This window comes from Corvus hawaiiensis, chromosome 6 (assembly GCF_020740725.1).
Source record: "Corvus hawaiiensis isolate bCorHaw1 chromosome 6, bCorHaw1.pri.cur, whole genome shotgun sequence".
Classification (NCBI taxonomy): domain Eukaryota; kingdom Metazoa; phylum Chordata; class Aves; order Passeriformes; family Corvidae; genus Corvus; species Corvus hawaiiensis.
The window spans coordinates 24553743-24625831 of NC_063218.1; the positions used below are offsets into that span (position 1 = coordinate 24553743).

Below are 72089 nucleotides of genomic sequence, written 5' to 3' on the forward strand. Positions count from 1 at the left end.
TCCAGCACAGGGAAATCAAACTACAGTAACAAAACCTTCCCTTGCCATTGGTTGTATGTTCTCTCATACACATATTTAAGTTTCTTGGGGCAATAAAAGTAACATTTAGGAATAAATACTGGAAAAAATAGGAAGGTCCAGGAGTTGATAGTTGCTGCATACCTGTGTCATTTTTTTATCCCAAATGATGTGCTTTTGGCTGAGGCCAGCTCTACCACAGCCCATTGCTTTCTGGCTGCAGTCTTATAGTGAAATGTAAACATTTCAGACAGATGTCTGGCAGTAAGTTGTCTCTTCAAATATTTCCTGGGTCCTGTGTAATATCTGCATGTAGATGTCTCATACACTCCTGGGATGTCTTGAATGGCACTTACATTTAGGCAACAGCACTAAACCCCACACAGCCCAAGCAAGTAAGACTCTTGGGAGCAGGCTCATTCCCTCTTTTCTATGTGATTAAGGTCTAGGCCATTCATAATTCACCTATGAATTCAAAGGGAGAATCCATCAAGAAAAAATTTACATTTTTATATGTTTCATTAAGACTCACATCTTCTTACTGTTAAACCATCAGCTGTGTCAGAGGCTTCCCATCCACTAGGATACTATGACTGAATTAATTTCATAATTGTTCACCAGTTTAGCAGAATTATTGCCACTTACTTTTCCCTTAACCATAAATAAACACCATTCCCATATTTGCCTTCTGTTCATCACTGAGTTCTTGCCAAGCTTCCCCCCAGCTTCCCCCCTTTCTTCTCTTTACTGGCAAGTTTTCAAGGGCATTTGAAGACAATGTTGAGAAAAATCATGACTGATCTACTCATGACTTCTACAGCAAGAACTGCTGCTTTACAATTGCATGGGGAGACAAAGGCTGACAGCTTTTTTACGTTTCAGCAGCAATTTACAGCTCTTAACCTTGAAGGCAACGGCAGCTGCTGACCCTCGAAGGCTGAATCCAGTTAGTGCTGAGCCAGGGAGTGAAGGGTTGAGCAGCTCTAGAGCCAGCCAGGTCAGCAACAGCAGGAGGGCTCAGTGCCCCAAGAGCTTGTCCCCTGACTGATGATTTCTTAAAGCTGCCTGGGCTGAAATACCGATTCAAGCCAAGTAACTTGTTCTTGCAGCTTGTTTCAGGTAGAAAAGTAAGGTAGCCCATGACTGTATAGCTAATAATTCAATTTAGGAGCTAGTCTTGAAGGGCACAAAGTGACTCAATTCACCAGGGCTTCCCTGGGAGCTGATGTTATTGGCAGTCTGCAGGATGAAGCTCTAAAAACAAATATAAATAAAAGACTCCTCAGTTGACTTTTCACAAAGTGATGCAGTGAGGATTGGTCTGACAGATTAAAGTGATAAAGCTAGCTAAAAGATATGTTGTAATACTGAGTATTTATTGCCCTGCAGTGTCTTGTAGCTGACAGACAACTGGCAAAATTCTGTAGTCGGTGGGGACTCATCTATAAGGGTGGTTAATTTCACTGGTAATTTGGCTGAAGCAAGACCAGTAAAGCCAAATTAATTCCATGGTAAAGCTCTGAAGATATTCAGTTTATGGGACTAAAAGACTTAAGCTACAGTCTTCTGTCTTTAACAGCTGATTAGTCCCTTGAACTAAACCTACGGGAAAAATCTTCAGTGCTACACTTACTGAAGTCTTTATTATTTGTTCTGGATCTTTGTTATAGGTTGCCCTTGGAGCTTTCTCTACCTGATTTTAATTAAGAATGTATCTGAGCTTGGGAAAGTAATACCTGAGACAAAAAAGAGATTTGTAATGACAACAGTAGAGGAAATACTCATTTGTATTCAGAGCATGGAAGTGAGGAGTGTTATTGCTAGCTGGTACCCTTGATACCACAGCCATATCGTTCATCTTTATAAAATCCTGGTAGCTGAGTTCAAGTCCCATTGTCGTTGGTTTTGTTATTTCTAGGAAAATGCACTTCTGGGTTTTAAATCAGATTTGTTTGAAGACTTTACTATTTTCTTCTTTGCCTTCCCCCTCCTCCCCTTGCAAGTGTTGTGATTTCAGTCACTTCAAGGGGGAAAGAGTTTACTGAAGGGTTATACACTGGCTCCAGGACTCTCTGAGCTGGAATTGTCATCCTGCCAGTCCTGTGCAAAGAGGATTTTCATCAGCTGCTAACCAGCACATGACAATTAAGAAACCTCTTTTCAGTTCTTAATCCTATAGAAGTACCCTTTGCATAACACCACACCCCAAAACTGTTTTGCACATCTCTGGGCTGGGATCTGGGTGGTCTGCCCAAGAGTTCAAAGATGTGTGATGTCTTGTGTGAAGGAGGAAAAAAAGGAGGATGATTTAATTCCTCATTTTTTTTTTTTTAACATAGCTTCTCCCTAAAACCAGCAGAGAAAAGGATGTGATGAGGCTTGAATGGTGTCAAGTTCTGAACATTTCAATTCTCCCTTCTTAATTCTGATAAGACTTATATGTAGTCTAATCACAGAGTAAAAGAGCAGCTGTTTAAAACATCTAGTTTTCCTTAAATTAAATGTGTTATAATGATGATTGCTTTTCTAAATATTCCTGCAGTTATTAGTACAGCAAAGGAATTTGAAATACTTACGGCAAAACAATATTAGTAGATTGTGTTTACTGAGTAAAAAGGACATGATGTTATAAATTGTTTGTGCTATAGCATGAATGTTAAACATAATGTAAATTCTGACATTTTTAGCACAAGTGGCAGTGTTCTCATACCCTCTTGCTCAGAAAATCTGTCAAATGAGCAAGTGTAAACGGCAGTTTGAAAACAGTTCATGCCTATGCTCACATTTTATTAATCACCACAAACAGATTTGAAATCAGATAATCTGCATGAAGTATTTCAGTGCTATTTGAAGATACAAACTTGAAAACTTACATGTCCGTTTCTGATTTCACTCCATTTTTAATACAAATTATGATCATAAAGAGATTTGTTGCAGTGTGTTAAAATACCATAGAGCCTATCACTTGTATATCACTTTGCTTAAATCGCTTAAGTATTTGATCAGGAGAAAAGAATCAAAAACATGTGCTTCTGCTTGTACCACAAATGGTGCCACAAATGGTGCCTCAGGAGGCCCTGTGGGAACAACTCACTGTGTCATCCAGGGAAAAGGAATCAGCTCAGTTCCCCCTCAGGAGGGCACTCATTATTGTGTCTCTCCTAGCAGAGAATTCATAACCATCTGGCTTCCAATTAAGCAAAACATACAAAAGTGCTTTTGCTGCTTTCAGTTGAAGCTGATATACCCTCCCTGCAGAACTCAAAGAACTAAAGAGGAAGACAACATTTAAGAGCTGAACACAAGACATCATGCTGGAAGTTCAGATGTTTATTAGAGAAGGAATAGCATTGGGAACTTATTTCTAAACGTGTTTGAGTTTTACATTATACAGCCATTTGGTAAAACAAAATATTCATTTTAGGCAAGGACTGGAAAAGTAATCACCTCTTTCCCAGGAGCCTGATTTCAGGATAAGGTCAAGGCCAGTGACCTCCACCATGGAAATTAAAGCCTCCTGCCAGGGCTATGGAAGCTGCTGATGCAGCTCCAGAAAGCATTTGGATTTAGAACAGCAGCCTGTCTAATACTGCCTAGTGACTAATATGGAGCTACATGCTTATCTCTGGTCCTACAGCGTATCGGCAATCTCAGCATTTGTTGGAGTGATGATTTATTAAGAATTGAGGGCATTTCTCACCTGGAATCAGGATCAGGGCTTTAGACAGCAACACATTTTCTTGTTCACCAAGCTCATCCATAGATAAGAAACTAAAGAAACAGGGAGAATTATTCAGCTGCACCAGAAACAACAGAAGACCTGTGTGTAAACCTTGGCAAGGCATCTCTAAGCAGCACACTGAGCTTGTAACAGAGCCCAGCCATATTTCAGAAGCAAAGACAAGATAGTTGTTCTCAGATGAAACATTGCAATAATCTGAGACTGGGACTCAGAAACTGCTGAAAATGCTCACTTCTGCCTAAACCCATTGGGATCCTGCTGTACCTGGATGGAAATGGAGACTGAAATGTAAGCAAGAATTGATATCCAGCTTTCCAGAGGGAAAGGATTAATGAAACCTACAATGTGTCCTTCCTCCTGGTTTCTTAACCTTATCACATGGCATTAGGAAGGGAAAAGCAATAACAAAAGCAGCAAGAAAATTACAGGCTGTGAGGTCTAGCCAGACCCCTTTCCTTCGCATGCTCACTCAGGATTCCAGAGGGAGATAGCTAAAGATGTACTATGAACTCATAGCAACTTACTTGGTAGGCTGTGCTGGGGCAGTGGGAGGTGTGGGAGGAAGGGAAAGCTGCCTGTGAAGCCAAGCACAGGTGGCAGAGTCCACTGGGGCAGAAGCCGTGTCAGGGAGCAGAGCCTGGTGCCTACCTGGCTCCACCACCCAACCTCCAGAGCAGCTCTTGTTCTAGTGTGTTTGGACTGTTATAAAGCAATTTTGATAATGTACCTGTGGTAACATAATAATTAGCTCTTAATAACATATACTTCCTAAAGCACTGCATGCTTATCTGCTCCTAAGCACCCCTGTTGTGTAGAGGGAACTGTCAATGACTCAGAAGTGAAAATGCATGTATGCAAACTGTAACAGTTTTCCTGAGACTATAAGCTGAAAGAACAGGGTGACTGTGGGTTAGACATTCAAACTGACAATTTCTTATACAAAATAATATAACACTGAAGAGAAGCTGCTGTGTTTCCCTGATCTGACCAGACCATCGCAAACCTTTCTGTGAGTTTAAGCTCTCCTCAGAGCAGCTACTCTGAAACTTCAGCTGATCTTTCTTTAAGCTTCTCCAATTGTACTTTTCATGTTTGTTACCTCAAAGTAACTGAACTGACACTTCTGAAATTTTGCATTAGTGCTTGTTTCTAAGCTTGTCAAGCATGAGAAGAAAGACAGACTTATCACCAGTGTGAAGAAGAGCCTTATCCCCCAGCTGTACCACTAGAGCATGATGAATTGGTATTTAACAAAATTCCTTAATGCCTCAGGCAATGGCACAATTAAATCTTAGTTTTGCTTTTCCTTTTCCTTTGTACTGTACAAATATGAAACTTAGAAAGAGCTGTAACTGTTAATGATATCCCAAATCCCTAGTAGATAGAGCCTTAGTGAGGTATGAATAAATGTAAAATATTATGTATTGGATTGTTCTGGAACAGTCCAAAAATCTAAGAAGAAGTAAACTCTCCAGATTTGAAGGAAATAGTGTCGGAAGATATTATCTTTCCTTATATTCATAGAATCATAGAAACGTTTGGACTGGAAGACACCTCTGAGGGATAATTGAGTCGAACCTCACATCATGTAGTCCAACAAGGGAGGCTTTGCAGAAATCTCTGCAGTAGATTCACTAGCCTTTAATTGAAGGGTCTTTTTTGCCCCTTGGAAGCATTTGGTGTTGGCTGCTGTTGGAAATAGGATATTGAACAAGATAATATGTGTTTCTGTGTTCCCTTTTTTGAAAGCAAAAACAAAAGGAGTTTAAGGGAGTGGGTGTGACTTATATTCAAATAAGTGTGATGTACCTGTCCCAGTAATAAATTGCTTTTACTATGTACCACGTAATTAAAGTAACATAGAAAAATTGCTTGGGTTCTCCTGAATGTGTAGGTCTGTGTAGTTAAATGCAATGATTGTATCTAATGAAAGAAAACAATTCCAAGTGATTTGATTTTGAAGGATATGAGAACAGTAATGAATTAATAACTATAAAGTTAATTTTCACTATCTGCCTGCTTAAGTAATACATCTGACAAGATTGTCCTGTTGCTTATCTTTTCTAAAATTAAAACCACAGCATTAAACCACTTCATTAACTGACACAGAGCAAAATAAAATGGCTCGCTATCAAATAATAAACTTAACTATTATGTTAGCTAAAAATATGGAATAACAAACAATTTCTGCAAAATCCAAAGGCAGAACTCTTTATGGGCATCAACTACAAAACAACATCAAATCTAATATTAAACATTGTATTTTCATATTCAATCTACTAATGTGAGAAGGATTGCTGCACCTGTAAAGAGCAAACCGAGTTAAGCTTTGTAACAACTGTATGCACTGCTGTAATTAAATAAACATTAATAACTAACAGTTGAGAAAGTCACAGAGAATTACAACAGTCTGATGTTTGGATCTGTTAATGTTGTTTTTATAATGATTCCTGTTAATTAGGGACAATATTGACATAAAAATTTTAAGTGAGAATGGCACTATTTCAGGACTAAAACCTTTTCCTCAGTCACCCATATTTATGCATTCACAGCTCTATCTAACAAAATCTTTGCCTTGAGTGTTGGACATACCTTCATCTACAGATTATTTTCTCTTCTGGTGTTTCAGCTACAGGTGTAACTCCCTGTGCCTCTCCCGCTCTAGCATCTATATAGAGATTTTGTCTGGCCATGGAGGATTAAAACTAGGTTAAAATTCACTGGAGCAGGTATACTGTTTCTAATTTGAAACAAAGTTTTCACTTCTGCAAGACTATTGTCAGTTCTGTTCCGATTTTACATATTTAACGGGAAAACCACCAGGAGTACGTTAAGAAACATAACAATCATTTGTCACTCGTCATACCTTGAGGAAAAAATTGAATGTTTGGTTCAGTGTTTTGTTCATTTTAAAAAGATGTGTGCCTACTGCTCCTGTTCTTTGATTTTATTGTTATACAGCACCACATTATTACATCTAACATGAGAGTTATGGAAGTCAGCACTAAACTTTCAAGGTTTTGCCCTGAAGGTAAATCTCAGTATGTAGCTTCTAAGGGTTTGAACACAGCTGTCTTCTTGCCCTTGGGGACCACTAGTAAGAAGCTGTAGAACTCAGAACTGGAAATACTCCCCGTCTGCAGTCACCTGGCAAATACACGAAATCAGAGCACAACCATTTCATGTCAGCTGAAGTTTCCCCTGTTTATTTTAAAAGTTTTGTCAGGAAGTCCCTCAGTGTAAGAAAGTTTAAAAGTGTCTGACTAAGGTTGCCATGGCATCTGCACTACAGCTATTCTATAACAGCTGGCCACCCCAGCTCCCCTCAGTCTTCAGTTCCCTCAAGACTCTGTTTCAGCCTATAAAGCTGGTTTCAGATTTTTCTCTTTCCTTTCCATCCATTTAAATGTCTAAACTTCTAGACTGTACAAACCCATGAATGTTAGTCAATCCCTTCCAGATATGCAGCAAAGAAACTTTTGAAGATGCATAACTGTCTGATTCGAAGAAAAACCCCAAAGTTTCATATTTTAAAAATAGTATTAATCATTTAAGGACACGCAGTTTTATCGTGCTTTTAACAATGTTGATGAAACCTGTTTCTCTCACCATCCACCGTCTGTCTGTTATTCCTCACAGTCTTTGCCCAAGGTAAAGTGACAATAAAATTTTGCTTTAAAAGATAAGGAAAATAAACCTAGAAATAAATTCTAGATTCTTGAACGTTTATGAATTTGGTTTACTTTTTCATGGACAGAGTCTAATATGGAAAAATCCAAGCTAATAATACTTTGACAGAATTTTAAATTGCCTGCTTTACATGTAGCAAGAGCTGTTGACCAGATACTGAATTTATAATATATTTATACTGTCAACTTGAATCTGTAGATTTTTGTCAGGATACAAGGGAAGAGGAAATTCCTAAAGAAATCCTTTCTTATACTGGGTGCTTTAATCTCACTATCATCTTTCACTCCCATCACATTGCTGTTCCATCACCTGCTCTGATGTTAATCAGAATGACTGGGTCATCCTCTTTTATAAGCTTGCTGGATTAATTTTTTTCAAGGTCATCTGTGAATTGACTTTAGTAAGCAATTATAAATTGGATGATATTTTAATATTCTACCCTCTCCCTAGGCTTTAATCTAGAAATGATGAGAGACAAAAAGAAACCCAAAGGGCATTTTAGGAAGCAAGATGGTGAACACCATTATCCCATACCTTTATAATTTCTCCTGCCCTGGACACCCTTATCTTTCCCTCTGAGTTCAAAGGGAGTTGAGGGAAATTCAGCATCTTCCAGAAAGAGTCTTTTAGCTAATATATCTGCCTATGATCTCTGGGGAAATCTGTTGATATTAGTATTTGAGACACTTAAACTTGGCAATCAGAATTCTGTTCTATTACAATACATCTCTACTAAGGCGACAGAAGACTCTGTCTCATCTCTCTCTGATATTGCCTTTTGAATTTTAACATTAAAAAGCAGTATTTTCCTTCACTGTATTTTTAAAAGAATTTGAAACAGTTTAGGAAACTGGTTTTGGACCATTACCCAGCAACAAACTATTAGATACCTGCAGAACCTTGGATTCAAAGGGCACAGATTGTGAAGACCAGCTGAATAAGGATTGCAGATCTACTCGTTAAAGCTTTTACCAGCATTCTCTAGAGGAACATTTACCAAGGTTGTTTAGACCCAACCAGAACATGAGCTCTTAAGCAACTTTCAACACGACCATGCTAAAGCAATGATTTCCTCCTGACTGACTCTTTGGTTTGCTTTCTGAGCATAGAAAGCAAAGCATGGCTTTCTCTCTGACCCCTCACAGACGATCAGTACAGCTGCCTTAGGTCTCAACGGGTTTGTGAGTTATTCACAGTGCTTTTCAAGACTATGAAGAAAGCTAGACAGCAATTCTGCTGTTTCAACTTAAAAGACAGATAGAATGACAAATGGACAACATGGTTGCAATAGAATGTATTCCTCAAGGGTAATACTATTAAATAATAGCCCATGAGGATTCTGCTAAGGGTTTCAGACTGTGCTAGGGAAAGAGGAGATAACCAAAAATGTTTGTGGTGCTATCAGTACACCCAACCTATAAAGACAACAGAAAATCCAGAAGTAAAAATTGTCCCATTTGCATCAGTATTTTGAGGAAGGAGTGAGTTTTGTTTGAATCAGAACGGGCTTGAATCATGATTTTGATGTGGAACTATGTAAAATTCTGGGGTTTGCTGGGCTTTTGCTCTAAGCCACAAACAGGAGGTAACAGCTGCTTAGTGTTTTAATTTTGTATTCACAAGAATTGCAAACAAAGAACAAAAGAAACAGCTTATACAATGAACCTTTGTTCTTGATCTGTTTATGACTGTTAATTTCACTGTCATTTAGTCCTGCCAAGGGCTGATACACATAAAGTCAAGACAATAAACGCAACTCTTGTCTGTCTCCTCTCTTTATAGTTTCTTTTTGAAGGTATGTGCCAAGCAGATAGTGCTGCGAAAATGAGTGCGTGCTTTTTTCAGCAGAACTTATACATCACAGGTAACTGCAGTGCATTGTGCTCCATGCTCATCCAGCCATTATCATGCAGAAAACTGCACGAATGACAATTAGGCTCAATTTCCTGCCTGGACATAGGCGGGACATCCTGAGACTATCCAATTTTAGACTTATGACATTAGGGCAATGAAGCAGAAGAGTCTTAGGCTATCATCAATACTGTATAAGAGTCTCCCACCAGACTGTATAGATAGGGATTTATTAATGTTTATAATCTGCATATGCTCATAATCTAAAGATAATAAGAAAGTTGCCTGTTACTCTATAGAGCCATATCAAATCTTTTCATCTAAAGAACAGACATCACACATAGTGTTAGGCAAGCTGGAACACTGAAGCCCCAGTAATTTCAGTAACCTACATCTATGTCACTGGATAATAGCCACTTTTCATTTCTGATGCGAGTAGTAACAAAAAAATGTCAGTTTAAGAGATTTTTTTTTTCAAATGCATTCTTCTAAAATAAAAATGCTGTTTTCTCTTTTTGAAGGAAATTTTGTCTTTTCCATTTCAATGTCTTTTCCAGAAAACATTAATTTATACTTTTCAATATGCCCTAGATGGCATTCAAGCCTTTCTGAATCTAGTGGTAAAATTCCCACTGCTTTCAATGGGAGTAAGGATTTTCTTTTCTATGTATGCATATTTACACAGATGTTCTTAAGGCCACACACTTAAGTAGACCAGTTCAGTGCTCAAGTATCATTTTTCCAGAATCCCTGCTCACTCAGCCCCTTACCCTGCTTTTCAGACACAGAGGGTTGTTGTTTTAAGTGGCACAATCTACACGCAGGGAGACCCTGTGACATCAGACAGACGATCTATTGCTTAGGCACAGTAAGGATAACTGTAGAGGCCCAGAGAATTTCCTTCCCCTTAAGGGTGGGTCATCACAATATTCTAGAAACCACACCCTGGAGTACAAACTGGGGTCAAATAAGTGACCTTAGAAAAAATGGCACTGTAGCAAAAGAATGGTACATGGCTCTGAAATATTTGATTTTCTCCATGCAGGCTTCAGAATGAAGCCATTCCACCCAAGCCTGCTCACTCTTTGAATTCACCTAATGTCATCGCTGGAGCAATAAAATTTTACTCCTGGAAAGTTTAATTTTGTGCTTGCACGCCTGACTATTTGAGATGTATTACACTCTGCGGGTAGCCGCTTGACACAGCCATGGGCTTCCACCCTCTGAGCAGGCAGCTGTGCCTAACAGAGGAGCCATGAAAGCAAGCAGTCTGAGCCAGGCACAGCTGTAGCCACAAACAGGCTTACTAGTGACCACTGCAATGGCCAGGAAATCTGGATGTGACAGGGGTATGACCAGCACCCCTTGATTTGTGGCAGCCCCTGAGCTTATCGCCCCTGGGCAGTGAGCAAAAGGGAGGCTGTGCATGGAGGGTGGTAACGCCTCAGGTCAACACAAGTTCAGGATTCCTGTAAGTCCATCTGCAAAACCTTAACTTGCAAACCTAGGGACCAGGACAGGGTATGCTGAGATGTGTCGCGTCTTCCAGATGCTCTGGTGCCCTCACAGCCCCAAAACCCACTTCCATCAGCCTCCTTTGTATCTTTTGCCCAGAACTCTGGAGCACAGAGATAGATCCAGATTGGCAAACTGCTTCTCTTGGGGATTTTGCTCCTGAGCAGGTGGTGCACTACTGGTCCCAGCCATGTAAAGGACAATTCTGAATACTCTGAATGCCTCTCTTCTCTCTCTCTCTTTACCTATTACTGGAATGACAGAACCTGAAGTGAAGACTTGGCTGGGAGGGTGTGTTTTCAATCTGCTCTAGGTTTTTTCACATGAGATGTCTATCAGTGACACAGCTGTGTTTCCTTGGACACTGTGTAATTTGAGGGTCTGCACAAAATGCACTGCAAAAAATAACTTATTTTTACTTTCTAACATGATGAAGAAGCCATAAATCTGTAGAAACTTACACCATGAACTGAGTACCAGAATATCAAATGAAGAAAGAGGATTGCAAACTCATTTATTTTGCTGTTCCATTTCCAGCATCATGTGAATTAGGGCTACAAGTTTCACATTGGTATTCAGGAGGTCATTTGTCACACACAGAGAAATAAATTAGAGGGAACATTAATGGTGACAAGCATACAAGACTACTGAACAGCAGAAGCATTTCAATCCTGTTGGGAATGACAAGCAAATTTTCACAGACCTCTGGTCCAGTTGCCATAAATCCAGCATATCAGCAATGAATGCATTCAAGCACACCTCTGAACTGTCATTGCATAGATTCTTGTATTAATATGTGTGACTATACAGGTCTAAATTTAAAGTCTAAAGTTAAAGGTCTACATAAAGCCTACTTTTCAAGGAAGCATGTTTCATATAACATTTTCTTGAGTTAGAAAGAAGCCTTTTAAATTATTTTAAGATTCCCTAATCCTGTTTAATGTATTTTTCTGAGAGAAAAGGAAAATCTCGTGGCTGTTACAGACTTTTCTTGTGCTTATGGCATAGTCCCTTCACATTAAAAAACAAAAAGGAAAAAAAAAAAAGAGAAAGAAACTTGTGTATGTTGCACGAACAATTACAATAAAACTAGTAAAATCTTTACACTGTCAGAAGGACAGGATAAATTCTCTCTGTAGTGACTCATATGACCAGTGTGGCAAGAGGATTCAGAGTCTAAAGGTTTATTTCATCTTCTCTCTCCCTTGCTTCTCTCCCATCAAAGGAGTCTGGCTAAATCAAAAACACCGATGCAGCACCATTCCTGTTTCTCTGGAAATGTTATCCATCGTGAGCAGTGACTTGAAGTCACAATTACTTGGGAATCTTTATTAAAACATAGTGTTGAGATTTTAGCTAAGATTAACTACATTCAGTCCCCTAAGTTTTCTCACACTGACATGGAAACTCTTTGGGAATTACTGAAGTAAGTAATTTTTTACTTTTTTTCATTAATATTGAAATGCTGAAGAATACAAATCCCCTTTTTTGTACACTGGTATAAAGCACGGGTAAGACTGAAACTAGTACATTTAAATAAGTGGATGATTCTCACTGGTTTTATAGCAGCAAACATTGCCACCTTGGTCCTGATGCAGCAAGAGACGAACAGAGAACATTTCAGCAAAAGACCTGTTTCTCTAGATAGTTCTGTAAGAGCTCTTTCCTTTGGAATACAGATTGAACATTGCAGACAGGCCTCAATTTAGTATTGACTTCAAAGGAAAAATCTGTGACAAATGTCCCATGTTTCCAGCTTGTTTGAAGATGGCGACATACTGACACCCTTCCTGTCAAGGAAGAAGGAAAGAAAAGAGGTTTGTTTAGTCCAAATCTCCATTGGTTGCTTTCCAATACATCAGAAAACTGGTATGTAGTCAGTCTCTCTAAATAAGAAAAAGGAAAAAAGTAAGACAGCTCAGTGATTAATATGCTTACTTGAATGTCAGAGATGTATGTTCAAATCCTTCTTCTGTCAGACGGTGGAGCAGGGATGTGAAGCAAAACCCTGTGCTTGAGGAGAAGATCAGTCAATCTTAGCTGGGTTTCTGCATCCGTCTCTCCTGACAATTTTTTTTTTCAGAGGATATAAAATACAGAAATAATCACTGCAGCAGAAGTAACTCTGCTTTGTCATGAAAAATGCCTTAACCTTCAGGCTACAGGATTTCCTTTCTCTGTCCTTTTGTGATCTGACTGCATTTTGTGCAAGGCTTTATGTATTAGGCGAATGAAGCTGATTTTATTCATCTGAGATCAAAGAATAAGCATTATACAGAAGGGACAATTCTTGTCAAGTGTAAAGTCAAGCTGCACATGTGTCTAATGGGAAAAATGTAAAGTAATTTACAGGAAGGAAAACTAGTGTGTTGGGGAGATGCCTCTAGAGGGTTAAATCATGGCATAGCAGAGGCTTTGAAGACCCAGTCTTTAATTGGAAGTTGGAGCATGATGCCTAAAATCCTTTATAAATGCAGTTGGGTGCTCTCAGGGTAAAATATGAAGGCCAGTCATAAAATAAATGGGGTGGAAATTCAGTGTAGAGCAAGTCCATTGACTTCAATCCTTTCCTCCACCTCTGCACGTGAGGGCACAGGTGCAGTCCCACGAACCTGCCACCTCACCCTTATGCAGTCTCCTTGTACCTGACCTCTCCTCCCATGTCTTTGGCACGCCCAGACTGCCCTGAAGGATCAGGCATAAGCAGAACGTGCTCTGCCAAATAAGAACACTTTATTTGTAGCTGACACACAGGAACTATTGTTCTTGGGTTGTTTATGCTTTATTCCCTCTGGCATCTGCTAATATATTCTTGGTCTGATTCTTATCTCTTACTGACACACATCAGAAGCATTTCTAAACCTCTGGGCGGAGAAGGGTTTGACATTTCTAGTTCAGATCAATATCACATCAGCAGAGATGAGTCAAACACTTGCAGCTCTCATTCCTGTATTATTTATCCACATTCAATTGTCTCTCACCTCTTATTGACCTTTTCTATTCAACTAATATGAAACCAAGGACCTTTGAACCGAAGTGCCAAGTGGTGCAGCTGGATTGCAGACTATCTATTGTCCCGAGTAATGGGCAGCTAAAGCAACAACTTTTCACTGCTCATTCATGCCTTACCTGGGAAAATGCTGCTGAACGTGAACCAACCTCTCCGGTGTAGGTTACGGGGGTTCTGGGGTCCAGTCGGGACGGCCGAACGTAGACGGTGACGGATGGAGACGAGAGATCTCTATAGGCAGGTCTTGGGACACAGCCGGTTTATTGTAAAGGGCGTGGGTATTGGGGCACTGCTCAGAGCTGGTAGACTCAGCTCTGAGCAGGCCCAAGAGAGCAAGAGAGTGAACGGGTGAGAGAGAGAGAGAGAGAGAGTAGGAGCAAGAGTAGAAGTGGAAGAGAGGAATGAATAGAAGAGAGAATGAATAGAAGTGAGAATGAGAATGAGAATGAGAATGAGAATGAGAAATGAGAATGAGAATGTCTGAAGTCCTGGTTACAATACAATAAATCATCTTCTGTACTGAATATTCTAATTGTCACTAACCAATCTAATACAAGATACAAATCCTATAGCATTTACATACAGCCTATAAGAGTTCTTATATTACCATAGAGTGTTACATCTTAACTTCTAAAAACTACTCTTTGGACCCCTTCTGCTGAGCTAGTAGGGTCTGCTCTGACCCTTGGACCTGTTTGCAAGCAGAGGGTATTGTTCCATCAAGAGAGGATTACTTCAGTCGGCCATACCATTGTTTTCTAGTTGTTCAGTAACTAAGACCTGGTATTTCAAAAGTGGCTTTCATTTCGATGTTGCCTGTAGTTTTCATATTCCCAAAATCTTTTGTCAGGCAGTCATATTTCCAAGGCTTTCCTGTTTCATCTTCCCCAACATCTCCCCCTTTTCGATGGACAATTAAGATATTAGACATAGTCTTACTCGTCATTTTTTGCACACACTGAAGTATACAAGGTACTGCTACTAAAACTATAATTATTACTACTAGAATAATCAAGCCTATTTTACAGAGTTCCCTTAGCCAGGGTGCAAAGCTCCAACCATCAAACAAACTGTCTAGCCAAGACGGGTTATCTGTTGTAATTTGGTTAGCTAGGTCCCTTAGGTTTTGTAACTGTTTGTGAATGGAAACAGAATGATCGGATAAGTTCATACAGCATAATCCTTCAAAATCTTCACAGCCATGCCCATGTGCTAATAAAAGATAATCAATGGCAGCTCTATTTTGTAAAGTGGCATGTCTGACTGCCTCTTCATCGGTTAACAAATCACTGATCATAGTAGAGGTGGCATTTACCTCCTTGCTGAGCCAACATCCCAACTTGTTTAACTGTTTTAGTGCAATTGAGGAACTTAACTGAGGAAGAAAAATGCTCGCAACAATTGATTTTTCAGAGTTCCAAGGATGAAAGTCACTATCACAGTCGCTCTCATACTGATGTCCCCAGGAAGATCTAATTTTTCTGTTTTTCTTTTTGATTACTTCTTTGACACTGGGAGCAATAATTGTAAGTTGTCCCAGAGCACAAGGGCCACCATCTATTTTTGAAGGTATACCTTGCCAGGCTCTGTCTCCACAGATGAGCCAAATTCCTCTAGGGAATCGAATAGGAAGTTTGTTAAAACGATCTGCATGAGGTTCGTCATATATAAGAAGCTTAGCTTGGTTGCACCAAGAAGTTACATTGCTATAAGCTGGGTGATATGGGGTAACATTTAAATGAGGACCGTTTTCTCCTAGAAAGTGAAAGAAATAGCAGGTATCCATAGTTAACGAGCCTAGGATTTCTAGCTCTTGAAGGTCAGATTTATCAATTTTAGAGTTATCAATATAAGTTTGGTGTTTATGGCTGGTAGTTGGAGAAATGTGATCATCGTATGGCCAGTACTTATCAAGAGTAACATTATCAAAACCTTCTGGTAAAGGTATTCCAACTAAACAGGTTGAAAAAGGTTTGTCAGGGCTTGTGTCAGATAGACAGATGGTATCGGAGCCTGCAGATTTGGCTAAAGCAACCCAGACATTTGTCTTTGGTTGATTTACAGGTAAAGCTTCACTATAAAAACTAAAATATAAGAATAAAAGCAACATGCACGCGCGCAGATGAGAAAGCTCCATTATTTTCTTGAGCTGTTTTTGGCAGATCGCTTTCTTCTGGTGATTCTGCGTACTTCAGGTTTGGGTGCTTGCTTCCTGGCTTCCACTTGCAGGGTCACTGGCTGGTGTGGAGGCGTCAGCAGGTTTTGATGTGTGGTATGGCTTCACGTTTTTTGCTGGAACCCACTTGAGCTCTCCACCTGTGGAAACACATGCAAACCCCTTCCCCCACATTATAAGATCATAAGGTCTTTCTATTTTTCCTGATGCTAAATTCTTAATTAAAACTGGAGGGTGCTCTTTCAGTTTTGCTTTTTTGTTGTTTAGGAAATGTCTATAGATGGGGGGTTCAGGCTCTTCTGCAGAGCTGTTCAAGAAATTAAAAACATACAAGGCTTTATTCAACCTTCTTTGAGGTGTAGCCTGGGCTTTTCCCCTTTTCTGTTGATTTAAAATGCGTTTTAAAGTTTGATGTGTTCCTTTTAGGGTACTTTTTGGCAGTTGTTTAAGATACGGTGAGCAAATGTCACTGTATCTTACAGCACTTTTTAGTTCTTTAATTTGGAGAGTGGAGATGGGAGCCCACATTTTAGGACTGTCAGGCTGTTGGCTAGCTATCACAGGCTTAGTTAATAGACTAAGACTTTCATCTTTATAGATTTGGGGTCTTATTTCATGGCAATCTGTTAATTTAGAATAATCTGAGCACTTTGGAGGATTTTTTGATTCAGAAGGTAGCGCTGACAAACTTTCAGAACTCGTTTTCTCTTTCTGGGTTGCAAGATCCCCGCCGCTTGCCGGCGGGACTCTGGGGCTTATTGCAAACAAATCTGGCTGCTTTTCAGAGTTTACTTGTGTTAGATTTAAAGCATCAGCTCCGGCAGAGGGGCTCTCCGTCTCCCCTGCCACTGGAGCTGCATTATTGCTCTCGGTTCCCCCCCTGCTCGCGGCTTCTGAGGCAAGGCTGTGCTGCGCGGAGGGATACGGCTGTACGGTGTCGGGGGACCCCGGCGGGGGCGGCTGCGGCGCGGGGATGGGACCCGGCGGGGGTGATGATGGCATGGCAGAGTTCGGGAGTGGTGCAGCCGATTTCGGTGGCGGCGGGAGAGGAGGCGGGGTGGAGCTGCGCGGCGGAGTCGCGGGAGGATGCGCGGCTGGTCCCGGGAGCGGTGCTGAGGTTGGAGAAGTCTGAGCGGACTGATACCACTGGTCCGGGAGTTGCAGCAATGGCGCATGCGCGTGTTGCGTCATCAGGTCCGCGCGGTAGGCTGTAAGGGCAGCAGTCCGTGTGGCGGGCGGTTCGGGCAAAGCGGGAGATGGCAGGACTGCAGAACCAGGGGCTGGGGCTGCGGTCGCGGGAGGCAGGAGGGCTGGTGGCTGGATCGCGGCGTGCTGCTGCTGGAAGCTTGTAGACTGGGCTGGGGTGGGTGGTGGCGGGGCGGCGGTGCCGGGAGGCGGGGCTGGAGCAGCGGCAGGAACGGAGGAGACTGCAGACCTCCGTGCAGGCAGCGCGGCACCGGCATCAAGTGGCTCGCGGAGCTGGGGCGCTCCCAGCGCAAGCGATGGTGTGCCGGGATTGGGGAACCGCACAGAAACGGCAGGAGGAACGGGAGTAGACACAGGCGGCTGCTGTGCCGCCACGGGGCCGGGGGACCGCTCGGGGCGTGCTGTGTGCGCTTGAACGGCAGGGTGGGGGGGTAGGGTTCCTGCGGTAACGTGCACAGGGGGTGCCGGAGACAGCAGGACAGCCGTGGCCGGCGCTCTGGGCACCAGTGTTTCGGGAGCGGCAGGGGACTGTGAAGACGCAGCAGCGGCGGACGCGGATGGAACAATGGCTATCATCGGCGCCGTGTCGGGGGGGGGGGACCTGGGGGGCTGGAAGAAGGGTCGCCGCTTGGCTTTGGGGGGGGCCGGCTATAATGGCAGCCATGGCCATAACCGGCGCGGCTGGGGGAGGGGTAACACCCGTAGGTAGCAGGGGGGTAGGCGCTGGTCCCGCAGGGGTACCGCCGGGGGGCGGGGCCACCATGATGTCAGCAGCGGGGAGTGGGGTAGCAATGACGGCAGCAGCGGGGGGTGGAGCCGCGGTGACGGAACCGGGGGGGGGGGCACGGGGGGGCAGGGGCAAGGGGCGGGGCCGCGGAGACGCTGGCACTGAAGGCGGGGGCCGCGGGGGATGGGGCAGCGGGGAGGAATGGGATGGCGGGGATGGCGGGAGGGGCCGTAGGGTCCGGTGGGGTGGCTGGGGCCGGGGTAAGGGGTGCGGGGGCCGCGAGCGCGGGGGGCGGGGGTGGCGCGCGTCAGCCGGACCGCGGGTATCGGAGCCACGGGGTCCGGCGGAGGGGCGGGGGCCGTGCTCCGCTGCGGGCTCGCGACGGCAAGGGGCGGACTAGCAGCCGGAGCTGGGCTCGGCGGGGTGACTGCTGCGGGCGGCACCACCGCAGCAAACAGCTCTACCAGCGCTCTGCAAGCTGGGAGCAGCTGTGCGGCTGCGATATCCCGGTAGGAGATATTATTAAAGAGCTTAACTCCAACTGTGTCCCAAAAGTCTCTTGTAAAGACGGCTGAACGGTCAGCATTTGGGAAATTAAGTCGGGTCCATTCTAAAAGATTTTTTAGCTCGTGTTTAGGCAACTGACTTGGACCAGAGCTTATAAGTAAATGCTTAAGTTGCTTATAGAGATCTCTGTCATGGGCAGAGTGGGTTTGTCCCATTTTTTAGACCAGTATGATACTCACTTAGGTGATGTCGCAGGAGCAGCGTCCTTACTCAGATGTCTGTCGTGCGGGGCTGGCCAGGCACTCCACTCAGCACTCAGGACGCCGCTTTTCGGTCCATTCCCAGAGCTCCGGTTTCAGGCGTCGCTTGGCAACGGCTTTCCGTGCTCAGGACCTCACGGGTGGGTCCGCACTGAGCTCCAGTGCGGGCGGTGCTCAGCACTACTCGCCTGTGCTCGGGGCGTGAGGCAGGTTTCCCTCCGCAGAGCTCCGGTCAGTACTGCTTAGCAGCGTGTCCGTGCTCGAGGGGTGATACGGCAGACCTCCTCAAAGAGCTCCAGGGGGCCGCTGCACAGCAGTGGCGGCCCGTGCTCGAGGGCTGCCAGGCAATTGCCTCCAAGAGCTCCAGGTAAACCCCGTGCTCGAAGGCTGCCTCAGCAGAATTACAGAGCTCCAGCTATTACGATGCGCAGCATCGGTATGCCGTGCTCACGACAAGTTCTAGGTGGCTATAACTGGTCTTTTAGTTACCGTCCATGGAGAAAAGTCCTACAGATGGAGAAAGCTGAACCGGGCGTTCAATCACGTTGTGCGCCAGGCTGCAGGTGCTGGGTGTGGGTTCGGCAATCACAGTGGGCGCCAGACTGTAGGTGCTGGGTGTGGGCTCGGCAATCACGGTGGGCGCCAGACTGTAGGTTTCGGGGGTTCTGGGGTCCTGTCGGGATGGCCGGACGTAGACGGTGACGGATGGAGACGAGAGATCTCTATAGGCAGGTCTTGGGACACAGCCGGTTTATTGTAAAGGGCGTGGGTATTGGGGCACTGCTCAGAGCTGGTAGACTCAGCTCTGAGCAGGCCCAAGAGAGCAAGAGAGTGAACGGGTGAGAGAGAGAGAGAGAGAGAGTAGGAGCAAGAGTAGAAGTGGAAGAGAGGAATGAATAGAAGAGAGAATGAATAGAAGTGAGAATGAGAATGAGAATGAGAATGAGAATGAGAAATGAGAATGAGAATGTCTGAAGTCCTGGTTACAATACAATAAATCATCTTCTGTACTGAATATTCTAATTGTCACTAACCAATCTAATACAAGATACAAATCCTATAGCATTTACATACAGCCTATAAGAGTTCTTATATTACCATAGAGTGTTACATCTTAACTTCTAAAAACTACTCTTTGGACCCCTTCTGCTGAGCTAGTAGGGTCTGCTCTGACCCTTGGACCTGTTTGCAAGCAGAGGGTATTGTTCCATCAAGAGGGGATTACTTCAGTCGGCCATACCATTGTTTTCTAGTTGTTCAGTAACTAAGACCTGGTATTTCAAAAGTGGCTTTCATTTCGATGTTGCCTGTAGTTTTCATATTCCCAAAATCTTTTGTCAGGCAATCATATTTCCAAGGCTTTCCTGTTTCATCTTCCCCAACACCCGGTAACTTGGCCTGTTGGTAGAGCTCATCGGTACCTAAACTAGATTCCTGCAGACCCTAACCTATCCCCCTACATTACAGTGTGTCTGGTGAGCACCAAGCACAAATTACTGTCACTGTGTTTTCATACCACATAGAAGTAGACAAAGTGTATGATGGCTGAAATCTGAAACCAGCAGAACAGTGATAACAGTCCCTCCCTTCACAGACAATCCCTGAACCCTGGTGATCTTCAAGGGCAGCCTGTGGCTGGTATCACTCTAAATGACGCCAGGAAATGAGGCCACTTTTTGTTTTCACATCCTATTATTCATGGCTTGTTTTAGATATGATTATATGGATTCTAGGGTTGTTTTTTGTCTTCAGCTAAACAGTAGTTAGGGCTTTACTTTATCATATGAATAGATGCATGTCTTTCTCAAGGGTTCCCAGAATATTAGGGGAAGAATAACCACAAGTGTCCAGAATTGGGCAGAATGGGCATACACATACCCACTGGGTACACAGTTTGCAGATGAGCACTTTTCCTTTCACAAACACACACCCACCACTGAACAGATTAATGACAGGCTCAGTTGGGACTCAATCTACACAGATCTACAGGAGACACAGGATGTTCACGTGTTTTCTGCAGCCCTGAGATATTCATATGTGCAGTACAAGAATGGTATCATTGCTGCTACTGTATGATATAATTTAATAGAAATAATAAGTCAATTAAACCAGGGCCTGGCACACAACCATAATACATAATTTGTATTATGGCACACAACCATAATACAAAAATTAAAAAACTATATTAATATAACAGAACCTACTCGTGGATGAAAATGTAGATCAAGTCTACCTTGTGAATGTGTAATTGCTAATGTATGGAATATGTGACTGTGTTCTGAAATGAGCATTCTTTGATGCTTTTAGTGTTGGTAAACCTCAATCCTTGAAAAATAACATTCTCATATGTCATAACAGAGATATTTGTTTCATTTAAATTGGGAAAAACTGTCAGAGATGCAAGGATTTTAACCTTCACATGAAAGAAATGCAGGTAAGACACATCCACTACTTAGACCATGAATAATTTCTAAAAAATAAATTTATTTATTAAAATTAATAAATTTAATTTAATAAATTAAATTAATTTAATTTTCCTATTTTAATTAGACACAAAGTAACACCCCAGTCCTAAATATTCCACATCCTGGTGTGTGGGAATTCCAAAGTAAGACACTAATTTTTTTTCTTGAGCCTATCTGCATTCAAAATGCACTTCCTCCAGAGCACATAAAGAACTCCCTTGTCTTTATTTCCTGTAAAATTTCAGGCTCCTAGGTACCATCTGATGAGTATACAACCATTTAGGATAGCAAGAGTAAGTACCGCTGAACACACATTTAACACACAAGTGCAAAGGACGGCACTGTTGGCCTTTTTACTATGATAAACAGGAAAGGAAAAAAGCCATGTGCCATACAGCAAGATCCTCTTCTCCCTCTTCAACAGTATACAGATACTCTGTTTCTATGTCTTGCAAGCAAAAAATGAGGAACATTTAAAACAGACTTTCTTGAGAAGGAAATGCTTTAAGAATTGCCGTTATTTAAAAAGGGAAAGGAGGAAAATGCATCAGTTAAGTGAACTAAAGCCTTTTTAGTCTGTCTAGTCTCACAAAAAGAATGACAATAAATATTTCCATAAAAGGTATGTTTACCTCCCATAATCTCCATGACAACAATTATTTCACTGGGCTCAGAATTTTCTTCCTTCCTTTTATTTTTTTCATCTTGAATTAGCTGCTTGTGTAGACAAGCATCTGCTGCCTCTCCATCTCACAGCTGCTCCTTCTTGCTTTTATTCTTACTAGTCTGTATCCCTTACCCATTTTCAAGCAAATACTACAAGACTCTCTCTGAAATGGTCAATCTGGGCAAAAGGCCAGGAAGTGAAATCAACTCTTTACCAATGGATTTCCTTCTATTTTACTTTATTTCCCTAGGAAATTTTGTCTCATACCAAAAAGCCTTCCAGTAGTAGAAGTTTGTTGTAGAATTACAATATTATAGGAAGTTACTATAAATGTGGGTGTTTCTCACTTCAAATGGAAATTCACTGATTTCCAAAAATGCTTTTACTTAGGTCAAAATCTGATAAAATACCAGAAACCTGCAATAGGATTGGGGGTAGATATGAATTAGTCTCTCATTCTTCTCTTCTGTTTGCTTTTTTTCTAGGATGAGAGGACATCAGAACTCAACACTTTTACAGGCCTCCAAAACATATGGTTTACATTGGCTACTGATAGTACTTTTGTGGACCAGGAAGTAAATTGCATAAAGGTGGTGTTGAACTTACGACAGAAATGCTTTTTAAGGACATCCTTCGAGCCACAAAGCAGCTTCAAGGCTGCGAACATCCCTCAGGACACAGTGCATCTCCTGCAGCTGCCTGAAAGAACATGCTTGAAGACCCATGTGCTGACTTTATGTGGTAATTGCCACTTTGGCTGTGGCTGTCCTTTGCTCTGTGCTCACAGCCCTGCACCACCTGGCATCAGGCTGCTGTGGGGGCTCTCCTCTCCTCTCTCCTCTTCATATATAATCAGATATTGAAATACAGGCATAAACAAAAAACACAACTGAAAGCTCTGATTTTGCAGTATGCAGACACTTCACATGGACCTATAGGATATGCCAAACCAGTCAAAGCTCTGACCGCTTCTGGGTGTCTATTATTCAATGTATGGAGAAAAGAGAAGATGATGAAGGGTGGTTTGATACCACGATGCATTTCAGGGCTTTTGCTATTTTTGACGTTGTTTGCTGCAAAATAGAGCATATGGCCATACCTGCCTCTAGTTCTTGTGGACCCCCTCATGCCGATGTATATTCAACACAAAGGGGCTCATATGGGGCAACCAGACAGTGCTACATAATACAGGAGATGTGAAGAATTTTGAGGCTGGGATGGAACTAGTATGAATTATCCAGTCAACAAAAGGAAGGGAGTGAGCTAGAGTGAGAATAAAAATTATTTATACTCTACGGTATTTTTGGAAAAGATTTAGTGTGTTTAATTTGAGAGTTCTGGAGATCATTTCCCCTAGCTAATTACAGAATTGGAATCTTCCTTAATAACTCATTGAAGATTAGTGGAAGTGTTAACAGAATACATTATTTTCTTGCATACTTAGCAATGGAAACATGAACATATAAACTGATCAGGCTTTAAGGGGAACATATGCATATGGGGTAATGCTACAGCCGCATCAATGCAGTTCATCTACTAAATGTCCCCTTAGCAGGTCAGGATTAGTTATATTTTATGTCCATGTCATAAATGTAACAGATATACCACTGTGTTCATACCAGCAGTTAAATATCATTCCTTGTTACTAAGTCCCATAGCTACGTGATAATGTCATTGGAAATTATTATTATTATAGTAGACAGGGACTTGCATGACCCCTGCTGGGTTGTCTTTTCCAAACTCTGTAACTGAACCTTGTAATCTACAAAGACCTTTTGAGAGATGAATAATTAAATTCTTACGATCACGCAATTTGCTACAATAGGGCAGAAATTCCTATTTTCGTTTCCTATCCTGTTCCCTGGAAAAGTAGCAAAAGCATGCTGGATTCCCCCTGGCATTTTTACTCCTTGTTGCAAGTTGTGTGACTGAATACAGAGAAATTAATAAGAAATCTTGTCACACTGTTGAAATGAGACAGTTCTCATTGACTTCAAGAGAGTCTTTTAAAACTTCGGTATTTTCTTAAAGAATAATATAACTATTTAGTGAGAAAATACTTTGTCTAAACACAAGTTAGATGCGAAATGTAGGGCTGCCTTATTTGATAAACCATATATATATTTATATATTATACCACAATATACCATACATATATTTATATAATATAGATATTGTTTCATGAAGCACTTAGTGACAAAAGGAGGATTTAGCGCATAATTTTTGAGGCACACTGCCAAGTGACAGCAATTCTCAATTCAGCAATTGTTTAAAATACCTGTTTACATTGGGTTATTTAAATTATTACCTATAATTTAGCAAAATACTGAAAGATGGGGAGTAAGTTTTGACTTTACCCACAAAAAATTCAGCAGAAATATGTCTGGATCCAGTAGAGATCCTCGTTGGGACCAGAGGGAAGGGGAGAGCTCATAGGGACTGTACAGCCTGACCACAGCCAACTGGTGTAAACTCCGTGAGGCTGCACCAAGCTAAAAGGCTGCAGCTGTGCAAACAGGCAGTGCTGCCAGAATATAGATCTTCCTTCCTTGCTGCCTCTCCATAGTTTCCAACTCCAAACAAATCTGTATCATGCAACAAACCGCAATATGATATTTTACCTGTACAGGCCAGGTGATAAATGGCCTTGCACATCAGCAGCCCTCCTTTACATTAGCAGAAAAGATAGCTGCTTCTATATGTTAGATACTGTCTCCAGGTTTTGTGGCATAATGGGGTAGACAGATCTATTTCCAGACATTTTCCTGTATTCCCTTTGGGAAAGAGAAATTTACGCTCCTTATGCTCTACACATTTTAGTTTGACATGATCATTTTACTTGTCCCCTTTGAAGCAAGGCAGATCTTTTTCACTGCATCATCCATCTACCTCCGAGAAGTAAAATATGGCTCTTAGCAAGATCAGGATACTGTATCCCTCAACAAGACTACTACTAATGAAAATACACCCCCTTAGGCCCTAGCAATAGCAAAGTATGTGCTGATATAAGGATGACATATTTCCTGGTTAGTTGCAAAAAGAATAGTTGTAATTTACCTTATAAAAATACAAAAGGAATCCACCCTAAAAGAGAAAAGTAGTTTTATTAATTCAGCACTCCTCTCACAACTCCTTAGTAAAAATGTACATATTATTATAAGATAGATACAGTTACATGATGAAATTAAAAAATCCCAATGGCTCTTAATAAAAATACCATTAAAGCAAGCCACTATTTTTTCAAGTGCTAAGATCTTACAGGAAAAAGACTAAGGAATGACTACACCTAAATAAGGCTTTTACTATTGACAGCAAAAGCTACATTACAGCTTATACATTCATCAGTTATAACATCCACATTTGTGTAATAAAGACTTCTTTATATGTAGAAGTTTAGTTGCCTCACCTGTGGACTGGTACCAGCATTTGTGTGGGAGTAGCTAATCCTCTCTTTCAAAAAGGACTTCTTCAGGAAAAACCCCATGAAGACGCTTCATGAGTGATTTCTTATTTATATAAATGAAAGAACTAGAAACAACAATAAAAAAAAGAGGAAGAGCTGTTTTCTGGAGATCAAGCAGACCTGTTATTTTTAAATATTTTGCAGGACTCCTAGAAGCAGCAGTAGGACAGAAGAGCAGATATACAGGTAGGTCGAGTAGACGTACAGCAACTGCCTCTATTTACAGCTGACAAAAGCCTTCAGTTTTGGCACACAGTGTTTTCATCTTTCTGTGCGGTACAAGTTCCTCCGATGAGATTGGACTGCCCAGGGCACTGGTGGCTAACCTGTTTTTCTGAACTGGTTTGCCAGTTTGCTGGTTCAAATACAGCCTAGGAAATTAAAGTCATGGCCTGTGTGAAATGAGCCGGTAATAACCATCAATTACCTGGTAGAGAGGCAAGCCCAGATAGCTCAAATCACGCCCTTGGCTAATAGCTGAGAAGAGAAGCAAGGGAGCAAATGTTTTCATGGACTGAGCTGCATTCTCCTCCTCAGGGACAGAGTCTTAGCTTTGAAGAATAACATGAAAATTTTGGGGCTTCTAGATTATCCCTTCTATTTATAAAGTTTATCTTCTATTCAGCTATAATAAACAAACTCAATTGTGAAAGAGAAAACAAAGTGAAGCTGTAGGATTCCAGTGGAATATTAGGCAAAGCCTTGTAAGCATTCCTCAGTAAGATAGCAATAGCAAAGCTGTAGCAACCTCTCTTCTCTCTCAAACCTATCAATCAGATTTGGGGAAAATGGCTCAAGATACTAACTTGACAAGTATGTGCAGAAGCATAGCTTTTGTACATCATAAAAAAAAAACCCCAGGGGGCTAAAGGAACAATTCATTTAGTTTGGGTACATTTAAAGCTAGATCCAGTGAAGAACTAGGGGTCTGAACAGCAGGTGATAAAGCTTCCTGATGCAAAATGAATTTCATCTTTCTGGCTTAAAATGCAGGCAGGCAGTGAGAATCTCCATGTACTGACCCATACAGGCAGGTGGCTCGATGCCTCTGCCCTGATGCACCATGGAGAAGAAGGAATGCAGGAGTGACAATTCCAGTAGGCAGCAGAGCTCTGAATACACAGCTGCTACAACACTGTAGACTTTGACTTCGGTGGTGTTAGCACCTCAACACCTTGATTAACTAAAAATCTGACTTCATCTAGAATTAAAGCAACAAGTTCTTGTTTTGTTATGAAAATCTATTTTCCATAAAACCAAGCCTATTGGTACACAAATGGATTGCAATTACTGAGAAACCTTATGTTTTAAAAACCTCAGATCAATTATTTATTTTCTGCTCTTTTCCCATATTTTTTTTTCCCTCCATGGTATTCAAATACTAGAAATTTGTATTATTTTTTATTCACAAAACCAAAAATACTGACACGGGTTTTTCCAAAGTAAAATCTGGAAAACAAAATGCACATATGTGTGCTGTATCTGAATGTACATGTCAGGTAACAGCACACAGAAATAACAGGAGTATGAAAATGAGCAACATGGGGACTGCATTCGGAGGAACAGTTGCAGTGGATCAGTTAAACTCATTCAAGAACAGCGACTGAAGTCAACGCAGGCACCTGATGTATGATGCATTTAGGCCAGCCTGCTGGAAAACCGCGAACTGAATCAGTTTTTGTGAGTGTTAAATCGCCCCTTGTATCGGGAGCTAGGGGGTTGATTGCACAGCCTCACCTAACCAAGAAACCCCCATCCTTCAAGGAAGACATAACTGAAGCTGGACCAGTTTTCTCCGGAAAGCGCTAAGCAACAAGCTAACAAGACGGGCCCGGGCATCTCGAGCACACGGGCCTGACACAGGGCCCGTGACCCCGGTCCCAGAGCTGCGGCTCTGGGCTTCGCCACCCTCTGGCCCCTTCGACAGCGCAGCTGGCACCGTCCTCCCCGCGGCTGGACACCCGCCCGCCGGGCTGGGCAAGCGCTTCCTGGCGGCGCCAGGACCTGCTTGCCCCGGGCCCTCCAACAAACGGAGGATGCCGAGGTCAGCCCCGGCTCCCGACACGTTTCCTCCGGCAGGTCTGGGGGAGGGCCGTGGGAACGGGGTCGGCGCTGGAGAGGGACGGCGCGGGCGGCAGACGCCAGCCCAAGCCGGGTCCGAACGCCACCACAGCCGCCGCGCCCCTCAGCCCGCCGCCGGCATGAGGCGGGCCGGGCCCTGGTGCCTGCTCCTGGCCGCTGCCTCCGCCCTGGCCCGGACCCCGCCACCCCCGCGGGCCGCCGTGCGCTGCCCGCCCGCCGGCGCCTGCTTCAGCGCCCACCTCGCCAACGTCTCGTACGCCGAGGCCCGCGGTGCCTGCGACCAGCGGCAGGGCGGCCTCGCTTGGGTCAGCGGCGAGCCCGAGCTGCGACTGCTGCTGGGGCTGCTGGCGGAGGCAGCGGTCCCCACGCCCGCGCTGTTCTGGGTCGGGCTGAAGAGGAACGCCTCCGCCTGCACCCACGAGGAGCAGCCGCTCCGCGGCTTCTCCTGGGAGGACGTTGGGGGTGGGACGGCCCCGCAGGAGGTGCCGGCGGCGCTCGGCCGGTGGGTGCAGGAACCCCTGCGGTCCTGCCTCACCGCCCGCTGCGCCGGGCTGCATCTGGCCCGGAATGGCCCCAGATGGGGCTGGAAGGAGCGGGTCTGCCAGCTGGAAAGCCCGGGCTACCTCTGCAGGTATCAGTACGAGGGTGCCTGCCCCGACCTCAGTCCCGCGGGCGCCCTCGACCTCGACTACCGCCTCCCCTTCGAGGAGCACAGCAGCGGCCCCGGCTTCAGCCCGCCGGGCACCGTACTGACGGTGGCTTGTCCCGGCGGGGAGGTGCGGTTCACCTGCCAGCCCGAGCCGGGCGGCTTCGCCTGGAAGGCGGCAGAGAAGCCCCTCTGCCCCTGCCCCTTCGGCCGCAGGAGCCCCGACAGCGGGCGGTGCGCCGAGGCCGCCGGGTGCCGCGATGCCGCCGGCGGCGTCGCCTGTGCCTGCACACCGGACGGCCCGGGTGGCCCGGACGGGACTCCCTGCCCGGGCACGGGGCCGACCCCCACCGCTACAGGCGGCCCCGCGGAGCCGTCGGGTGCCAGGACGGAGGGGCGGCGTCCTTCCATCCCTGCACCCGGCGGTTCCGTGGAGCCTCCCGCCACCACCACGGCCGCCGCCGGCGGAGAGAAGACGGCTGCTCCGCCGCCCTCCTCCTCTTCCAACTACGTTTTCATCCTGGTGACAGTCGCGGTGGTGGTGCTGGTCATCCTGGTCATGACCGTCCTTGGGGTGTTCAAAATCTGCTTCAACAAGCAATCCGAGGGCCACGGGGACAAGGAGCCGCCGGAGGCCGGCAGCAAGGCGGAGGCAGGCTCAGCGGAGCCCAGCGGAGCAGCGGGCGGTGAATAGCCCCGGACGGCCGAGGCCGCGTCCCTCGGGGCTGCCCTGAGCGGCAGCTCCCACCTGGGCCAGAGCTTGGCTCCCCACGTCCCTGCTGCCCCCCGCCCTGCTGCCGGGGGGAGCCGAGGGAGAGGCGCCGCGGGACTTGGCTGGGCAGGGCTTGCACATTATCAGGTGCAGGAGCGCGTAGCGACGTTCTTTTGAGGTGATTGAAGCCTTTGGACAGTCAGGAATTTTTGTCGGTCTGAAAAAGTTATTTAGGTGCTGACTTCAGTAAAATATAAATAGATCAGCCTGGCTGACAGAGCGATTGCAGCTGCAACAATTGTGCATTTTTATCCTCTCAGAAACTCTTCGTTGGGTGCCTTACTTGGAGCAAGCATAAAGTGGACCACTTTGAGCACTTGCATCTTGTAATCTAGAATCTAGATTTGTAGATCTAGAATTGTAATCTTGTAATCTGGAAGTCACTCTTTGCCTGAGTGGTACTTGGAGGCTCTCATTTTCAATCTAATTGCTGGAACTTTTGGAGAGGTGAACTGCCATAATTTTGAATGAAACTGTGACCCATATGCTTTCGTACTGACCTTAAAAAGTGAAAGTGTATTTCTATACATAGAAAGTCACTAAACTGCTGAGGAAGTGAGAGGTTAATGGGGAGTCAGTTTTATACTTCAGCTGATGAAAATAATAAAGGATGATGTAAATCACTGCCCTGTTCATTACTTCATGCTCATTTTTATTGTAGCAGAGAATAAATTTTTCAGTTACAGTTTTTCTCCTAAGGTGTGTTGTTACAAAACTTGCTTTCTGTATGCAGTATGCGGCTCCCTTACAATCAGACATGGTGCTGACACACCACACTGTGAGAGGAATTAACGTGAGTCCAAATACATAATGCAAATCTCATTCTCTTTAGTCAGATATGTTGTTTTCCATGGAGTCCCTTGAGAGTAAGGAAAAATTCACCATTTGTGCCCTTTTCTAAATGAGGTAAACACTTCCTCTGTGATTTCCCTTGGGGTTTCCTGTAGAGGAGCTTTCATCCTGGCTGCAGAACTTGCTTTCTGTGCAGTTCGGAGTGCTGATGCTCACTTATTATTATTATGGTGTTGGTTTTCAATTAAAGTTGTAATATTAAATATTGATTCAAGGTTTTCTGAGTGCAGTTATACACAACTAACTGGTCTCATCCAAGCCTTTTGGGGTGCAGGGAGAATAGGGAAATATTTTCTTCCCTTAAGAGAACTTTAAACTTTGAAATGTCTCTTTAAATATGCTTGTTTGTTTGTTTTCCTCTCTTGAGGGCTGACATTCTGACTACTGCTTTAATTTTGACACTTTCCTGTTGAGTGCGAAGAACTCTGTTTCAAAAAATAATGTGTGTTATTATTACCTATTTTTCTTTCAAGCAAAGACTTGATGATAAATATGGTGTAAATATCTGCTAAGGATAAAGAATTACTTAGTAGGAGTTTATTCTTTTTCCGTCTCTCTCCCTTTAATGATGGTAGGCACTGATATTTGTGAGCCATCAGACTGTCTATAAGCATAAATTCTCTTGTATCATACAGGAATTAAATCCAGCTAGGTGAGAATGCTACTCATTACAAGGTGACTCATAATCTGCATACTTTTCTAATCTGTTTATCTGACCTTTGTATTTCAGAAGGCAGGCATTTTTCAGCTTGGGCAGGAGGCTTGATTCTACATTCAGATGTGCACAGATTTGGAAAATGACTTAGCCATTAATGCCTTATTTCTTAATAACACTCCTGTTGCTGTCACTGTAAGTAATTTCTTTTATGGGGTGGTGTACATGGAGCTCTCTTCTTCTATCAGGGGCTGTATAAGCAAATAGCAACTAAGATGAATGAGAGCCTCCCTAAATTATTTTTCCAATATTTTAGCCTTTCCCATGTATCAAATAGCTGAACTCTTAATGGAACTGTCCAGGTGTGTTATTATAAGCTCTAGAAACTCTCTCATTCTCTGTTTCAGGAGTCTTACCAAGCACACAGTTAAGCGCTGAGTTAAGCACCTCACTACTTATTTTGGCATCTCTCAGTAGGTGACTCAGACTATTAAGTTAAAATACACAAGTTCATGCCCTTGCAAGCCATTCACCTGTCTCATTATTCCCATTTCATTTATTCCCATTTTCCTGTGAAATCATATTTTGATTTGAGAGTTCTTTTTCTCATACAATTCAGGATCAAGCATTAGACATTTGTCTAAAGGCCTACACAAGGGTTCTACTATATTCCCCCAGCTTTTAATTTGACTCATCTGAAACCAGACTACTTTGCATCTAAGGATGGGATCCATCTTAACATGTGTAAACATCTCTAACAGTTCACCTAGACTTTTTTACTCACCTAGACTCCCTTACTGTCTCTAGAGAGAAATATGTGCTTGCAATTAATCTCATTTTAGACTAGATGCTGAAAACAGGACCGATGAATTACAGTCTGAAAGTGCCATTTCTCTATATGCGCAGTAAAGAAGGCATATGGAGGCTACTCATATTTAAATGCCTGTAAAATACACCTTTAAGTCAGAAAAATCAGCTCACTTAAGTCATCAGCTGTGCAAGTCACTTTTCTAAAAGCAAGCTCATGGTGCCTTCTGTCTCTTCAAGGCATGGCTAAATGGTCATAATTTTATTATAGCTTTTATTGCTTTTACATGTTAGAGATTCTTATTTAGTATACTTGGGATTCTTTACCTTATTTTTGCGGTCAGTAGAATACAAAACAAATAGCATTTGAATTTGTTTGGAACCTGAGCAGGTTTGAAATGCATGAATTTCTCATTCTCTAATGGTTCAGACCAAAAAGAAGATGGTTTGGGAGAAAGGATAGAACATCTTTGCTTTCCACTCTTGATTAAATTGGGTCTTTAGTGAATAAGAAACAAACACATATCTGTCGTGCCCCCATTGGCTCATATCTCAACCATGATTCACTGGTCTGCAAGGCAGATTCAGAGCAGGGTTTGCTGTTTACATCTACAGAAGGAGAATAAGTAAGATCATAATGAGTACAGATAGCCATAGAAAGTACTGAGATAATAAAACTGTCTTGTTATGAAAGTGGATGGATTTAAAAAAAATTATTCTGTAACACCATATATAAAACACACAATCAAATGCAAGTATTTTTCCAAAACATAGCAGAGATGGAGACAAATCTTGACTTTTCCCTCACGTTGCATACATGTCCTTTGACTAAAAATTATATAAGCATATTATATTCCAACTGTTTTTCCAGCACAGAAAAAAAATACTATTTCATCCCATATTAAAGCCATATAAATCATATATAAAGTTTGTATCTGTTTTACAGTGCTTACATTTATAATTAAATGGTGATAGCAAGAACCTGTGAGTCTACATTTGAAAATGGTGATTCCTGCAAAGAATAGGAATGTCCAGATCTTTTCTATCAAAGTTATCCAATAAGTGTCCCATGTTGCCAATTTTAGGTTTCCTTAATTTCTACAGAGATAGTTTGACTGGTAGGCATATGATTTGTCAGTTGCACATTTTATTTATGAAAAAGTGATGAATTTTTAATGGTTTGTTTCATCAAATAATCAGAAATAAAATTTTAATTTCCACATTTTTAAAAAATAATTATTTATGCTGCTAAGGACTTAATTAGGTGTGCTATAAGTGGACATGGGAAAAATTTGAATACTTCTAACAATATTTCTCCTTGTTTAAGTGTACTATATAGCTTAAAGAATATTAAAAAATTGAATGGATTCTCTGCTTCCCCTAGGAATTTCTTGTCACTTAATTTTTTTCATGTTTTAAATCCCAGTTACCTTTTCTCATTTACTACATGGAGGTTAATCACTGGTAGATGCAATGTAGTTCCTTCTAGAAATAATATTTCCTATTTCTTCAGTATGTGGACACTTACCAAGGCTGTAGTGTGGCGATTCATGTATTTCACTAAAGATACATAGCTGACTGAAAAGGCAGACACAGCAGGGCAGCAGCAGAAGTAACCACATTCCCAGGGCTTCAAAACATTAAACTTAGTGGTTTTCCTTCTTCCCCCAATATGCAGCCCTGTCTTTCTCTTCTGGGCTTGTAGTCTGGGACTGGAAGACTTGAAAGTGGAGGTGTAAAGGGAGTCATCTGTTGGCAAGCAAGTATTTTCCCTTTGCTGTATTGCTGACTAGAATCACAGAATCATAGAATGTGATGGAAGAGACCTTAAAGATCATCTAGTTCCAACCCTCCTGCTGTGTGCAGGGACACCTTCCACCAGACCAGATTGCTCAGCCTGGCCTTGAACACTTCAAGGGATGAGGCATTCACAACTTTGCTAGGCAAACTGATCTGGTGTCTCACCACTCTCACAGCAAAGAATTTCTTCCTCGTACCTAATCCACACCCACCCTCTTTGTTTGAGGCCATTCCCCTTTGGCCTGTCAAAACATGCCCTAGGAAAATGTTCCTCTTCAACTTTCTTGTAGGTACTGGAAGGCTGTTTGTAGGTACTGGAAGCCTCTTTTCCAAGCTGAGAAACCCCAACTCTCTCAGCCTGTCTTCATAGGAGAGGTGTTCTAACCATCTGATCATCTTGGTGACGTCCTCTGACCTCCAGCATGTCCACATCCTTCTTATGTTGGGAGCCCCAGAGGAGAAAACAGTACTCCAGGTGGAGTGGAGGCAGCAGTGGAGCTGGGGAAGGAAAAGATGTGGTGGTGGTCCTACATTTGTTATGTCCTTCCCCTCCTTCTACTTGCCAGTCCTTTTGCATTCCGAGTCATAAAAATGGGAAAATAACTACTATTATGTATTTTATGGGTAATACGAGAGAAAGAAGACTGCAGGTCCAGGGAGAGGATGAGCTGAGGAGGGAAAGATGAGAAAGACAGGCAAGCATTCATCTTTACCAGGATGTATCTGTCCTACCGTCCTCTTGCTACATATTTTTTCAGGTGTTATTCAAAATGTGGTGGTTTGCAAACAAATAAACATTTTCAGTCATTAAGCCAGGAATAGCACATGGGCTATAACCTGTCAGAAAAGCATGGTTTTGTTTTTGGAATGTAACCAGCAGGCCTTGTGTTTTGGACTGATAAGAATGGTTTGCGCTGTTCCCTGAAACATAACATAAAAGCTTAAGTACAGATAGTTTGAGTGAGATTATAAGTGATCTAAGTCTGTAATGTCTGTGGAGAGAAATTCATGAACATTACTTTTCATTCTTAAGAGTATATCTTCCTCTTATGGAAAGGAATTTTCCCAGACATTTTACTGAAGATTCTTTTAAAGTAAGAAATTCTGTAAATTTTACTTTATGACAGTGAAGGAGCAGTGAAAATTCTTCTGTATTCCATTTCTGTCTTGTCAATATGGAGTTCTTGGTTTGTGTTGAGCAAAAATTTGTTAGGTGTTTTCTCTATTTTAATGATAAAAGGAAAAAAAATCTGAGAAATTCAAAGCATCTGAAAAATCCAAAATAAATTAACATTCAGAAAAATCTGTTATCTATCTGTTTCTGCCTTGTTTTCCCAAGTTTCTAGTAATTCCATAAAGTACATAAATTATCATTTGGTTCTTAGAAAAAATGCCTAGATACTTTCTAACCTTCAAAAATATCAGCCAGCCTTGAAAATAGCAGCTGACATAAAAAGCAGAACTTCATCTTTTTTGCTGAGTTGGGAGTTTATGTATTTGCTGTACTCTAAATGATGAAAGTTAATTACGTGAAAGAGCCAAGTCCTGCTTTACAATGCCTGTACTGGGCTCTACTTCTTTTCCTCTGTTCTTAACAAAATGGCTTCTCCTGGCCATCACATACTTGATTTTTCTCCATTTCTGATTCCTTCTCTCTCTGGCTGCTCAGTATCAAATATCCACCAGTTTTGCCTTCTTTCCTATCCATTCTCCCCCAAATATCTGCCTTTGCCACGTTTTGGACCACTCCAGTTAACCAGCAATCACTTGGGCTTTCCATTGTGGATCTGACATGGGCAAGTGTTGTGTGAATCAGTTGAGCTTGTGCTGTACTCAGGCTGTGTCAGCAGCACTGGCGTTGCCCGGCGTTGCTCAGCTTTAAGGAGTTAGTGCAGTCCAGCACCCTTCAGAAGCTTCCCCTGGGTTGGTAGGGCCCACACCTGCACTGACAGCAGTACCGTCACCAACAAGGTAAGTGGAGAAAATACAATGCAGTTCCAAGTCATAAATACAATACAATTCAGATCCCAAGTCAGAAATCTGGTAATTGTTATCTGTCCTACAACCTCCCTATGCTGTGAATTTGGGCACTTTAATCTGAGCCTTTCTAGTTAGGAAGCTCAAGGACCCACAGAGCAACCCTTAGGCATATTAAACAGTGTAAGAACCTGTATAGAAAAGACTTTTTTGGGGGGGGTGGGGGGGAGAGGGGAATGGAGAGTAGAAGGAATTTTCTGTACTTTTATATTGTTTTCAAGGTGACTCTACCCATAATAGACATGATAATCATATAATGACAAATGTATTCCATCCAGACTGGACACAAAACCCTATGTATCTCAGGCAGGATACAGCACCTTGCTATCTCTGCTTCATAGCTGCTTACTGCTCTGCCAAAACCAGATTTTAGGCTTTTGGAGAAACAAAGTTGGAAGGGAGTGGGCATAGTTAGCTTTTATTGAAAAGCATTTTTCTTGTCAAAACTGTGCTTGGTTTGTACCTGTCTAATGATATACTTTGAAATACTCTCAGGTTCACCTATTTTTCTTGGCCATTTCTCTCCACAAAATGTAATATCTAAAAGCATTTTACTTAAAGAGAAATCTAATTAGTAAACCATCCTTTCTTCCTGTGGCTTAGCCTGAAGTAATCAGCCAAATAAGGCTATGTTGAAGAGGATGGAAATACTGAATATACAATTCAGTAGAAATATTTTATTCTCCTCTAGAGAGTCATAGTTCACATCCTTGTCTGTAGAGCCCTGGTGTCAAGTAAGGTTCCTAGGGGCTGAAATCACAGAGTTTAGAACACTAGATTGATGTTTCTTTCTTGGCTAATTTCTTCTGATTTTTTAAAATTATTTTTCTTGGATCTTTTTTTAATCAGGATTATAGGAATTAAATTGTCACTGTTCTAGAAATATGGCAGAGTAAAGTCAAACCTTATATAACATGAATGTATGTCATCACTAGGTTATTTTATTTCAGTAAGACTTAGTTTAATATTTAGAATTAGGATGCTGATTTTGGAAACAAGTTAAAATACAGTGAATAATCACAGTGTTAATAGATCATGCCACATACATTAGAAATGCAGCTTTTTAGATTTCCAGAAACAACCAGAAAGCCTTTTTCAAAATTCTGATTCACTGGAAACCTGGCATTTCAGAAATTCTTACATCACATTCAGAAACCTTATTCTCTGTGAAGAAATCAAATGTGTTCTTTATGTGTTGAATGCAAAGAAACCATACTCTGTGTAATGTTCTCTGCTGTAAGGACCATCTGAAGAGGCAGAATATCTGTATGCAGCCATCACCCTTTTCATCCACAGCCCAGATATAATGTGCCTCTGTGACCAGTCTTGTTCAAGTCCACTAACAGCAGGTAGCAGTCAGCCTCAGGATTATGAGATGTGTTGTCTTTGCTACTGCACTGGGAAGCCTGGTGAGGAAGGAAAGTGATTTCCTGTGCACTCTTCTTTGAGTGGGAAATGCTGCAGCTGATGTGTGCTGCACACCTGATGTGTGTTCCAAGTGAAGACCGTTCTCTGGTATACCTGCCACAGGAAACAGCCTAATGCGTTGACTGGATGCTGTTTGGCACTATCCCACTGCTGGGTATAGGTCTCAGGCTCAACAAAGAGCAACAGTTGCCTGGGTTTCAGTGGCCGCAAGGCCAATTTCCATGACAAGTTGAATGCAGTATTTTTAAAATATAACCCAAAACTCATGGGGAAGAAGCAAAAAAAACCACCAAAAACAAAAACAAAAAACCAAAAAAAACCAAAAAAACCCCCTACTGGTTGCAAATTACAATTCACAGCTGGATAAAAAGTCAAAATGTCACCAAGAAATACATCGCTGTACTCTTTTTTTAATCAGTGAATTAAGCATTAGTTAAAATAATTTCCATATGAAATCTGAATACTCTTATTTGCCATTTGGAAAGCATTATTAAGAAGTGTTCTGTTTCTTTTCTGGTACACATTATTTCATGAGGAAAACTTTTTTCTTCCTGGTGGTTGAGTTCTACTATTTAGAATAATAACACAGAATGAACTAACTTTCCTTCTAGCTAAATTGAATGATTTACTGCTGTTGATCACCTCTCCCAGGGTGAAAAATAGCAGGAAGAACTGTTAGTTTGGGATAAACAGATTTTGTTTCCAGCTGAAACTACACAGAGTGTTTTAGCCAGTAATGATAGGGGCAGTGCTGCCTGGGAGTGAATCAGCCCATCCATCCGAAGGCAAGCCTGCCATCTACTGAGGCCCCAACCCAGCCTCTGCGATGTGCCTGGGAGAACTGAAACTAAAGTGCATATGCAGGCTTCCATCACAACATTCACAAGGCAAAGAGAAAAAAAAGATTATGGAACGAAACCCAGTTCAACTTTTCATCAAAGCTGAGTATGCAGAATGAATCTTTATGCTTTTCACTTTTGCGTCATCGTGTCTGACATTAAACCAATTCAACAGTGAAAAGTATTCTGTTTAATCTGACCATACATAAGAATATGCCTTGGTGAAAAAGACCACATAAGATTATGAGATTTATGCCATTTTGAAGATATTTTGAGTGAGAATTCAAGTGAAGCCCTGGAAATAGCATCATGGATATCATGGGGCATTTTACTGCTTTGACAGATGTTTGATTTTTGTGAAAAGTTAATTAAGCTTATAGAGAGATTTCATCCTTATTTCCCCATATGTACATGTAAAATATTACCAAATTTAATATTTGGAAGTTTTCTTTAAATCATGTCCACTAGGAAGTAAAAGAAAAGAAACTGTACAATTGTTAAAGCTTTTCATGAAATATTTTAATAAGGATGTAACAGTTTCCACATTAGCAATTTTTAAACTAAAAGGAGCTGACTCACAGTCCATTGAAGTGAATTAAGATTTTTTCTCCCATTTTGATGGACTTTGAACCAGACAACTTTGAAATACTAAATTTATACATTCATTTAACAGTACCTAAGTTTTGGTGAAAGAAACGTACAAAGTAGCATCCTGCTTTTTACTGCTGAGAAAAGTTAAAGGGTATAATTTAACAAAAAACCTGTCATAAGTCCACCACCACAAATACTAGATGCTTTAACTGTCAACCTTACACTTAGCACTGCAGCTACGAGTACAATGCTACGGGTATGCTGCTACTAGAGATTTTTTCCAGTCTCTTACTTCAAATTGCCAGTAGTTATAATTAATACAACCACAGGATTGTGCTAGAGAAGTGATTTGTCACAGCTACAGGGACACTTGCCACTGTGTGACACTGTTAGCATAGGTGGTAGAAAGCAAAAAACATAGCTGCTTATTTCAACACAGTCCGTACCGACTCTTCTGTCTGGGATAAGAGGGAGTAGGGATAAAAGGTTTCATTTAATCAGCTCTCATTTATCAAAGAAAGCTTCATCTGTCTATATGAAAATTATTTTGTCATAAGAGGAGAAGAGAGAAAATTCAAGAGAGAATTTCTGTGGAGGAGACAATGTAAATAAAAGAGAGAAAATGACAATGTTTTTATCTGGAAAGGAGCCTTCTTCAGCATCACCCATTTTAAATGCAACCTTGCAAGTAGCCATCACAGACATAAGTACACAGTATAAATTGCTTCAGAAAAACACGTTCACGACACAGTGACTAGAATCAAATAAAAAAATCAAAACAAGAAGACATCTGGCACACATTAAAAACAAGAATTCTCAGAAATGAAACATTAAGAAGCTCTGGGTCAGTATATTACATTGACAACATATGAAACCCATTTTTTTTTTTTTAGTGCAACAGAAGAAACTGGAACTAGGGTAATAGCTATTACCAAACAGCTACTTTTTCTGTCAAATAGTTATTCCAGAGACGGATGGAGATTTTTAAATGAATACCCCTTTTTCCATGTAGGCTAAAGTGACTTTGCCATCACCCAGATCATTCAAAAGCTGTCTCAGCTCCCTTCATCACTGTTTCACAGCTGATGGAGCAGGCTCAAGACAGCAGATTCACAGTCTAGCGCTCCCTTTAAACTTTATTATCAGCACACTTTATTGTATGTGTGGACAAATTCAAACATTTCCCAGCTCAGTGGTCTCCCCGGCTCCCATCTCAGTGAGTCCCAGCTCTCTGCTCCCTGTGTGTCACGGGACTGGTTATATCCCATTATCAGCAACCTGCCGTGCAGCTCCAAAGCACAGCAATAATCAGATTTTTTCCTAAGATATTTTCTGCTCTGCTTCTGTCAAGTAGCACAGGCAGCCAAAGCCCCAATGAGTTGGAAGCTGTCTGCAAAGCAAAAAACATCTCCGTGACTATGCTGCTTCTTTTCTCAAGAACCTTTTGCTCTCCACTTTCTTTTTGATTCCAGTGAGAGGGAAGGGTAGGTGCAGAGAGAGGCTACTGGCTCCTTCCTGGGGGAGGGCAAGGTGAGTGTTGGGGGGAATTTTTCCAGCATTTCTAATCTCTGAAGGGGAGGTGCATACTGACAGATGTTGAGCAGGGTCATTTTCAGTTGGGGGGAGTCTGAGCCTGAATGTTGGGGCTTGACTGAGGCAGGCTCGACTCAGTGGCCTGGGGTGTCCCACGAGCCAAGGGGAAGGGCAAACTGTACAAAAGGTGGAGGGAGAGTCACTGCAAGACCTTTACAGCCACTTGTCAGACACAGAGAGGAGTGGCAGAGCCAGGCTACCAGACCCTAAGCTAACCCATGAGAGCTGCAATTCACTAAGTGGATGTCAAAGCATCAGAGAATGCATCCACTCTCAAGGGAGGCAGCCAAGGTGCAGGGGGGCAGCAAATCAAGGATGTGGGGTTATTTTTGCTCTTTCTTGTGCCAAACACTGCTGGCAGTAGGCAGGACCAAAACCTCTCCCTCCCAGCCACCCCATGCCACAGCCCTGGCTTTGCTCACCCTCCAGCTGGGGGGCAGTGAGGGAGCTGGGGGACAGGAATGCTTCCTCAGAGGGTGGTAATCCTGGAGGTGCAAGTGCCATTCCTGTACATGCTCCCTGACTCCAAGTTGTCTGGGGGAAAGTCCTCCACGCTGTATGCCCTGCTCTTGAGGGCAGTGGCATAGTAGTCGATGGGTTCCTCGGCAGCATTGTCCATCCAGCTGAGGCAGAGCAGCCGCTGGAAGGACCGCTTGAAATTGTCCGAGAGAAAACCATAGAGGATAGGGTTGGCACAGCTGTTGGCGTAGCCCAAGATGACAGAGAGCTGGCTGATGGTGGCATCATCCTGCTCTACAAAGACATTGACCAGCTGCACAATGTAGAAGGGCATCCAGCAGATGACAAAGACCATCACCACCATCATGACCATGAGGGTGATCTTGCGCTCTGAGCGTTTGCGCTGCTGCCAGCCAGCCTTCAAGGCCACCATGCGCATCTTAGCAATGATGAGGATGTAGCAGAGGCAGATGGCCACCACAGGCAGCAAGAAGCCCATCAGAAAGGTGTAGACCACAAATACCACCAGCCATCTCTGGGTGGGCTCTGGCATGAGCATGTTGCAAGCCACTGTTCCATCACTGTTGGCTGCTGTGTTGGAGAAGATGATGATGGGCAGGATGATGAGGATGGAAAGCACCCAGACACCCAGATTGACCATCTTAGCCACAGTGGGCCGGCGGTACCTGGCCGCCTTGATGGGGTGCACCACAGCGATGTAACGGTCCACACTGAGCACAGTCAGGCAGTAGATGCTGGTGAACATGTTGATGGCATCCACGCTGAGCACCAGGCGGCAGAGCAGGGAGCCAAAGGGCCAGTGGTGCAGCAGGGTGGAGGTAACCAGAAAGGGGACGCTAAGCATCAGCAACTCGTCTGCGATGGCCAAGTTGAGGATGTAGATGTTTGTGGCTGTCTTCATCTTGGCATAACGTAGGATCACGTAGATGACCATGGAGTTGCCGCACAGCCCCACCAGGCACACCACGGAGTAGATGAATGAAATGAGGATGGCGCTGCCCTGAGACTCACTCAGGGTGGTGTTCGGAGCGCCAGAGGAGTTCCTGCCGCCTGAGTCCATGCCCTCCGCCGCCGCCTCCTCCGAGGCGCCACGGGCTCCGCAGCCACCACTGTCGCTGCCGCCGCTGTCGCCGCTGTCGCTGCCTGCGCCGCCCGGAAGCCTGGGGCAGGTGCCATTGGGGAGCATCCTCTGCCCGGACCCCCCGCCCCGGCTCAGAGCAGCAGGCGTCCGCCGCCGGCCGCACTGGGCATCATCCCGTCAGGGATCCCGGTGCGGCGGCTGCGGGACGCGGGCATCGGGAGAGAGGCGGCTGCCGGCGCCGCTCGCTCCGAGCGGCGGCAATTGCTGCTCCCCGGCTGGTGAATGATTAATAGCAGCGGCGCGTCACCAGCTAAGGAAAGAAGGAGGGAAAGAAAAAAAATGCAGGAGGAGACGTAAGTGGGTGTCCCTTCCTACCCCTCACTCCCCTTGCCCGCCTCCCATCCCGCCCTCCGGCTGTTCGCAAATACGGCAACTCCAGGGCTGCCTGTCCCCTGTTCCCGCTGCCCCACACTACCCAGTGCCCCCCGATCTCGCACTTCTCTTCCCACCCAGTATTGTTTCCCCCACATCGCATTGGTCCCCTCCCCGTCCACCATCCTCTCCTCCCCCTCTATTCTTCACTGCTCTCCCTCCACGGCACCTGGGTCCAGATCAGGGGCACCCCTGGCAAAGGGACTATCCTTTCTTCTTTAAGAAAAAAGCCTGAGTCTTGCGTGGGTGGGCAGTGTTACCTGGGCAAGCATGCCTCATGTCTACGCAGCTTCTGTAACCCTCTCCTATCACTGCGCCATGTACATTGCCCACCCCACAGAGCTGGCACCAGGCATGGCACTGACTGACAAAGCACGCAACATTCAACCCTATGCACACAGCGCTGTCCATGCCTCCTACCACCACGCAGCTCCATGCCCCCTACCTTGTCCTGTCCCACCATCACCACTAGAGACCACTCATGAGCAGCCCTGCTCCTCTCCACACACTCTGTCCTGAAAGATTCCGGCCCCGCCCCCCGCCATCGTATTCTAGCACCCTTGCACATGTTTTGTTTCTGTCCGTCCCATCCAAAAGTGCAGTGACCAGTTTGCACACTACAGCTTGCCATGACTATTTACACCACAGTGGTGCCAAGACCATGTCATGCTGTGCATTCCTCTGTTCCCACACATCTGCTTCCACTCACAGGATCACTTCAAGCTCAACCACCACGTGCTGCCTCACCAGTGTTACAACCCCCTCCCTTAATTTGTAATTAAACCAGATGCATATCTATATGCTATAAGCCCTCCTGAGCCTATACACAAACCATTGGCACCATCTCTATTCATACACTACATATATGTAGCTGTCACTACATAACTTATTCCATGCAATACCCACCAACCACTTCTATACATTGACCTATACTGTGCTATTTTTCACACACATCCTGATCCTAGATGAACCCACATATACCAGTAGTTCCTCATATTGTCATTTCTAGGCAGACACTGACACCTTAGACACCTCATCCACACTACCAGTTCACAACACACATGAACAACTGCAGATAGTCCTAATACTGCATCTCTGGCAAGCAAACTTTTCTTAAAAAAAACCTTCCCATACATCTCTCCTTCTGGTCAATATGTATCATCTCCCTATATGTTATTCTTCTGAGTATACAGTCTGTCCTTACATACTTAAACATAACCACTTAATCAATTTTCGTATTCCAGCACCACCGTTCTGTATATACCACCTGACCATTCTGTATTAATCAGATATGGTTACTCACTAGTACACACAGACCCTCACACTTGCTCACTGTGTCAGCACTCCCTCAGGCATACACACAAAATACTCAGTAGTTGTTGCAGTGGGGATCCGGCTGGCGGCGATGGCGAGTAGTTGCTTATTAATTCTGTTGGCTGTAGCCCCCCATCTGTGTGAGCAAACCGCACCTGTATGGATAACAACCTGTCTCTTCACATAAACTGCCTCCTAAGAGCACCACCTACTTTTGTCAAGAACAGCAGGTCCACATCACACAAATATCAGCACGGTGCTTATGCTGCTATATGCTCCCCACAGCACCACTATACTCAGCATCACACATGCATCCTTACAACCTACGCATTTTACCATGCATACTCATCACCTCCTGCTGTTCACACATCTTGTTATCACTGTCTGCCCACTATCACAATTATGCATATTATCACTACCCACCACTTTAATATGCAGATACATGCAGCATTACCATTAATTGATTACAACCCATCATCACGAATTTATTCTCTCTAGAACCATATATATCCTCATACCCCTCATCAACACCAGCATCTATTGAAATACATGCATGTAACCTCTCTGACTGTATGACTTTCCTCGTACCAGTCATCACCTCCAGTCATACACACCTAGGCACTCCCATATGATGAGCATGTGCTGTTTGACACCTTGTCAAGGGTACTACATTTAGCACATGCATACTTTTGCGTGACCCTTATCAAGCTGTTTCCTTTTCTTCTGTGTTTAAGAGCAGATTGTGAATACATGTAGATGTATATATACACCCCTACACACTATAAAAATAACCTTATTCAATTTTTGGTAATTGCACACAAGTTCTATTTGGATGATACTCTTTGTAACTTTTGAGGACTTTTTGTATTTATATTCTAGTATAGAAATGCATTTATTGAGCAGCCTTTGCAAATGATCTTACCATTCCTAGGACTGTTTTTGTGTACGAGGGCTTTAGCTGGATGTTTGAGCACTTGGGGATGTTATACAAATTAAAATTTATCCTTACGTTTGGGGTTTTAGAGGTTATATATTCTGATGTGTTCGCATCAGAGCTTCCAGCATACAGAGAAAAAAAATATTTATATTTAACTACACCATGGAAAATCTTTTCTTGCATTGTGCTATCTGACACTGCTCAAATCTCTGCTATTACATAAATTCAGCTGAAGAATTACCTTCTTTAAAGTTTGTATATGTATACTGGGAGAACATGAATCAGCTTTCAGTCATTGATATGAGAAGGAGCATAAGTCAATAGCTGCAAACCCATCAACAAGAACATCTGGTTGATGTCAGCACTTTAGTCCATTTGAAAACCTATAGTTCAGATATAATCCAATTTTTGTTTGCATGAGCATTTGTTTTAAGGGTCATTTACTTATGGAGCATGAATCAAAGGGTTTCCTTCTTTCATATTGTTATAAATTGGCATTTAGACATTTTATTCATGCTATTGCCCATTTCACGTTACTTTGCCATGTTTGGATTTGGCCATGCCTTGCACCCAAAAGGGTCAGTAAAAACGCTTCTGTTGAAGTAGATGTGGGCATAGTGTTCTCTCTTACTGCATTTAGTCAAAATAAATTCCTTATAAATTGTAATTCCTGCAACAGTACTAGCCCTGTTAGGCATCACACACATACCTGCTTGACCAGTGCCCAGGAAAAAAAGTGCCCAGGAAAAAGAAATACCATTTTAGGCATAATTATGATAATGTACCCTGTGCTGTAGCATACACTCAGAAGGTTTGATATCTCCATTCACTGAAGTTTCTTTTGGATATGGAAAATTTCACAATAGAGAATAATATCAATTTCCAAAAAGGAATTGTTTGAGTGCCTGCTTAGTCACTTAGATCGATTCCTCTAAAAAGGTTATAGGTATTAATTTACCAAGAATTCATAGCTGCTGATCTTTACACATGTTCAGTGTTGCTCAAGATTATTAACCTCAACTATTTGATAAAGTATAAATGTTTGATTGGAAATAATGCAGTCCATTATGCCAATAATGCTATACTGCCTTTATAAACACCAACACTGGCATAGTTTCAACAATCAAAGATTCCTTTAAAGCAGAAATTCTAACAGAAACCAATTAAAATTAGGGAACATGCTTAGAACTACTATTTTTTTTTAGAGTTCTTTCTTTTGCCTAAGGACTTTATCTGTAAGGAGCAGACCAGAGGTCTAAACCTGTGTTTATAATCCACCTGTCACTAAGTGGGGAAGGGCAGCTTGACCTGCTCAACACTGTCTGCAGGTTGGCCTGAGACATACATAGATAATTTCCAATTGCCCATTTTTGTAGCAACACTTGCCTCTCATGGGAGGGAGGAAAAAGAGGTTGTTTTTTTTTCCAAAAGAAATTCTGGGCCATGCTGGGAAGTCTAGGACTAAGGCTTAGGCCATGCCTGAGGTTAGAATTAGGGTTGAGACAAGAAGCCCGTAGCTCCAGGTGCAGTGGGGATGCAAGGGAGAGGATCAATGGAGTAGTCTGTGCAAAGACCTCATATCAGAACACTTGTTTGTCCCACTGAGATAACACTACGCATCTCAGGCTACAGTTCATCCCATGCCTAGGCTTATGTTAAGGTCAGGAGAGAGACAAAAAGCCAACAGCTCCTGCTGAAAGAGGTTGAAAAAGGATTTAAAAGCTGAATAAAGCAGGGGAAGACTCCAGATGCTATCCCCTAACAATTTTCTCCTCTGTGCTATAGGCTGGGGACTCTGGATAGGGTAAATTTTTCGACTACTTTTATCTAACCCTTGAACTGGGGCAAGAAAAGAGACAAAGCCAAGAGCTCCAAGGGAGTTGAACTTTAAGAGGGACTGCCAAAGGGTGAGGAGAAGACTGCAATCTTTTTTCTCTTGTCCACATTATCCTACAGGACATGGTTAGGCTGTCAGGTTAAGGTCTGTTCCAAGCACATTAATGGTAGGATTAGACTGAGGTGAGGCAAAGCCTAGAGCTCCACATGATGAAGCCCTTCCCACTGATAATCAGAGCTCAAGCCCTTATTTTCTTCCTACAGTTGAGTGCTAGCCCAGCAGCTCCATCTGAAGTATTTGAGGCAAGAGTGCCAGTGGCAATTAGAGTAGCTTCCTGACAAACATTTCTCCTGATGGTGGGGTAAGGCTGACACTCAAAATCTCTCACTTAAAAAAGCCTACAAACAGGTCACAAGGCACATGGTACCTTTTCTCTCTGTCAAGATACATTTCACCTAGTGTCACTATGTCTCGAGTATCGTGGCAAGAAAAAGGAAACAGTCATTAAAATGAAGCCTATGGTAATTCATTAAATATTTAAACCTGAGACAATATATAAATAGTTTTCTTCAGTGTCTTTCAACTTTTGAGCACAGCAGTGATGTGGTAATGCATGAGACTGCTTTAATTTGCATACACCATGAACCCTAAGTAAATTCAAAAGAGGTTTTGTGGGCTAAGTCATTTCAGTGAGGTCCCACTGACTAATTCAGTAAAGCGTCTCCTATTCAAGTTGTGGATGCCCTGTGCACCACTCAAACCAAATGTTTCATAAATCTTGCTGAGAAATTAATGAGTGAACACTCTTTTACAACCATATATTTCTACAGAATAGCAAAATATGATATAATCTGGGTAATCAATTGAATTATAGCCTGTAATAGTTTTGTTAAAAATCATTCAGTACCCATTTCAATTGCATATCTTTGGAAGTCATACATTTTTCATGACCTTTTGATTAAGATGGAAAATTTTGTGCTCACTCAGATGTAAATTTTGTTCTTACTTTTTGACTGATATCACTGGGTCTGCTATGAGTCAGCAGAGATTTTAACTTTTCATTAGAACATCAACATGTTTCTAAAAGCTTCCCTTTTAATAGAGATATTGTATCTCAGATATCATGATTCTGGTTATCATTTTGCTTTTAGCAGGGTGCCTAAACTTTACATCAATTTTAGTTATGATTGAAAATGAAGTGCAAATAGACAGATGGAAGTGATTCATTATAGTAGTATGTTAGAAAGCATTTTCTCCTAAGAGAAAAATTTTGTCATTTATACCTTACAATTAACTGACAAATTAACAACTCTTCTGTAAAAACAGATGTGTTAAACAAGATTCATCAGAGAAAGAATCAAGCTGTTGCTTAGAGAATGTAAAAATGAATCTTTGTGTCTTTATCCAGTTGCATCTATTTCAGACCTAGCTGCTGAAAAAGTTCAAATCAGATGGCTGACAAAACCTGTATTACATTGCAATTCTTCCCACTTCATCAGGTTTGTACTGTAGTAGTCAATAACTGGCACAAAGTACCATTATTTAGCTCAATTATGTAGAAGTCATACAACAAACTGCTTTGTGTCATTATTTTTTTCAGGAAGGCTGACAGCCGAACACGTGTGCTGACAGCACACTCCCAAGTTCTCAAAAGCAAGGTAGCTGCCCCAGCAAACAAGATATTACATAGCACCCGAATCTGATCTCAGACACACTTTTTCAAATCTGCATAATTCTGTCTACTGGTGGTTAACTAGGTTTGTATAAATGTGTAAGTGGTGGATCTCAGTTTTTATCCCTTGTCTCCCTTCAAAAAGTTACTCAGTGACAAGTGTCAGTAGCAGCAGGTGCAACTGAAATGCTACTGAGCAAGTTTTGGCTGTAAACATAGCCAAGGACAAATTGTATTTAGCAGATTTTCATCATGCCTAGCTAAAATGTGCCTGGATCAGGGCAAAAGCTTTTTGAAGAAAAAGGTGTTAGGTTTTCTGCTCCTTGCCTTTTGGTGAGATGTTTCCCTACAGCGGATATTGTTCTCTGCTGCTTCATCCAGCCTGATTTTGGAATGGCTCAGTTATTAGTCTTCACCAGACTCTTTACAGTAATTGTTACATTTAAATGTATGCTGACTGGATACTGTTTTCCAGTGCTAAGTATTTCTTTTGGCAGTATAAACATTGCACTTAATGTAAGAGGAAAATGAGGAGAGATAAATTATAAATGGGGTGGGCAGGAGAGAAGGGGGCTTGCTCTTTGCAAGAAAATAACATCAAACAAATCAATAGATATTTCTATGACTGAAGAGAGCAAAGTAAATTTGTAGGATAACCATAGATGTTGTATGGCACCCAATTCAATTTTATCACCTATTTCATATCGGTTGTGGAAAGAGTCCTCAGTGTGTGAGTTTTCATTTAAAGGTCATATGAATAAATGATACAGATCTTCCTGATGAATAGCTTCTCAGCCTTCTGAAACATATTTATACAGCAAACAATCATTAAAATCACTAGTCTTGTTAAAATTTGATTTTCATCATATTCTGGTGTGTAATTGTTTCTTTTAACTTGAGAGTAATGGGAAGCTATTTTTATAATAGAAATGATGACACACAATTAAAGGGAAATATTGCTACTAACAACTGAAGTAGCAGTACATGTCACACAGTGACAGCACCGGTCTAGTTTGTGCTGCCCGATGTTTAAGTCCAATTGCACAAGACTGACTAAAGAAAAGCCTAATCCTGTAGTTAACTTTGGTTATCTCTATTATTTGTACATTTCTGTAAATGGTTCAGCATTTGGGGAAAATTATTTTATACGTTTAGCAATCACTGAAAGTATTTCAAATTTTTTTTTTTAATCTGTTACTGATATTCTCATGTCCTGTGCTTTAGGTAGCCACCAATGCTACTGCAAAAGGGTACACAGCTGTGTTTTGGATTCAGTAGGAGAATAATGTTAACACACTGATGCTTTAGCTGTTGCTAAGTGTTGCTCACCCTGAGTCAAGGATTTTCAGTGTCTCATGCTCTGCCAGTGAGGAGCTGCATGAAAAGCTGGGAGGGAGCCTGGCCAGGACAGTGACCAAACTGGCCAAAGGGATATTCTGTACCATAGAATGCCATGCTTAGTATATAAAAAGGGAAGTTATCCAGGAGCTGCTGAACCATGCTTGGGGACAGGCATTGGACATTAGTCAGTGGGTGGTGAGCAGTTGCATTGTGAATCATTTGTTCTTGGGTTTTATTCCTTTCTCTCCCTCTCCTTTTCATTGCAATTATTGTCACAATCATTATCATTATTTCTATTATTATTATATTATATTTTGTTTCAATTATTGGTTTTATCTCAACCCACAAGGTTAACTTTTTTTTACTTAATTCTTCACCCCACTGGAGGGATGGGCAGTCAGTGAGCAGCTCTGTGATGCTTAGTTGCTGAGTGGGGTTAAATCATGACAGACTGTGAAACAATAAAGTGTACCATGGTATGTAACATATATATACACATTGCTGCCTCATAGTGTGGTCAGGGGTCAAAGGGAATGAAGACATCTCTATGTTTTGAGTAAAGGTACTATTAGTCATTTCCACAAGCATCTTGCCCAATGTAGGTGTCCATGTTTTTCCATAATTTTATTTTCACCTCTATTTAAAACTCAACGTATTTGTTTTTCATTTCTTATCTATGCATATCATCTTCTTTCGACATACAAAACACAAGTTGTTTTCACTTTCTTCATGCCAGCTACCATCTTATTTAGCCAGTTGCTGTAATTTTCCAACAGGAAATGCATTTTGCAGCTTCCAAAATTGTCTAAGGAGAAGGTGCCTAGGCCAAGGTCACGAAGAAGGCAGGGGTGGTAAATGGCCATTTAATCTCTGTGTCACAATCAATAATGAGCCTTATATCACCTCAGAATGCAAGCTGAGTGTGATAATATGTGAATGAAATACGGAAAAGAAGGCAGTTTTTAAATACTTGCATTTGTTAGAAGATGTTCAGTCTTGAGCTCTTGGATTAGTAAGAAGGTATGAAAAGTAGAAAAATATTATAGGCAGCATCCATGTTTACCTCCTATAATAACAATGACTCATTTTTTGGCTCCTTTCAGAACTCATCCTTTGGTGGTGGGATGGAGCCTGGACTAGCACAAATACAGTCCACTGATTTAGTGCCTGTTTGTGCTGGCAGGGCACGTATCCAGTTTTTGCACGCAGGCACCACTCCGCCATGTGGATAAAACAGAACTGAACAGTGATATTAAGAGATACACTTGAAAAGTGATCCAAACTGAACCACTGATGTAGACGTGCCCGGAGAGGTTTGGTATGGTGGGTCATGCTCCACTGGATATTAAAGGCAAACCCTGGGTTTTATACATACAGAACACTATTTTGAGCAGGAAGTTTGTTGGCATTTATAGAAGGGACAGAATACATTCTCTGCTCCCCTCAATCTTTCAAATAGTGTGTGCTGAGAAACAAAATTTTTAGACCACCATTCAGATGGAACTTTCATTTTTTCTCTTTTCCTCTTTTGCTATCATGCTGTGCATCTCTTCTCCAGTAGTTTGCATTATTCCCTTTTTCATGTCAAACAGTTTGTGGGGTTTGTACTGTTGCATCTAGTGGGTAAGAGGTCAAAGTGTATATTTAACGTACTTCTTATCCTGTGAAACCTGCTTGTCCACAGGATGCTAGGCCCTCTTTTCTCCCAAATGATGACTTTGCTACTGGTGCTTCTGAGATCAAACACATGAATAACTGTGGAAATTAAGATCGTGCAGTGTTCAAGATGCCTTAGGAATAGTCTCTGTAATCTAATATTTTGCTGTCTGAATGAGTAATGTCAATCACTACTTCAGGGTCTGTGAACTAAGCCATGGGGGCTGTGGGCATGCCTGGTTTGTCAGTGTGCATTTTAGTAGCCAGCAGTTCCTGCTTTTAGCTGCTGGGTAATCCTGCTGCCAGTCTCTAAGTTCTAGGGGAAACCACAGGGCTGGACTGTGGGAACAGAGGTCTTTATGTGTTTTCTAGGCATGGCCAAGGCTCTTAAATTTTACCCTACAGCTCAGACACCAGAAGACCTACACAGGAGATGAGAACTGGGAGACAGCTCTGTTTTTAAGAATGCAAACAGGCATATCCAGATAAGAATCACTGTTTTGTTTTGTGGTTTTTCAGGATTTCCATAAAGACTCCCATGCAAGAGGAGAGGAATAAACCTAGATGTCGTTATTTTTTTCTCTTATAAAACCTAGAATGACTAAAAGATGTTTATAATTTTAAAGTTCTTAAAAATACAATATATGATATGCTGGTCCAGCTGTGGTAAAATTTTCACTTAATTAACTGAAGCCAATATTTTATCTGAGGCAGACTGTGGAGGATGAACAAACAACTCAGTATTCCCTCTACTGATGGAAATAAACACATCACACTATGCTAGTACATGATTGTCAGGTAATAAAACCATGACTACAAAGATGGGGTTTTCTAATTAGACTAGACAGAATATAGATATTGTATACCACATTGCAGATTTTCTAGCTTCCCTAGACTGAACAGCTATCTGTAAATATGGGAGAATGTGTGGAGAAAAGTCTGAACTAGAGTATACCATTAATAGTGGTGAAAAAACCAACTGTGACTGCAGTTCCTTCCCATTTCTCTCTCAGCATTTGTTTCTGGAACAGTTTAAAGGAACAGTGGGCAGTATCCTGGTGGTCTGATGGACAGCAAAGTTCTGAGTTTTTAGTTCTTGGTAATCATGGTCTCATGACCTCTGTCATGCTGTGGGATAGGCAGAATTATTTTCAGACATGAATTTGAGTTGATCAGAAAGTGAGGATTTTATTTAATACTAACTACAGAAGAGCAGAGAGAGGAGAATTTTCTGAAGGCTTTTCTTCTGAATGGCCTCTATTTGTTTCCTTCTGTCATTGATGGCCCTTACTCATATCAGCTCTGATGCTGCAATCTTCATGCACTTCAGGTATCATCTAATGCCACAGAAGCTGGTCTGAAGCAGATTTTGACTGTTTAGTTTGAGTACTGGTTGCAGAATTTTCCCTTTCCAAATAGGTATTTGGTATTGGATATTCCCCCTGATTTTGAAATTAGGCCTTCCAGAAAAAAAGAAAGGAAAATGTTCATTATTGACTGTGCATCATAAAAACCCTTTGCATACCAATTGCATTGGCTTTGACTTTTATGCATTAGCAAATCCCATTGCAGGTTTAGGGTGTAATTGAATGGGAACAATTCTCCTGACTTCAGTCAAAGCATTATCAGACTCCTTTTCTGATGTGGAGAGAAAAATAAAAAACTTTGGAGACTCCTAACATTTATATGATGTGATCATTTAAAATCTGTTGTCTTACCATCTTTAAATAAAATCCCTTCTATAAAAGAGATATAAAATAGATGCAGGAGACTGTTACAGAAGCCTACCCCATCTTTTAACTTCTCATAAGCTGCTAAGACTCAATTTGCCAAAAATTTTGCCTGAAACCTGTGTTACTTGGATGGTATTTTTAGAAATAAAATACCAGTCCTAAAGTTTCAGCATCATTATTTTAAGGCATATAGCTCTGTGGAGGAATAACCACTTTCGATGTCATCAAAGTGAGCTACGTATTGATTAATGAATCACATTTCTGCCCAATACTGAGTGACACCAGTACTTGACATCCTAATGGATAAAATCATCATCAAACATCTTTAACTTCACAGACCTATCTATGTTTCCCAGTTTGGTCCTAATTTTTGTCTACTCTGCTAAGATTACAGGCCTGGAGAGTTACTAAAATGCACATTGCACTTTGTTTCAGATCTGTTTAATTAAAAGTCATTGTGAAGCAATGCTGTTTCTTTCTGCAGCTATGCAGATATCCAGTGAATACACCCAGGCTCTCCTCTGCCAGGGTCCAAATTTCCTACTCAGCAAGTTTCAGCAGTCGTAATTCACATAAGCTTCCCTGTGGACTGCAGGCTTTCCATCCTTTCCATTTGTGGCCACTCCTTCAAGAAAACAAGGTGGAAGTAGCTGCAACAACATTACTTGCTATCCTGTCTCAAGAATGAAATTATTTCATCATCTGTAAATTTTTAATTAAACTCAATATATTCCTTGCACTTGTGTGGTGTTAGTCCTGTAGTCTTGTTATTTGTGGACCTCTATTCTGAGCTGGAATGGATGGTAAGCTCTCAGTGTCAGAATTTTAAGATGCACAGAAATGGGCTGGTGAGATAGAAAGGTATGTGCTCCTGTAACAACAGATAATGTGAAGAGAAAGTAAAAGGGAGATGGATTTTGCAACAACAACCATTGACCTTCTTTCTCATTTCAGCAGTTTAATGAAGTTGGTTATGAATCAGCTGAACACTGTTGTAGTGAGTTCTTGCTTCACTGTAATTTTTGTTCTATATGTATTTCATATATATTCAGCCCCTAATTTTAGCATGGATTTTGCTCTTATGATTTTATAGTCTGCATGAATTTATTTTCTTTCTCATAAGAAAGACAGTAAATAATCCTCCTTAGTGCAGTTTGAATTCACGTATATGTACAAACCCGTTAATATTTTCCTGTGGTACTTGTCTGAAAGGCTTACTCAAAGGAATTTAACCTTTACTATGGGTTAGCTTATTGAAAATGAATATACAACAAACACTACAAACCAACGTGTCAATACTTTTAAAGTATTTAAAGATATATATATATATATATATAGGAAATGGTATTTTTAACCTTTTTACTTTTTAAAAACTTTTAGAATTTTTACTTAACATTTTTAACTCTTTGGTGAACTTCTAGACTTTCTGGGCTTGTACATGGATGCAGGAAGACTTACTGGTGTTTAGAGACCAATAAATACACACCAAAAAGTTTCCCTTCTTCTCTTTATAAACTGATAATACATTGAAGTGTACCCTGTATTCTAAGGGGTAGGGTAAAAATAGGTCTGTGAAACATGTAGTGTAAACTTTCATGGATCTGTCACTGGTTCATCACTCATCTCCTGGCATATTTGGAGTTTGGAAATCTTTACACTACAAGAAAAAAATCCAGTGTTGCTTGGGCCATGTGAAACAGAACAGAGTCTGCAAGAGAATCAGTTGTGTATTTTCACAATTTAGTCAGGTTACATGCAAGGAACATGACAAGGATGGTCCAAGAGGAGCCATCCTTTGCTTTCGAATATGTTTTCTTGAAGGCAAGAGTGATGTGCATACTCTCATGACAAAATTGGCCAAAGTCCTACAGATACTTTAGAGAGCAGAAGCCATGACTGGCACTAATTGCAGATATTGTGATGAAAAGGTTTGTTTGAAAAAAAACAGAAATTTGAAGATACAGTTTGTCTACTGTGCTGATTGATCCTGATGGTAGTTTTAATCAAGTGCTCTGGTTGGAACAGCTGAAAGAGCAATGTTTATTGTTTCATTGTGGTATCGTTCCAGCAGTCTCCCTTGTTCTTCCCTTATTGATGTAAAAACACAGCTCCCACAGCACGGTCAGGGCAGGGAGCTTAATGACACTGAGACTGCTTTAGGCATTCAGGCTGCCAGATTCGGGTGGTAGCATGCATACTGGTTTGTGTTTTCTTGTCAGCCCCAAAATTTGACCAAGCTTTCCTGTTACTCATCTTCATTTGTTCCTTGATTGTTGAAACTTTGAGAGAGCTTTAACCTCAATTTTTATCAGCAGTTCTATTAGTTTTAATTTCTATATTAGGAATTCAGTTTCACATTCTAAATTTCTAGTCACTAAGATCTGAGAGGGAGCTGTCTTTAATCACATGCTGCTCTTACAGACTATTAGTTTTACAGTAGCAATAATCCTGGTGAAATTGATTTATTACAGCAATTATGGCCAATTTCAGGTTTGCTACCAAGTTAACTGCTGTCAGCATGCCCTTATAACTCTTTCACCAATTCCTTAATTATAAATAATGATTATAAAACACAGCATGCTTCAATGCTGACAAAGATTGACTATATTCTACTATTGTGTTATCAATATGAGGGTAGTTGGGGTAGGTAAGCACTGTGTGATCATTCAAGTGATCTTTATGACTTGCCAATTAAATAAGAAGTTAAATATATTTTTAAATTACCTGAAAAGCTTAACTCTTACCAAGTCCCTCTAGTCAAAGATCAGAAATTATAACCTTTTCCCCCGTTAGAGTCTACATTCATTCTACGATTTTTTCCCCATGTTTCTGTAAAATATTATGCCATCTGTATGAAGACATAGAGCACGGAGCAGAAGAGCACGGCTTTCCCAAGACCTGAGATTATCAGCTTTGTTTTTGTGTTCTGGTCATACCTGATGAATTGATAGAGTATTTTCACAGAAGTGGCAGGAAAAAGGAAAATTCTCCTTTTTCTCCGCATTACATGCTGAAGGTGTTGTTTACCTTCTTTGATCACATCAATATCTCCCTGATACAAAACTATTGTAAACTCAAGGACTGGCAGTGCTTGGTGGTCTCCTGTTCTCTTCCCATAGCATACAACAATTAACCCTTCTGCGCAAAGAAACACCACTTTAATTATGAGTTGTGGTTTGAGTATAGAGAACTTATTTGTTCAACAGGAGGTTTGACTGCATGATCCCTGTGAGGTGTAATCTGTATGAATCTATGAGAAGGTCTTTGTCATCTCTAACAGCATCAACTCTCTCTTCCTGTGCTGAGCTCCCACCATAATAGAGATGAAAAGGTAGGGGAGGAAGTGGGTGAGCCTTATCCCCTTCCACCTTCCATGGTAACACATGATCCAGACAGAAGAAAGTGAGCAACCATTCATTACAGCCTCTGTTTGGGGTCTTATCTTAATTATTTTAGTAATGACTATACTAACATCCTGTGAGCCTGAGAAAAAACATTTTCCTGTTATCCTGCATAGACACACAGGTAAAACAGAATTCTCAACCTCAAAAATTTACAATCCAAAATGACAGAAAGCAGATAGAAAAAGAGCATTACAAATTACTCAAGAAGTGAGTAAATGAGCACTGTATATTTAAAGATATTTTGATGTTTATACATTGAAATATTGGTGAGCTAAATATACATAGGAATATGACTCAGACCCACAATTTCTCTAATTACTGTAAATTAATTGCAATTGTACTCAAAAATATTACTAGCATTTTAAAAAAGCTTTTAGATGCAAATAGTTTAAGCCAAAGGATTGTATTAATAAAATTTAATGGTTCTGTGCACTAGTTGTTAATTGGGTGACCTTCTACAGGAAGGACATTTGCATCTAGTCCATTCATATGCACTTTATAAATGCGAGGCAGCAGAACAGTAAAAACTTGATGAGGCATTCCTTTGTCTCAATTTTGCTAAGCAGAAAAAGGATTCTCTATAATAAGTCACAACAATGGCTCTGTGGCCAACATACTTAGGGGGCAGAGGGCTGTTCTGAGTGCTTGTTAAGGGAGATTAATTCAAGCTAAATGAAATAGGAAAGATTACAGCTTTCCAAAGCAGTTACAATTAAACCTGACTAGCACCAAATGTCACCAGTTAAAGGGAGCACAGAGTGAGTGTGCTCAGCTTCATGGGATACAGTGGAGACATTTAATGATAAAAACTCACTTTCCCATAAAATCTAGGCTTCTTCACAGTTAGGCACCAACCAAGCAGGGCTTTTGTTGTCTGAATTTAGTACTTGACAAAGGAAAGGGTTCAAAAGCTGAAACAGAATCTAAAAGTAGAAAATATACCAGCAAGGCCAGACTTAAGGATTGAGTTCCTCCAGTTGTTCTGTAACTATGTAGCGGAATGAAAAATCTGTAGGTATTATCCAAATAGTGATTAATATTCTCCAGATACATGGAACATTTTCCATGCAAAAGTACAGAAATGTCCCACCTATTCAGTCCATTGCCCAACCTAGTGTCAAGGCTGGCAGGGCTCCACAACTCAGCAGTTCCCCTACCTTGTCCTCCTGAGATCTCCCAGCAAGGACACAGACATCATGTCAATATGGTGAGAGAAAAATCTAATATGTGCTGTAAGACTGAGTTTCCTCAGAGAGGCCAACTTGCTCTAAAACATGGCCATACTGACAAAATTCTTCCACAAGAAGTGGAAATCCTCTATCTTGAGTCTCGACTCATATGAACCATCATCTTCTAATAAGACACCCTGTGTAGGATACCTGCTGTTGTGGATAGGGCAAGTTCCACTTCAGATTGTTCACTCAGTTTTAGGATGCCTGGAAGCCAATGGTTAATCACTGCTGTAATCTCAGTGCATTTCAGCACAATCTATAGAAAAGGAACTGTGAGGGGCGGCAGTTTGCTTTATTTCTGACACAAAGCCTTCTCTCTTCTGCATATTAATGTGGTTCAACTAGTAAGGTAAATGGTTGATAAACACAAATGTGAGCTGCTACCCCAATCCATTTCCTTATCCATTTTATATAGACTCTTAGCTTCTTTAGTCGCTGCTGTAGCATACTGTTACATTGGTATGCACAAACAACTGTGCTAAACAAAGATTTATTCATATAAACAGTATCTGAAGACACTTTATGACAAAAACCTGAAGAAATAGATATAATAAACAGCTTCTTGATATTTAAGACTTTGCTGTTGCAACCATTTAAGCATGTAATTTATTTTAATAAGTCCACTGTTTTCATTGTGATTATAACTGTTAACAAATTTAATCACATATATAATAATTTCAGGACTGAGGCTGAAATCTAGAAATGACACAACTGCATTAGTATCTATCATTTCTTGCAGAAAAAAGGTATAGTATTTGTAAGGCATTCGAGGTGTATTTTCTGCCAAAAAAAATCTTGAAGTGCACTTACCCTTTTGCTACATCCAGTTGGTAACTTTTTTTTATGAAATAAAAGAGCTGCTGGATGGCATAAATGTATCAGACACATCAACACTAGGCTTTATTGTGACTTCAGCTAAAACACATGAAAATGCTTCTTTTTAATCTCTGCTTCTTTATTATTAGAGATATTTTTAAAACATTTCTTAGCATCATATCTGGCACAATCCTTCATGAAAAGAGCTAAATACATTTACCAATGCCAACACGGGGTTTTCTTTGATAGGAAAGTAATGAAAAAACTGCCATAACTGCATATGGAGGAGGATTTTGCTGATCATGTCCTGTGATGGGGAAATCTGAATTGGTATATTGCAGTCTGAAAGGGAAAAAATATAAACTTGGGAAATGGAAAGAAATAACTGATACCTTGTGCCCCTGCCCCCTTCATCTTTCAGTATAAAGCTGAAAAGTCTAAAAAATTCATCAGCTGCAGCTTTCATGCAAGCAGGCAAAAAATAGATGTCCTCAGAGTCAACCCAATATTAAGGCTTTAGAGATAAGGACCAGTGTGCTGAATTAAAACTGGGCTCCAATGGGTAGCAAATGGACAATTTAGAGATTACTATAATGTTTTTCTTCTATCTTCTCTGGCAGGCCACTGCATTTTGAATCAGCTACAGTTTCCAGGAATCCTGCAAGCTTGGTCCTCGAAGGCATCACTACCTCCTGTGACAAAGACGTCACCATCAATCCGTGTATGTAACTTTGCATCTTAAGAAGAGAGCTGCAGCCCTTTAGCCTGCCCAGATAGTAAAAGGCTTTTCTGCTACAGTTGCTACTGGAATACAAGAGCAAAAATGAACTAAATCACCCTGGAAAGTAGACAACTAAAGAAACATAAAGTGTTCTGAAGCATGAAATATTACCCAGTGATGTTAAATCCTATAATTATGATGTTATTTTATTATCTTAATAATGAATCTTTTTTCTCACATATCAAGAAGTACTGTGAACAATGGCAGTAGCAGCTTACTGTGAAGGTGGCATTCATTGTATTTGTGAGAAAAGTGCAAATAAGAGTAATAAGACTTCTATAAAAGGACAACCAAATGGAACAGGACAAGAAAGATTTTTTTTCCAGGAAAAGTAACTGTACAGATATATATATATAGAGAGAGAGATGTACTTCTTACCCAGTTGGCTACCACAACCCGATATTGCCAAAATTAGACTTTGTCAATACTAAGAGAGTAAAGTGGTACAGATTTGCTACACTGAAAGTATGCAAGTTCTAATCAGAATCCTCAAGGGAAAATCCTCTCTTTGATGTTCCAGATGAATCTCATTAATCTACAACTACCTATTGCACATTATCCATTTATGCATTGTACCCAAGAGAGGAGGTTGTCTAATGATTGAGTTACTGCTCTCCCAGACTCAACTGAGTAACCTGACTCCCCTGGGGATTTTCTCTGTTCCTTTGCTGGTCTGGTCCGAGACTGTTCTGCCCTGGGCTTAGTTTCTCAGAATAGCACAGGGAGGTGCTTGAGACCAATAGAGCTGCTGTCGTGGTGTTTAGTGGAATTCAGAAAAGGTTCATGTGCCTTGGACAACAGAGAATGAAACACATGCAATCAAAGAAGAGGATTTCCAGAACCCAGGAAGCTGAGGAGGAAACTCTGGCATTGCCAGCCAGGAATGCTCAAGAACAATTTCAGCAAGTTGTGCCTCTGGAATGAAAGTACACATTGCCTCCAAGCCTGTGGGTTATACCTGTTTCTGCTCAAGCACCACCTACAAAATACATTTCTTGGAAGGAGAAAAGCTCCTTTTCAAAAAAGTTTCGATCCTCCCCAGAGTATCCTGTTTCACAGGATTTAAGTGTGTCACAGGAAAGCAGGAGACCCATTTTCAAACCTTCCAAACTTTATGTTGAAATGCAGACTGAGTCCCACCTTGTATTCTGACACCAGAATATATCCTGCTAAAGCCATCCCACTTTGTATAAATAATTAACTACTCCTTAACATCTAAGAAATTAGCAGTTATTATGCCAGCACTGAAGAAAGCACAGTGCAGTGAGAGTTGTTGGTCAGTGTTGTTGGGGTTTATTTTCTTCTTTAAGGATATGCTGCTTTACAAACAATCTTTACCTCCTTAAATCATTGCTGAAATGCAAGCTGATTCCAGGGAGTTTCTGAACTTGCTCCTGAGGTGTCACAGCAAAGCTCAGATTCCTAGTTCCTCTGTAGAGAACCAGATCCAGGGCTGTTCCAGGAGTGAGGAACATCATAAGTAATCTAAAATGTTTTCCCAGCCAACAGCATCCAAAAATAAGTATAGCTATTTCAGTTCTCTTAGGGAGATACCCCAACTAATAAAAAAAAATTATTTCTAAAACAGAGCACTCACAGAAATTTGTGTGTGTGTGAAATTTTTTAAAACTAATGCATTTGGTTCCCAAATAAGCTATAGTTTTGCTAATATCAGGGTTTCCTGGAAACGGAAATTGGGCATTCGAAACAACTGTGCAGGCTGGAGTGCTCCCACCTTTACACTACCAGTGAGTGTTTTTCCAGTAGTGATAAAGTGGCAAACACATAAGTGTTACAACCCACACAGGGCAAGGCAGTTTATACCTGAGTTCATGAAGTCAACCAAACTGTTTTCAGCTGCTGTCATTGTCTCTCAAAATAACAATTTTTCAGTATTTCGAGGAAAAAATGTGTTGAATAGAAAATAAGAGAGAAAACCTGGAGCTAAGTTTGTGAGCAGAATTTGTCCTTTTCAATCACAGCCATAGCAGTATCACACTTTGAAACCTTTAAACATTAACCAAGAATAAAGAACATTTCCTGCTGTTTGGAGTACTCATGTTACACGATAAAGTTCTCTTAGCAGTTGAGAGGATTATCCTGATTCTCTCTTTCATCTGCCTGTTTTTTGTCAGACACCGTATTATCACTTGCAGGCTCCAAGTCTCCAAGTAGTGAGTGGATTGCCTTTCCCTCGAGCATTGGGCATCCTTGAAGTACTTACACTCAGCTTTTTATCCTTTTCTGAGTATTATGTATAGCTCACACAGCAATTTAGGAATGCAAAAAAAATTTTCCTGTCCTGGGTTGTCAGGGAGCAGCAAGGACAGGATCCTAAGGAAGAGTGAGGCAGGAGCTGAGGGAGGTCCAGCCCAGACAGTGTCCTCACTGATCAGGACACAATCCTGAAGCACCTGAGCGCAGCAAGGCAGTGACAGGTGCTGGAAACAGGATCCATCCACAGCCTTATCCAGAGGGTTCCATCAGAAGCAGCAGGAGACGGGGCTGCCGACAAGACTGGACACATGACTGTAACGCAGGTCCGAAGGTCTCGTGTGAAATGGGACAGGGAACAGACAGCTGCAGCACAGCTTCAGCAGGGACTGGGGGCTCAGGCCTGAGTTAAAATGAGGCTTCAAGGCCATGGGCAGAAGACATGGGTGGGAGTCCCAGGAGAGTCTGGTCAGCATCATTAGGGTCACCAGTGCTCTCAGGGCTCTGATGTGAACGTTCTGTCAAATCCAGTAGAGACCCAATTCCACACATTAATTTCTACTCCTGTTTTTCCTTATAACATCCATCCTATTTCTTTCTTCCTCTGAGTTTCGCATGCCAATTTCACTTTCAAATTGTCACAATGAAAGTTTTACCATTGATACATTTTTTGATCATCAAAAATTCAGAGAGGCTTGCTCCTTTTAAAGTTTCCCCAGCACTGGAATACCCCAGTAGGACCATAGCATCACAGCTCTCAAATGCAGGGTAAAGTGAATAAAAATAATTGTAACTGAAAGACAGATATTTTGTGAAAACTTAATTAATTGTGTTAAAATTAGGAATTGTAGAACTTTATGTGAAGGCCCTACTAGGTACTATTAAAAATTTCATCACTGGTCAGGTAAAATTCTTCCATTCACAAATTGCAATGAATAACCCTTTATTCTTAAATAAAATGTATTTAATGGTGTTTTTCTTATATACAGAGTATATTTCAGTTTCATCTAATAAAAAGCCTGAAATACTTTCAATTATGTTTCTGTGCTTTTTAAATTGAAAGCAAAATCTTGTCTACATGACACCACAAAAGCTTTGATTAAAAAAAAAAAAATTAATTATGAGTGCAGAATGACAATGCATAGAAGGAAAAATATACTGGACTGAATAAAAATGCCAGTAAAAGCTATTCAAGGGCTGTGATTTTGTTATTATCTTGGTTTACATTTTTCTAAACATGCTGGATCTTTTTTCTTCCTTGAGCTTGCAAAAATAAAAACTTCACTTTGATTTGTGTCTCATTCAGGGAGTTTCTAAGACAGCTGGTAAACAGTTAAGGGCACTGGCACAGTTTCCAGGAAGCAGGTGCTGCAGTTCCCTCTTCAACAGTGTGAAAGTGATAAGGGCAAGAGGGTTCACACTACCACCGTGGCTGTGCAGTTTGGGAGCTGGCAATGTAGGTGTCAGTGATGAAGATACAACTTCTTGTAAGTGGACCTATCTGGAATTTCAGGCAGGGAAAAGACTTTTCTGAAACTCCTAATTGCCAGAATGAGGGTGGCAGTTACTTAGATAACAGGGAGAGTTCTGTATGTTTTGCTGGTTATCATGAGAAAATTCTTAAACTGGTGCAAATTAATTGCATTTAATCTCCAGCTGACAGTTATTAATAGTTAATACCAATCAAAAAAGGGATTCTCTGATTTCCTAGGAATATGAAAGAAAGGTCTATCTGCAAAACAAGATTAAATTTGGTGTTTAACTTCAGATTTCCTGCTGACTGGTTTGATAGAAGGTTAAAATTGGTTATCCAAGGCACTTTGACTCCAATCAGTCCAACCACACATAGTCCATTTGCCAGCATTCCTTGGAATTGCATGTACAAATTCTCATGTTGGCAGCTGAAGGTTACAGAAAGGGAAACAGTCCAGCACTTTAAACCTCATCCTGGAAAAGCCTGTACCTTTCTATTTTTGGCAATTAGGACTTCTGTTGTTGTTGCTTTCTTTGTTGTTATCATTTATGAGGAAATATCTGTGTCAAAAGAGTATTTTCTTGAGATTTCATCCAACCCACACCTTTTCTCTTGTTCCACTGAGCTAGTAGGTCACCTCTATTTGCAATATGATACTCCGGAGAGGAGAATGAGGTAAACCAAACAAATATTTTAGCTTGTGAGTCCACTCAGTTTCTCAGCTTGACAAATTCAGAGGCAATACACTACTGCTTTGCTAGCCAAAGCTAGATTTGTCACAATGTTGAAGTTTAAAAAACAGGCAGAAAGGTCTTGTCCTGGGGAGGATCCATTCTCTATATTAAACATAAATGTAGAGTAGATACCTCCCCTGCTCCACACAAACATCAGTGATTTTGCAGGGAACTTGCTAACACAAATGCAGTTTATAAAATGCTAAATTAACATTGCAAACCCTTTAAGAAATTCAGCTTGCATTAAATTAAAACTTAAAGTTTTGACTTTTAGAGCCCACTATACAGGAATCAAGAAACTTGTTGGTTCCAGAAAGAGACGAGGGTGGACAACCTGGTGTGCCATGACCTTCCTAGAACGAGTGTCCTGCAAGGAACAACTCTTCCAGGGATGATGGCAGGCTTCCCTGGGCAGCTGGTGATTTCAGCAAGTGTAGCAATTTCTCAGCTACAAGTGATTCCAGCTCTTGTGATTCAGCCCTTTGTGAAATCACCCAAGGAGAACTTGGGGACAGAGAGACAGGAGCCTCATTTGGCTATTCCACAAAGGTAGCTTTTATTGTCCAGCAGCCCCTGTGATGGGAAGGCCAGGAACAAAAGCTCCCTGATCAGGGGCAGAAACAGGGGCTTTTTATGGGAAAGGCAGGGGGTGGGGTAGAAACCAATTAGCCAACTGGGTACAGGTTATTACCATATAGAATCAAGGCATGGTGGGTGTGGTTCACTTTGTCACCATGACCCAAGGTTGCGTATCTCTGGGGAAGGTTGTCTTGCCCTTAGGCCTCCCTCCTCCAAGGGAGTGCAGAGGGCTCTTGTGCCAAGGGCTCCCAGCCCTCCACAGAAACTGAGCAAGAGACACAGCACAGATTGCATACCGGACTCCCATGCTGAATCCTTTTCTCTAATGGAACCTGCAGATCAAATGCCCCCAAACTCATTTATCAGCAGGCACAAATTACTGCAGAAATCATTTGAACCGTTCAGCATTGATTAGATATGATTTATTGCGTGAGATTTTATCTAGATAAATTAAATAAAACTAACAAATATTAAATGCAAGAATGTGCATTTTATAAACATTACTCAAAATTTCAATTCTGTGTTAAGTGAGGAAGCTGAAACTCATTTTGCAAAGTGATTGTGGTTTAGACACTGTACAAACAAGGAGCAGCCACCAAGGTGGCCTCTAACAGGACACACATGTGCACAGAACATAGCAGTCTTCTCTCCTTGTTCCCTTAGTGCTTTGCAAGGAAAGGGATAATGAGGGGCTCCATATGATGGAGGGTCAGTTGCCTCAACTCCTCCATGGAGTTCAGACAACAGCCAGCCCCAGTACAGGCTGTACTCCACCTCTACATGCTGATCACCCCAGTTCCTGTGCCAGCAATGAAGATAAATTCTCTTCCACCTCTCTGATCTGCCCGTGCTGTACATCCTTTGCCCATCATCCACAGAGGTGTGGGACAGACTTAGCACTGCAGAGTTTCTCATGGTTCTACCTATTTATAATGAAGAGGAAAGAGAGGAAATTCTCTGTAACTTGTTCAAAGACTTCCAAAGGGTTCATGCACACACTAGCAGAACTAACAAGAATCTGATGTGGCTCTTTGTCTCTTACTGCTGCGTGTTTCCAGATGTAACCAGGGAACTTTGTCCCTGAGGTCAAGAAAAACAAAGAGCAGTGGTGCCATTCCTATATTATCCATTTTCCTGAGCCAATCTTAATTGCTTGTGGAGTGTGTTTTCTTCCATGGTTCTGTTTCACCACCCGGACCGCAGGCAACCGGTACCCAAGGCTTCCACATATTACAGACGGCCCTGAAAAAGGGCAAAGGTGGAAAATCCACATGAACTGGCCCAGTGGAACAGAGTGGTAAATGTACATCCTTAACCTTTTCTTTTTCTTGTTTTTTCAATTTTGGGGTTTTGGCTGATCAAATGGAGTCTGCTACTCCTACTTACAAGAGCTTTCTTTTTAGGCCACATTTTCAATGGCATTGGTATAGAACTTTTATGCACAAACAATTTCTTGGGATTTGAGTTCAAAGAAACAGGCAATCTCAATCACAGAAAATCATAGTTTTAGTGTTGCTGTCTGAGTTAGTTAAGAACAACACAACCTTATAAAAATCTGTCAAGAAGCCCTTCAAAGCAAGAAAAAGCACAAACTATTCCAGAGCCTCCAAAAGGTAGTTTTCATGCTATTCTGAAGCTCCTGAAAATGGGACTTTTATCTCATCTGTGCCTACATATTGCTATGAATATGAGTCTGAAATACTCTAAACTCTTCAAAATCAAGTCTGTTTCCTCCTAGTAGGTAAAACAGTCGAGTCGTTCTTCTTTCCTTTTTTTCTACTCCAGATAACTATGAAATGCTGTGAGAGAACTCACAGCGTCTAAAGTAAGATCTTTCACCAAAGTTTTTTAGATAATTTGAGTAGTTTTCACCTTAATTATAGTACAGGCAAAGTTATTCATCCCAAAAGAAAAGTCAGGGTATTTAAAACAGTATGTCTTGAAAAAGCCACTTGTCCTTGCTGACCCTTTGCTAACAGTTCTAGTGTATCAGACACTGAATTGTAAGCTCCCATGGGTGTTCAGGACCCTGTGAGATCTTGGATTCTACTTGGTTTCCAAATGTGTAAGTACAAAAAACCTGGGAAAATTGTCAAGACTTTTCACTGGTATTTTCTAAAATATTTCATCAGCAAATTCAAAAGACTGCTGCTTCTTTCAAGCTCTATACTTAATTAGTGTTTTGTTACCCTCTGACTTATAGCACTGACATGATGCATATTTAGGATAATATATATTGTCCAAAGAAAGAAGTCATTAGCTAATCAAAACTGATAAGCATATTTAAGCAAATTTTTTTTTTTCACTTACATGACTTCAAAGTGGATGATTATTCTGTTCATCTGTGAAGAAAGAGAATGTGTCTGGTCTGGTTTTTTCTGCAGTTTGGGTTTTTCTCTTTCTGTTACAGTGAATAGTTCAAAAAAGCAACATTATCAAGTGAAATAAAAATGAGAAAACTTGTTATAGAGCATTTAATTATGCCAGACCTTCTCTCTAATATCATTCTGATAATGTGGGATTTAAAAAACTGCTGACATCAGTAAAGAAAGAGAAAGAACAAAAGAGTGCAAATCCCTTAGAAGTATTTCCTCAGAAGTTTGGAGCAGCACAAAATCCACAGCAAGCCAGAAAAGATAAAAGAGCAACGTGTGTGTGTGTGTGTGAATGTGCATGTGCACACTTCTGAGGAAATGCCTTGGTTTTCAACTGTTTTCTTTCTCCATCTGTCAGAATTCTTTATCACTGATGAAAAACAGTCACATAAAATTCTGTACCCACAATGGCCATAGGCATTCTGGCCATTTTTTCCTCTCATACTGATGTGCCATGCATTAATTGATGATCTTCAAAGGCTGTGAAAAGTTCATCAGCAATCCAGGGGGATCACTGTAAATGAAAAGGGGTTCTGTAAATGCAAAGTTTATAAAATAAGCATTTCCTTAGTTTATTGATTCCATTTATTTATTTACTTCATTTTATAGCATTAGTGAGATCCTCTTGACAGCATGAAGTAATATTTTTCAAACAGGAATGGTCAACTTTGTCTTTAAATGAAAACCATTTCATAATGTTACAGATAGATTGGAAACGTGCTCTGACTAAAACAGCCTCAGTGGCTGGGGCATTAATGGAGAGCAAGATATTCATCTTTCCATGTCCACTGTAACCTGTAAAAGGTGGAGCTCAATGGAAGAGAGGAAGGGTGGTAGAGTTAGTTAATCATGTAGTCCAGTCAGTGCTTTATTCACAGATGGCCAGGCAGAAGTTGAAGTAAAAGAAAGAATAGTTAAGCCCTGTAACACCTTCTTCCAGACTTCCTCTGCAGTAACAGGGAAGGAAGGCATTTCAGACAAGTCTCAGACAACAGTGCATTAATTGATGCAGTTATAACCATAAATAGAAGGAGTCTTCCCTACAAGGTGATTACAACCATTCCTACAAACAAGATAATGGAAAGGGGCCTCCTGGCAAAGGGGAAAGCTGAAGTCAAAATGCAGCAAGATAATTCCTATTTGGTGATCTTGCTTTCACCTATTATTTCTATAGTGCTTATAGCAGGACAGGACAATCTGCCTGCTTGGGCTTGGCCATGGATGTTCCTAGCCTTAGTATCCAAGCAGGGTCCTGCTGTACAGCCTCACTGCTGCCTCTTTGTTGCAGCATCTGTCTCTGTTTGAGCCTAACCTTCCCTGCAGCAGAAAGGCATTTAAGGATTTCAAAACTGGAGGTGAGAGCTGGTTACACATTCACCTTCCAATCTTTCCCTAATTTCTTTTGAAATGAATGTATTCATATTATCTTTTTTGCCATCCGCAGTTCATATTAATTTATAAACCAGTTTGCATGGTATGTATTGCTGCTCTTAAAATGTGCAGGTTGGCCACTTGTGCTAAATCCAGCACACTATTTTGAGGATAGTGATTTTTCATTCTGAATTTTTACACATGGCTTTCTTGCTTTATTTCTCACAGTCGAAATTTAATCTTTCTGAACCTCATACTAAACACATTTGTTCCAACATATTGGACAGGAGCTACAAATTGCTGTTGGGACACTTTTAGTTTGGTAACTACACTACAGATAATACAAATAGAATAAATAGCTATTAGAATATGCCTGACATTCATGTGCAGTTGTTGACAGTCTCATCTCAACAAAAGAACTGAATACCTAGTTCCTTTTTTCATGTGCCTGCACTAATTTGCTATGACCACAGATCCTATTTGTTTTGGTTAGTGGAAAAGGAAGGTAATGATTCTGTATCAATCTTTAGAATACATTTGACCTCAGTGACTTAGTGCTATTTTGTGTTCTCCTTAGCACTCATGTCTTCTGTGGGGAAATATGTCCTGAGTCAACACACCATTGTAATTTGCACATGCCTGTCTGCCAAAGACTGTTAACTCAAGAATGGTGTTACTGTCATTCCTTCCCAAATCCTGCTTACTTGATGGACTAGCTGATTGTGCTTTGATTTGTTGGGAAGTCATTGTGACCCTTCTGCATTGGCTTTAATTCCTAGTGTGTTCTCAGACTCTGCACTAAAACCAGGTGAATATTCTTAAGAGATAGCCTTTTAAAATTACCTTTCATCTAAGTTGCAATTATCACTCACCACCTCTTGTCCTATCGCTTTACAGTTATAGACAGACCATCTAATTTATATCAGGACCTATTTCAAAAGTGGGCTAATGAATGAATTTTCTGAGTCTCAAGAGTGTTGCAATTTTCATACGACACAAGGAAGTTTTCTTCAGACATTTGAAGCCCAGATGTAATTGTTACAGCAATTAGTGGAGTGAATCTATCAAACATGCAATAGAATTTCCTTTTTCTTCTCTTAATTTCTTGTATTTCATCTCTTTAAGAACATAAGTACTATTAGATAGGTTAACACACATCTCTTAAAGTAACCAATAAAATATAGAAGGGGAAAAGAACATGTGCTGGGAAATACTTCACACAGAATATTCTGTTTCTCACATTTGGCAATTTCAGGACAGCCTGTGACGAAAAGTCACACATGGACCATCGCAACTGATGGCCTCTGATGACTCTGTCCTTCATGCCATATGTCTTCCCATATTTTTTTGATGGATGTATCTTCCAGAGAAACCAACAATGATTTTAAAGTATCCAAGTAAAGGTTACATAAGATTTGTAAGGTAGTCCAAAGATTAATTTTCTCTGTTGTTAAAATGTGCACCTTATTTTTACCTCAATTTTTGCAACTTCATTTTTCAGCTGTTGACTCTACCTGGGCTTCCTAGATTGGAGAATTTTTGCTGTCTGTATGTTTCCTCCTAATAGTGTCCAGACATAATTATTTTGTACTTTATATTTGCTCAGATAGTAGACAGGTACTTAGCCATACAGATCAGGCAACCTTTGTTTTGGATTCTGTTTTGGGTTTTGTTTTGGCTTTTGAGCTTTGTTTTTTCTTCCAGGAGACTGAACTTTCAGCAGGTGAAGTACCTTCAGTTTAAAAAAACAAAAAGGAAAGAAAAATAAAAATAAACCCCTTGGGAACTGTGGATTTTAAGTTTTCACTGGACTTTCAGCAGTCTTCCTTTCATTTAAGGTGCCTAAATACTTTGGGTTTCTTCCCAATTTCCCTAAGAACACACTTCCACTTTTTTTTCTGTGTGTAAAGTATCTGGAGGGTCTAAACCATTTGCTTACCTTTTTGAGGTTCTGACTTGGTGTTTGCTCAGGGTCAGGCTCTTTCAGAAGCCAATAAGGTCTAGCAGGATTTCACCATGAGATCATAAATACTATGTGTGTTTTTATGCAATAGTACCCATTAACGAGTGGGTAAGTGTAAAGGGAAGAAAGGTTTGGGAAACAAATGAAAACGAATATGAAAAAGATCACTCTAATATGGTGTTTGCTTTTATACAAAATATGGACACATGAATCATGATTTGGACTGAGCTGCACTGTGGGATGTTATAACATACCTCTAAAAAGAGGAAGCGATCAAGAGATGCTACAGCTACACAATACACCTGAAAGCTTAGAAAATGGATCCAGATGAAGGATGTTTAGAACATAAAACTTGAGTGTTAAGTAGTTGACTTCAATAGAAATAATGCATGAGCTGCAGCAAAAATTTAGTATGATAAAACTGCAAGGTATGATGCAGACCTGCCGGTGAAAAAGAACATATTTATTGGTCTGATACACCATGCCAAGTTACTGCAACAGATGACCTGACTGTAAGTGCATTGACAGATGCTGGTTGAAGCTTTAGTAGCGGTAGTGACAAGTGATTAAGAATGTTAGAAACAACCTTCAAAACGAAGGTTAGCTACATGTTTGTTAATCCAATAGGTGATTATTTCCTAAGAACCAGAATATGATGTTTTTATCTCTGTGCTTAGCCTCCTAAAAAGAGACACCTCACACTATCAAGGAGATAGAAGAATCATTAAAAAACAACCAAAATTAAGTCCACTAGAGGACAAGACTAAGTCTATTTAGCTAAACACATCTGAATTACAAAAACATAATATATGCAAAATAATTCAATTACTTCTTGGCATAATACCCAGTGTTCATCTTTAAAGATCAAAACATACACATATCTTATTTAATTGCAAGACAAAATGAGTCAGCCAAATATAAAATTATTCATGACTAAAAGACTGTCTCAGAACAATTATCTTCATGATAAAAAATTGTGATATTGGCACAATATAAATTTGTAAATAACATTAGTCATAACATTTAGGTAAATGGTACACTATAACTTTGTTCTTTTGCTTTCCAAAATGAAGAAAAGATTCTTCCATCTCACACCTGCTTCTGAAGGATATAGAGACCTGAAATAGTAGGCTGAGAGACAAAGAGCATTTCATTCTATCCCACACAAATATCCTTCTGGGGTTTTTTGATAAACAACAGCTTGCACTCTATGCCAACAACATATCCTCCTAAAAGTCTTAAGAAAGAGTGTTTTATGAAAGAATTCACTCTGATCAAAACATGCATCACAAATAATACAATTAAGATCATCCAGTATTTTAAAAACCTGCAGGAAACCTTAAGATACATGTGATTTCTTCCTCTCAAGCCATGTGCAAAAATGTTCAACAGACACCAAGGACTTGTCCATTAACTCAGGGTTCCACATACTGTCTAACCATCCCTTTTGGGAGAAATCCAATTACGAAGGCTTATCTGAAGAGAACGCCAAAATTGCTGATTTGATGACTCTCTTAATTTTCAGGCAATCATCACCTCGTATGTTTAGTGGCACTTCTGCACAGCAGGTACGGAGCGCCGTGCTGTGTCTGCCTATACAGAATCTCAAACCCACATCTGAAGGGGAGTGTGATGCAACAAACTCTGAGACAGAATGTGATTGGAAGCAAGAGATAATTTCCTGAGTGGACATAATATTTGATGAATGACTGTACAATCAGCAGCTCCTTCAATAGCTCTGCTAATGGAGGTAGGAGCACCCCAGTACTCCCTCTCCAGGGGATAAACTTGTCTTTACAGCTTTGCCACTAGAAGCAGCTCTGTGAAGACTGCTGTGTTTGCTTCATGCAGTCAGGAATATGATTGTGAAGTCAGTGAAGATGATCTAAATGAAGCTGTCTGATTTCTCAAAGGAGACGAGTGTGTCATTTGCTCCCAGGCAGTCTATAGGGACAGTGATGAACACCTTGCTAGCAAAAATAAATAACTGGAAGAAGTAAAACATAATTAACATAACTGTTTAATATCAGAAAGAGTGCCTTTTCACTGCCTGAGGAACTTATATCACTGAAAATGGTGTGAAAAGATAAGCTATTTGTCTCTTCAGTGTTTCCTATCAGCTGTCACCCCCCCCCCCCCCCCCCCATGACACTGGCTTTGCTGATCCCTTCCTTCAGGTACTTTGAATACTGTATAGGGATCCTCATTGCCCATTATTCTATAGATTGTACTAGGCAGTCAGGCATGTAAAAGTCTACTTTTTTTTATCACTACTAAAATCTTGTGTGGATATAGCTACAAAATCTTCAGAAATAAGCTCCTGTGAGTATATTTTTAATGGTTTCAGGTATCTGAATATTGGGAGTGTATTATGTCTAGTTTGTTAGAGGTCACCTGTAAATGGTGGTTTGCTCACACTGTAGGAATGAAAAAAATTGTTAGAAGGTGGAAATCAGAATAACAAACATAAAGAAAAGAGGCATTTTATATTCTTTAGCTCCTTGTGCAAAGCTGTGCATGTCACTTTGCAGGGAAATGTACATATTGGTCTTTTAAAACATACGGTGCAGGACTTGCTGCCTGTGAAAAAAAATATCCCACTTCTCTTCAGACCACAGTCATCAGTCTCCCCTTCAGGTACAAATGCTTTAATCAGCCATCTGAAAAAAGCAAAAATTGAGCTGATTCTTAGCAACCCAGCTGAGAGTGGCACAGTACAGATACTTCCAGGAGAACATTCTAAGCATCCTTTCAGATATTCTGATTTGAAAAAGAAGATCTAAAAATTATATTCTATCAGGATAGAAGCCAGTGGGGGAAACACCACTGATTTTACTGCAACAAGAATTTCAGTATTCATTTTTGGCATCTTGATATAAAGAGTTTCTCTGTTCAGTAGTATCTCCTTCCTTTTATATGTCATATTTGTGAGGCTGAAATTCATTCTGCTAAAAGATTTTTAAGGAAGCAGGAGCTAATCTAAAAGAGTCACTTTTTAAAAACAAGACTTCACAACTCTGAATAAAATTTATTAAACAAATATAATTTCCTACACACAAGCTTTTCATATCTGGAAACTTTATTTTGCAGGCAGGCTGAACAATCAAACATGCATCTGTTTGCTTTGAGCTCAGATGCCTCTTTGCACATGTAAATGATCATAAAATATGGCATTTCTATGCTTAGATTTTCAAAAAATGTGTTCCAATTGTTTTTGCCATAGAGCTTGATTTCACTTATGCTGATACATATCCCTTCAAGTGC

General features: G+C 41.2%; 2 protein-coding genes and 1 long non-coding RNA gene across 4 annotated transcripts; 1 reads left to right on the plus strand and 2 right to left on the minus strand.

Annotated features, from left to right (window-relative positions):
* Positions 1-11300: 11300 nt before the first annotated feature.
* On the minus strand, positions 11301-22583 carry LOC125328189. Of its 2 annotated transcripts, none has more exons than XR_007204587.1 (3): positions 21800-22583; positions 12755-12829; positions 11301-12606 (listed from the first exon to the last, which is right to left on the minus strand). It is a non-coding gene; the product is annotated as an uncharacterized LOC125328189 (long non-coding RNA). The 2 variants fall into 2 exon arrangements; XR_007204586.1 differs by lacking the exon at positions 21800-22583 and adding an exon at positions 20086-21109 and having other exon boundaries at positions 12755-13977.
* Positions 22584-26085: 3502 nt separating this feature from the next.
* CLEC14A (C-type lectin domain containing 14A) lies at positions 26086-29495 on the plus strand. Its single transcript, XM_048306183.1, has 2 exons — positions 26086-26110; positions 27101-29495. The coding sequence occupies exons 1-2, from the start codon at positions 26086-26088 to the stop codon at positions 28717-28719; spliced, it is 1644 nt and encodes a 547-aa protein (XP_048162140.1). The 3' UTR covers positions 28720-29495.
* An 8214-nt stretch (positions 29496-37709) lies between these two features.
* On the minus strand, positions 37710-41138 carry SSTR1 (somatostatin receptor 1). The gene has a single exon (XM_048307655.1). The coding sequence runs from the start codon at positions 41063-41065 to the stop codon at positions 39869-39871; it is 1197 nt and encodes a 398-aa protein (XP_048163612.1). The 5' UTR covers positions 41066-41138; the 3' UTR covers positions 37710-39868.
* Between the last annotated feature and the right edge of the window lie 30951 nt (positions 41139-72089).

Bases quoted from the DNA above. Each gene is read 5' to 3' on its own strand.
- CLEC14A (XM_048306183.1), top strand. From the start codon at position 26,086: ATGGCTCAAGATACTAACTTGACAA. The intron at 26,111-27,100 runs GTATGTGCAGAA...TTCTCCGGAAAG, and splicing joins TCAAGATACTAACTTGACAA to CGCTAAGCAACAAGCTAACA.
- SSTR1 (XM_048307655.1), bottom strand. From the start codon at position 41,065: ATGCTCCCCAATGGCACCTGCCCCAGGCTTCCGGGCGGCGCAGGCAGC.